The sequence below is a fragment of the Manacus candei genome, unplaced genomic scaffold (assembly GCF_025592945.1).
Source record: "Manacus candei isolate 608988 ecotype Guabito, Panama unplaced genomic scaffold, ASM2559294v1 h1tg000005l, whole genome shotgun sequence".
Lineage (NCBI taxonomy): Eukaryota > Metazoa > Chordata > Aves > Passeriformes > Pipridae > Manacus > Manacus candei.
Window position 1 is genome coordinate 2,402,589 of NW_026138053.1, and position 57,272 is coordinate 2,459,860.

General features: G+C 48.4%; 4 protein-coding genes across 7 annotated transcripts; 3 read left to right on the forward strand and 1 right to left on the reverse strand.

Moving 5' to 3' along the window:
* Nucleotides 1-20,109: 20,109 nt before the first annotated feature.
* Nucleotides 20,110-39,537, forward strand: RAD54L (RAD54 like). 2 transcript variants are annotated; one of them, XM_051795664.1, is made up of 18 exons: nucleotides 20,110-20,203; nucleotides 20,329-20,421; nucleotides 21,559-21,678; nucleotides 22,423-22,483; nucleotides 24,106-24,241; nucleotides 25,027-25,096; nucleotides 27,171-27,459; nucleotides 27,919-28,043; nucleotides 29,857-30,007; nucleotides 31,910-32,036; nucleotides 34,107-34,181; nucleotides 34,593-34,723; nucleotides 34,831-34,941; nucleotides 35,085-35,208; nucleotides 35,512-35,590; nucleotides 35,696-35,875; nucleotides 37,214-37,377; nucleotides 38,574-39,537. In XM_051795664.1, the coding sequence occupies exons 1-18, from the start codon at nucleotides 20,201-20,203 to the stop codon at nucleotides 38,773-38,775; spliced, it is 2,241 nt and encodes a 746-aa protein (XP_051651624.1). In that variant the 5' UTR covers nucleotides 20,110-20,200; the 3' UTR covers nucleotides 38,776-39,537. The 2 variants fall into 2 exon arrangements, with proteins under 2 accessions (XP_051651624.1, XP_051651633.1); XM_051795673.1 differs by lacking the exons at nucleotides 20,110-20,203; nucleotides 20,329-20,421; nucleotides 21,559-21,678; ... (1 more) ...; nucleotides 24,106-24,241; nucleotides 25,027-25,096 and adding an exon at nucleotides 26,611-26,668.
* Nucleotides 39,538-39,559: 22 nt separating this feature from the next.
* LRRC41 (leucine rich repeat containing 41) lies at nucleotides 39,560-47,929 on the reverse strand. Of its 3 annotated transcripts, none has more exons than XM_051795608.1 (10): nucleotides 47,803-47,929; nucleotides 47,637-47,723; nucleotides 47,072-47,142; nucleotides 45,178-46,306; nucleotides 44,514-44,759; nucleotides 43,470-43,634; nucleotides 43,147-43,245; nucleotides 42,555-42,677; nucleotides 41,601-41,676; nucleotides 39,560-40,412 (listed from the first exon to the last, which is right to left on the reverse strand). In XM_051795608.1, exons 1-10 carry the CDS (start codon nucleotides 47,927-47,929, stop codon nucleotides 40,178-40,180), a joined length of 2,358 nt encoding a protein of 785 aa, XP_051651568.1. In that variant the 3' UTR covers nucleotides 39,560-40,177. The 3 variants fall into 3 exon arrangements, 2 of the variants coding, with proteins under 2 accessions (XP_051651568.1, XP_051651574.1); XR_007905918.1 differs by having other exon boundaries at nucleotides 40,313-40,412; nucleotides 41,318-41,676; nucleotides 47,803-47,923; XM_051795614.1 differs by having other exon boundaries at nucleotides 47,215-47,892.
* Nucleotides 47,930-48,171: 242 nt separating this feature from the next.
* LOC127474858 (cytochrome b-c1 complex subunit 6, mitochondrial) lies at nucleotides 48,172-49,473 on the forward strand. Its single transcript, XM_051796174.1, has 4 exons — nucleotides 48,172-48,273; nucleotides 48,367-48,387; nucleotides 48,578-48,739; nucleotides 49,221-49,473. Exons 1-4 carry the CDS (start codon nucleotides 48,250-48,252, stop codon nucleotides 49,251-49,253), a joined length of 240 nt encoding a protein of 79 aa, XP_051652134.1. The 5' UTR covers nucleotides 48,172-48,249; the 3' UTR covers nucleotides 49,254-49,473.
* A 910-nt stretch (nucleotides 49,474-50,383) lies between these two features.
* On the forward strand, nucleotides 50,384-54,266 carry NSUN4 (NOP2/Sun RNA methyltransferase 4). Its single transcript, XM_051795913.1, has 6 exons — nucleotides 50,384-50,529; nucleotides 51,272-51,693; nucleotides 51,842-52,005; nucleotides 52,154-52,308; nucleotides 52,948-53,072; nucleotides 53,839-54,266. Exons 1-6 carry the CDS (start codon nucleotides 50,410-50,412, stop codon nucleotides 54,110-54,112), a joined length of 1,260 nt encoding a protein of 419 aa, XP_051651873.1. The 5' UTR covers nucleotides 50,384-50,409; the 3' UTR covers nucleotides 54,113-54,266.
* Nucleotides 54,267-57,272: the final 3,006 nt, after the last annotated feature.

Sequence of the window (57,272 nt, forward strand, 5' to 3'; positions counted from 1 at the left end):
ATTTTTGTTTCTGTCATTGTTTTGTTTTGATGTTTCAGAATAAATAGCCACCTTTATCAGGCTTTGGCAAACATTTGGCAGGGTGATCCACTTTTCCCACCTGCACATCGACCCTCATTGCAACAGCTCATAGAGTTAAGGAGAATGAGGATGTCACAGTATGATTCACCTACTCACTAGTAAACATTCATTATTGATAGGGAATTATTTCCTAGACTTAACCACAACTTTAACTGTATGCTGAATAAGCTGTCTTATTTGCCAGACAGCACAACCCAGGAAATTCCTACACATTCAAGTAGTAAATATTTAAATACTGGTTTCACCAGCCCCTGGGCCAAAAAGGGCTTGCTTGGTTTTTTTGTTAAAAGTTTTCCTTTCTTGAACACAGATGAACAGAGAAAAAAAGGAGAAAAGCCAACAATACTAAAGAGGTAGCTGCCCATAAATCCCAGGAGGATCCAGGCTTAGAAACCTTCTCTTATCACCAAACAGGAGGGATTCAGATGAGAAACACAGAAATTAGTGCTTAGAAGTTCTTATGTTTGAGCTTAGTGTCCATTCTCCAGAGATGCCCAGAGATGTTTGAGTTAGAAATAGGTCAAATTAAAATTAAAAGGTAAGAAGTTTCCTGGCCAATCCAAGATAAGTCGTATTTTCTCTCATACTATTTGTATATACAAAATGGTGGGAGACAAGCCTCAACAATCTTGAATAGCACAAAGAAATGGCAATTAGTAAGTATATCGTGCTCCTCCCACCAAAAAAAATAAGGGGTACCAGTGAGAGGATCAGAGGATTTGAAACAAGCAAGAAGCTATACCTTTCCCCGCATTGTGTTATTAAATGATGAATATTATTGCTCCAGGGAAAGTGTAATAGATCCAAAAGTAGCCTGAAAATTTCATGGGAGAAGCATCAGGGCCTGTTAATAGCTGTGTATCAACCTCCACTTCAGGAGTCCATCAGCCACAAATTGTTTGAAACAAGGAAGAAATTGCAAGGGAGACTCACTCCAGACAGTTTTTTTTATTTCAAAGAAACCCCTGCTAGAGTTCCCTATCAGTGCCAAACACAGGTGCAGGATGAGATGGACTTCTGGTAAATCCTTTTTGTTTTGTGCTCTTCACTGGCAATGCCTTAATTCCTACCCATGCCAGCTCTTCCTTCCACTAGTCTGGAATTTGTCACCAGCATGCGGCAGGTCCATTGCCAAGAAGAACACCAAACAGTCTCAGACCACCAGGCCCCCAGGATTCGGTTTTGAGTTAGAAACCACGAACACTGAGCTGAATTCTTCCTGGTGACTGAACCAGGTTTTGCCCAGAGCCTGCACTCAAACATTTTTCTGTCCCCACAAGACCGAGGAACTTGGATTTTCTTATTATTAGGGGACAAAGAAGTACCAGGCCACTTTATACATATACCCATGTACCACTGGGTCCTAAATGCCACCTTGGAACCAACCCTGGCTTAAGAACATTATCCAGCTCCCACTTGAAGGCACCCTGAGATACCAAGGCCGGTCTCCTTGAGTTTGCTCTTCCCCTTTATCTCCCCTCTGCTAAAGATACACTCCCTATGTCTTATTTGCGTTTGTCTGCCTTCATCTCTCAGCCATTGGCTCTTGTTCCGGCTTTCTCTGACAGATTAAAAAGCTCTTTAGAAACTGGTGTTTTCTTCTGCTGACGGCACTTATGCACTGTAATCAAATCACCTCTTGACCCCCTTTCTGATAAGCTAAATAGACTCTTTCAAGGTCTTGTTGAAATTTTTTCTGTTGCTCTCAGATTATTTGCAAGCTCTCTCCTGCAGCGCTCAGCCCGTACGCTGCACTCCCTGGGATGGGGAAAGGGCAAATGGTATTTTAAAGAAATGGGGAAAGTTGTGGCATAGCTGAGGCTTTGGCTTAGGGTCTGGCTTTGCTGCAAGGGCATCTACCTGTCCACAGCCTACCTGGTACCTGTGGTGTGCTCCCCTTTTATCTACCCGTGCCAAAACTCACCCTTCATGAAATCAATCATTCTTTGCCCTCCTATTTAGAGCACAACTGGTCTCAGCACACAGCCCTGATTCCCAGGAAGGAATCTTTCTCTTCAGGCAATGCACCTGGAGCACTTAACACCCACCAAAGAGAAGTGACCTGCTGAAGTGTCTCCCGTGGACTTGGGGCAGAGCTGTGCCCCAACACATCCGGTGCTTGCTGCTCTTCTCTTCGGCTGTCCCCTCCCAGAGCACATCTTCCTCCTCTCACCTCCTCCACCCTTCACTGCTTCACCCCCTTCATGGGCCTGCAGCCCTTCTTGGGACACAACATCCTCACCCTGCATATGTCCCCTGCAGAGGTGTCTCCCTCCCTCAGAGCCCTTCCTTTGCCGCAGGATGACCAAGCATCTTCTCTGCAGTGTTGTAAGAACTGCAGGATGTGGAAGATCCTCCTTGTCACAGCCAGATGTTGTCAGCCTTTAGTTTCCAGCTCCGTTTTTATTAAAGATCCTCCACTGCTCCCACAGCCTCTGTGTTTTTTTGTCGATGAAGCAAGGAGCCCCAGATTTGAAGCCCTTCCTGAGTGTGTCAGACTTGGAATGACTCCACCAGCTTCTCCCACCGCTCAGAGGCATTCAAAAGGTATTTAATTAAACCCACATCAGAGAGCTGTTAGCAAGTTTTCTCCAATTAGTAAGGTGGAGAGGACTACATGTCATGGGGGGAAATGAGCAGACATGAAATGGTTTCATCGCCTATGCCTTCCTCAGTGTCAGATTAATTGGCACTTTTCTTCCAATTTAAGGCAGAGCTCTGGGCACAGACAGGTCACAGCCTTGCAGTGCAATCCCATTCCATTTTCTAGTTTCCTCTCTCTCTCAATATGATTGAAAATTTCCTTAGACTCTTGAATCACACTGGGCTCTGTCTGCCGGAGAAAAAGAAGAAGGAAAATTAATGGCACTCAGATTGATCCTACATGTAGGGTTCTTTCAGGATCTCTGTTCTCCTCTTCCTTACCCGTCCTGTGTGTGTGTGTGCATTGTCTCTTTGTGTTGTTTTAACACATCCCTCAAAGAAACAACTGGTTGAAATCAACCTCAAATGGACTTGCAGCTGCCCAGGCCCTCTCTGTATGGAATAAGTTAAATTAGTCAGATGGTGATCCACTCTGACGGAGAATCTTCCTTCATGGATGTCACTTTGGGCTTGCAGGGATCAATCAGCTGCAAGGAGAGCTGCCTCTTCAAAAGCATTAACAGGACACTTGCCTAGCAGAGGTGCTCCCTCTGTGTCCCCCAAAGAGCTGCTGGCTCTCAGGATGTGCGTGTCATACTTACTTAAGTCCTTCTCATGCCCTGTCACAGCCTGGTGCTGTGTCCCAGTTGGGACTGGCATAACACTTCTGTCACTGGGGGAACTTCCTAATTGATACTGGTTGGTCACTTCTGCAAGGGTTGCAGCTGTGGCACCAGATGTGGGCTTTTTTCATGCCTGAACATCTCCAGGTAGTTAATGCCCCACTGACAATTCGCAATTCATGACATTGTATGACATGACATCACACTCCATGGCCTTGCATCCCACTTAGGATCCAGCTAGTGGTCCCAGTGCAGAGTGCCAGGATAACTGGTGGTCAGCACAAACTCAGAGCAAGATGTGGAACTTGAGGCTCGGGGGCTGGAGAGTACCATGTGCCAGGACTGGTTAAATAATCAAAGTGCTGCTCCTTGGGACACACAACACTGTGTCAGTGTGTGACATGTTGGCACAGCACTGCCAAAGCACGTGCTCCCTTTGGAAGGGGAGGGAACCAGACTCTCACTCCAGGGAATATAGAAACAAATTTAACAGCTCTATTCTTTGACTCCCAAACTCAAATCTAGGCTGTGTTTGCATCCTTGGAAATCCTTATAAGGGTGTCCTAAGGGTGTTGACAATCAGCTCCATTTTTCCTCCCACAGTCACAACTCCAGCAACACAACAAATTCTCTTCTATCAAATCAGGGTACCAGGTTTTGTTTATTATTTGGAAATTGCAAACCAGCCCTACCTCAACCTGTGAGCCCACGAGGGGGACATGCTGCTATGACAACAATGTGAGGCTGAATCATCCAGACAGACAAGACACATAATTGTGTGATCACCTGTTCCCGCTTGTTCAAAGGAAATTTTATTAGTGCTGCTGGAAGTACATTAGCGAACAAAGCATAAAGCATCCACACATCAGTCGGGGCTCAGCTAATCAGTGCAAGCACTGCCTGAGCCTGGTGCCTCACTGTTTGGCCACTCAGCATTTCACGTGCTGCAGAATAGGATTTACAGAAACTTGTGTCTACATGTGAAAGATGAGGAAAAAAAATCAGTTTCTGCTAATATGAAACATTTACGTCTTTTGAGAACACCGAGTTTTGACTGTAGGATATTTGTGGTCAGTGGAGGGACAGGCTGGATCTAAGATGATGGTTAGAGAGTGGACATGTCTGATGGAAAACATGACTTTTTAAAATGTTAACAAACCCCAAAACAACAATAATTAAAAATGTTATGTGGGAGAGGAGAGATGGTTTATTGTATTACAGACAAACAGGAATATGCAGGGTTGTGATTCACTCAGTCATACATGTAAATCTAAATGTGCTTATTCTGTGCAGGTCCATCAACCTGCATTCATTTCCAGCTGCTGAGAGTGCAGTTCCACTTGTTTCCTTGTTCCTCCTAACATGAGGGTGCCAAAATTACAACTCCAATCATAGGACTGCTTTGTATGTCCTCTTGTAGCCACATAACCCCTGGGCAGCACAAAAATGGCTTAATGGCAGTTCCAGAATATCCCTAAATGCAAGTGTCTGGCACCCTTTTTTATGTTCTGTCCTTTCCAAATCTGTTGGTAGTTTTGCTTCCTAAAGTCTTTCATACCTTAATCTTGTTCACCCAGAAGACTCCAGCAGGTATAAAGGGCTGCTCAAGTGGAAAAAAACCCATTGTATTTATTAATCACAGTCTTTTTGAAAAGGTGGTCAAAACATTCAAAAGGAATTTTTTTTTTCAGGCGTTTTGTCAAGATTTCAACACTCAGTGACAAAAAAAGCAATTTCAATAGGGTATTTACAGCATTTGAAGATTTTTTACCAGGAGCATCAATGGCATTTTTACATGACTTGGGGAATTTTCTGCCAGTGCTCCATTCTGATACTGCCCAAATAAATATCACTTGCGTTCCCCCAGAAGCTGACAGGTGGCATTGTTGGCAGCAGCAATAAGAGCTGAGATGTGGATATTTCCTCTGTAGATATTGCACATGCATGAGTGTCTCACTGAGAACATTTCCATCTGCTCCATGGTGAGCAGAAGATGCGGGTATTCCACAAGAGCCATGCTGAGACCACTCAATCAACCAATAATAAAACCAACCCTGGAGTAATCTGAAAACAAGAGACTCAGATGCATAGACATGAAACACTGCTGAACAAGCTTATGCTACAAACCAGTGCTATTCCCTTCAGTGACAGAGCACGTTTTGAAAAGCAGCATCTCTCCCCACTTTCCTCTGTATGTGGTACCAAGGTTTAGCCAGGTGCGAGGAGAGACTGTTTAAAAGTCAGCTCCAAAACACAGTGGGGAAGGAAAAAAATCCCGAGGGGGAGGATAGTGAAGCATGACAACAGATTTGCAGACAAAAGCAAGACTTCTGTGTTGAACAGACAGTGAAATGCATTGAAAAATGTCTGGAGGCCAACATCCAGAGGGTGGTGATCAGAAGCATGAGGTCTAGTTGGACCCCAGCAGGTAAGAGTGTACCCCAGGGGTCAATATTGGGCCCAATCTTGTTCAACATCTTTATTAATGACCTGGATGATGGGGCAAGAGTGTGCCCTCAGCAAGTTTGCTGATGATACAAACGTGGGAGGAGTGGCTATACACCAGAAGGTCATGCTGCCATCCAGAGGGACGTTGACGTGCTGGAGGAATGAGCTGACAGGAACTCTGTGATGTTCAGCAAGTGAAAAGCCCTGCACCTGAGGAATTACCCCAGGTACCACCACTGTGGTGACTGAGCACAGGAACAGGTTGACCCAAGAGGTTTCAGAGTCTCCACCTGTGGAGATATTCAAAAGCTGACTGGACATGGTCCTGGGCAGCCAGCCCTGCTTGAGCCACCCAGGCTAGATGACCTTCAGAGGTACCTGTCAGCCTCAAACACTCTATGATTCTGTGGAGGGTTTAAAAGGCAGGTTGAACAAATATATCTTCAGCCTCCTGTGAAGGCTCCTCCAGGATCCCCACCTGGATCCTGGCTGGGGCTGAGAGGACTGTCTTCACAGCAAGTTTACACCAGTGTCTCAGACTGCCACTGCACCAGATCTGGCAGCTGTGTTTGCTGAATGACACTGTGCTCGTGCTAAAAGATTTCTGCTTAAGTATGGGGGAAATCTTGATTGCTTTGTTAATATTTAAACTTCAAGCAATGTGGAAAAAAAAGAATACTGCACTCTTTCTGGTTTTTGGTTCCCTTTGCAACTCCATCTCCAGTCAGAAGATTGTAATCTTGCTGCACAGCAACAGAAGAGCAGGGGCACCTGTGGGCATGGCTGTCACTTCTTTGCATGTTCTTAATGCTACAGCTTCTAGTTAGAGAGACAAATTCTAAAGCAGGAATCTCAAAAAAGACATCAAAAAACAATCCTATGACCTTGAACTGCTTAGAAGTCTGGGGATGCCTTTTGATGGGGTCCTTTTGCCAAAGGTGAGGCAACCTTGTGCACTAGCCTTTAAACTCAATTTTCTTCCACAGCCTGGCAGATGGATTTCTTGATTTGGAAAGGGCTGACTGAGCTGTAGAGAAGGGATGTGCCTCAGATCTTTTCCTTGAACCCTTCCCCTGGTAAACAAAGTGCAGGCGATGGACACCATGTGAAGTGTGTGTGAGGGCTGTCATTCTGCTACATAATGTTATCAGTCATCTCCTCTCTCCATCAGCCTGACTTTGGAAAGATGGGATCCTTTCTACCTGTCGCAGTGAACAGAGCCAGGGGAACACACACACATGCAGCAGAGAACAGAAATAACATAACCTGGCAGAAAGCAGATACACTGTCACACCTCAAGGGGAAAACTGATACAGCCTCTTGCTTCTGTTTCAAAATCCATTTCAAGCTGGTTCCATGAAAGAAATGGTATAAAGGGCATTAGCTCTGGCAACAGATGCTGACATTCCTGGGATGATGGATGGGAGATGAGTACAATTACCTGGATGCCTAAAGCTGGTACACAGCCTTTTTAGGTGCAGCAGGCTCTGGCTGTCCTTCCCCATCAGCAGGATGATCAAAACAAACTCTGCAGAGCCTCTTATGGGGTTGGGCCTGCCTCTGCTCCAGCTCTCTTGGAGAACAGAACAAGGAGCAGCAGTGGCAGCTACTCAGAAAGGACCATCTGTAATGTTGTATCAAAGGTGATCTGTTGCACAGTGATGCAGGGGAACCTCTCATGCGTTGGCAGCACAGCACCACAGCTGCTCTCCTGCCTTCTGCTCCCCCTGTCCCCAGGCTGCTGGTGTGCTGTCCCATCCAGGGTCCTGTGGAGGGACACGGCTGGTAACATTCTCTGCAGCAGCAGCCTGAGCTCCCTAGACAAGAGCTGACACCCCCCAAATGCTGCACCCCGTGTCAGCCTCAACCTCAGTGTCAATAACATCAGCCACAAATGCCTCACTGGGTGAGCTGAGAAAAGGTCCTTGTCAGTAAAAACACAGGGCTGTGTTTACACTGTTGTGAGAAATGATGTCAAAGTTGTGCCCACATCAATCAAGCATTGAATCTGATTCCTTCTTCGTGATGTCCTGGACGTGTCCTGCTGCTCATCCCCAAGGCTTGATCACACCAGCACTCCCAAAGGGATTTCCAGCATAGGCAGTCTGTTGGGAGCAATCCCACTGTTCCCTATACCTGCCATCCCATCTCTCCCAGACTCACCATCCCCTTCCCTTCTGCACCTGATGAGAGAAGTAAAGCAGAAAACACAGGACCAATTCCTACACACACCCTCTTGCGCCCTCACCTTCTTTCCTTTGGAGGCTCATCTGGAGCTGGCATGGACAGTGGGACCATCGTGAGCTCGCAGGGAAAGAGATACTGAGATCAGGGCACCATCCACTCACCCACCCAGTGCTCAGTGAGCCACTCATGGGATCACAGAATGGTGACACCTGCTCAAGGGTCGTGTGATGTTCACACAGTTGGATGTGCAGCAGGGAGAACACGATAAAACAGCTGAAGCCCCTGGAATTCACTTCTGTGAAAGAAGGAGACATGCAGAGACACAGCAAGCAAGGGGTGATGGTTGCTTCATTCCTCCCTTATTGGAAAGGGCCTTCCACTGGCTTCTTCTCTCTGCTTTGTTTGGAGGTCAAATGCAATTGGCAATGCCAGAAGGTGGCGATTCAGAAGTTGACCCCAACTGCAGGGTGTGGCTTTTTCTCAGGCCAACAAAAGCTCAGAGATCTACAGCCAGTTTAGGAGAGATGGGGATGAAGGCACCTCATGTTATTTGGTGAAATTAATGAAGTCTAGTCGTTTTTTTTCCCCTTGAAAATTGAAATGCTTTGGGAAAACTGTATCCTCTGTCTCGTGGCTACAGGCAGCTCTCCTGAATAAGCTATTGTCAGGCCTCAGAGATGTGAGTCACAGCATCTTTAATCTCTGGGCGGGAGCGTTCTCCATGGCTTTCATGCTTTGGAATAAATCTTCAGAGATGTTCCCAAATTAAGCACGATTCCTTTCTAATCTCCTTGCACTTCTTCCTCCCCCCATTTTATCAGCCAGGCTCAAACACATTTCGCGTGGCCTACTTCGAAGCAAACTGATTAATGCGATCGCTTCAGGTTTTAGGAGGGATCAGTGCTTACAGCACGGGAAAGGGCTCCTACTGGCTCCTAGTTGCCAGCAGTCCCAGCTCCACAGCGGCTTGGGAGGCTTACAGCGGTCTGCCTGTGAGCAGAGCTGACAGCAGAGGGTGGCATCAGGGATCACACACTCACAGGGGCACCTCGCGAACTCCAGCAGGAGCCTGCTCAGTGTCCAGGCGATTCTCTGAGCTCTTGAGCATCAGAAGCAGCATCACACTCTATAACATGGCTGGTGCCTCCCGGGCTTGGGGGAGAAAGGGGGAGAAAGAGGGAGAAGATGCTGCTCTGCAGAAGGGACGTGCTGTGCTGCCCAGTGGCACCCCTTCCCTTCCTGCCCCTCGGCAGCAGCTGGGTGCCACAACCTCTGCCTGCTGCCTCAGCCAGAGGCAGCTGAGCAGGGGATCGCAGCTCGTGCTGCTCAGCTGGCACACATCTGGTGCAGAAGAGAGGGTTTGGATCTGCATCGCTGCCTTATGGGATTCAGGCCTGGCTGTGGGGTGTGAAAAGCCTGAGTCGGGAAGCAGTTGTCTGAATGTCACACTGCTGCGGGACAGGGATAGAGAGGGGTGGTTTGAAAGGGGTGGTGAAATGCTGCAGGAAAAACACTAGCTCTGGATCCATGTGTGTGCATTGATGTTGCCTGCAGAGAGAAAGATGCTCCTCGTGGCTTTTGCGAATCAATTTTGCCGATAAAAGATGCAATCTCTCACTGCCAACCTCGCCTGCAATTAAGCTCATGCAGGTCTTGTGTTGTCTGACAGAGGGGCTCCTCACGCGCCGTGTCCTTGGATAGCCCCTAAGAGCTACGTGGACAAAACCTGCACAATGATGAGCTGTGTTTTGCAGACAAGAACCTAGAGATGGAAGAGTTATGCAGAAGGAGATCTTCTGCATCTGCAGTTTTGAAGCAACAGGATCCTGAATCCAGGGCTACATTTGCCTGGGGCTGGGAGATTCAAAAGTGTAAGTGCCCTTTGATTTGTCACTTGGCCTCACAGGACTGGAGTGGGACAGGCTACGGTTTCTGAAGGTAAATGAAGTAATAACTAAAATGCTGAACTAAAAAGTCAGTGTATTTTGGATGTGTAACACCAAAACGGGACATTGCCTATGGAAAGGGGAAGCTCATAGAGCTCCACAGAGCTCATGGAACACAGTAAATGTTGATGGTGGAGGGGGTAGGAGAAGTAAAAATAAACAAAAAAAAGCTTTGACAGATGTGGGCCTCCTGAAGCTGCTTGTTTCCTGCCTCACCTGCAGAGTCTCTGCCTTCACCTCCTTGAACAAGGTGATGAGGAGCCCCAGAGCTCCTGCCTTTGCAGTCTGGTCCCTATGTCTACAGTCTTGTGGGTTTTTTTTCCTTGACTGACAAGAGTGGAGGACCCTCGTGCTTTAGTGAGTGTATAATGGCTGCCTTAATGTCATTTATTAAACCTTTGGAATAGCTGTGCTTTCTAATTACTTCTTCCGACCTGCCTGAAGAGCACCTTTTGCTTTCAGATTAACTTCTTGCTGTCTCTTTGAACTTGTGCCTCTGTACTCCAAGCACCCTGGGTTTTGTGAGATCAAGGTAGGATTGGTTAAAGTAAATGGGAAGTAGTGATCAAGGTGTTTTTTTTCCTTTCCTGCACACAGACGAGCCAGGTTTGCTGATGAGACTCTATGTGGCACAATCAGCTGCTTTAGAGTCCTTGTGCCTTCAAAAGAGACCCTCCAAGAAGAACAAGTTAGTAGGTTGCCTTTGAAGGGGAAAAGCCTTTTTCTTAATGTTCAGAGAGGCATCAGTAGTGTCCAGCATGAGCATCCATACACACTGCACATATATTCCGGGCATGGGCATGGGCCTCTTTGCTCTGGCAAGCAGGGAGATTTTGGGTTTATGTTATAAGTACTTCCTGTGTGAATGAGGTTTTGCAACTCAATGTGCAAGGGTTGATTTACTACAGACAGTCAAATGTTCTGGATAGAAATGGTAAAGTCCAGATCCAGACTGAAATTCTCCACTATATAGTGGGATGGTGGTTTGACTAAGTTTAAATCAGTAACAGTCCCATTGTTATTACCAAATACAGATTCAGCAGAGCTTCTAAAATGCTAATTCACTGTAGTTTTGCTGTGGCGTGGAGGAAAGCCCTAAGGTTTTCCTGAATACAGACAGGACTTTTAGGCATGAATGATAATCCAGAATTTGTGGCATCCTTATTGTCCAGAGCAATGGGGCAGGAGTTGTCCTTGGGCTTTGTGCAGCACTGAGCACACCAGGCAAGCTGACAAACCAGCATCCTTTCTTCTAAGGTTTGTATCCTGCCCATCTATTTCAGGCAGAGCATTAAGTTGGTTGTGGTCTCCCGAGTGACAATGGCTTTCTTATGGAAAACTAGAAATTAAGTCAGGAGGAAGGTCTAGGGGTCACCTCCACCCAAAGCATAAACCCAGCTGAAGGGTGTATTGCTTGCTCTTGAAAAGTGCAAAGGTAGAATGCCATTCCCTGTCCAGATAAGGTTTTCCTTAATTTCTAATCCATATCCTCTTGAGCTGCAACTGAAGCCTACCACTTCCTTTCCTACTTGCTGTCATCACAGAGAAGACTCCCTACTTCACAAGAACTTCTTGTAAATTTGCAGATTGTTTTTGTATTTGCCTTTTCTGAGACTAAAACAATCACAGCCTTTTCAATCTCATCCCGCCCTTCTTATTTTCAAGGGCTCTGATACTGCTGGTCATTCTTCTCACCTCCTGACGCACTGAGACCAGGTACCCAAAACCTGGCACGGTGTTCAGCTGTGTTGAGAGAAAGGATGCTGTGTTGCATCTTGTGGCTTATGCCTGATGAAACACTCCAGGATGCAGCAGAACTCTTTAACAGCTGCACATGTGGTGCTCCAGCATCTTAGGACTAAAGAAGCCCTGAGCATAACCCCCTTCCATGCTGGAAATCACCTCTGTATTGCTGCTTGCACAAAAGCATTGCTCAGGGGAAACTGCAAAACCCTGCTGTAAAGCAGGACAACTTGCCTGGGAGACAGATGGGCTGAACCAAGCACAGCCCGTTTCCTATGGAGTTATTCCTGGGGGCCGAGTTCTGGTTGGACTCCATGGTGTTCAGTAAATGAGATGTTCCATGCTCTGGAGTGGCTGTTGATGAGAGGCATTTTGCACTAGCAGAGTTTCTCTCTCCTCTCCTCAGCTGCCTGTTTTCTCCAGACCTGTCAGAACTGCATGTCTGTTCTCCCTGTGAAAAATTTGGCGCAAGCAGCCAAAGGATTTAAAAGTTATTAGGGGAAAAAAAAAGAAAAAGAGAGAGAGAACAGCAGCATAATTCTGCTTCCTTCAAAAATAAAGCTTAAAAAAGATGAAAGGTATTTGCCTTGACTCTCTAACTCAGCAGCCAGCTGGAGAGACTTTGGGAAAGCAATTCCAGGAGCCTGGAGCTCTTAGCGTCAATAAAACCTGCTGCTGGGACAGCCAACCCATTTCACTGCAATCCGCTTTCCTCCACTTCCTGGCAGTTTCAGGTTTTTTTATAGTGGCATTTTTTGGAGCTGAAAGTCCCTCAGTAGCTTGATCCACTTCCTGTGCAAGATAGCAAATGGCTGCTCATGAATGGCAAGCCAATTCCTTGCCTGGGTCCAGGTTGTGGCACTGAACTTCCTCCTTTTTGATTTATTGCTGCAGAGGCTCATAAACAGTCTCACACAGGTGGAGAAAACAAACAAGGGTGACAAACAAGGTACCACAAGCCCTGGAAGCTGTGATAGCCAGCTTGAAGGCTGTGGTGGGGCTCAGTGTCTACAGCATGGCTGGTTTGGATGAGGCTGGTTGGGAGAGCATCCAGACTTGAATACTCCCAGCCCTGCTGAAGGATGTGGACAGAGCCTGAAGGCTTCAAAAAGCTCTGGCTCACACATCTTTCTTTTTAAGGCTACTTCCCCTGTGACTATAGATGCCTCTGCGTATCCCAGCCCTCCTGGGATTTCTTCCATGACAATCCCAGGGCACTGAGGGACACTAGGATATCTTTTCATCAGGGCACTGAACTGGAAGGCTGAAAACTTGAATCAGTGTGACCATGATGAAAGTGCTGGAGTGTCCATCCTCGGTGACCTTCAAAGCTCAACCAGAAAAAGCCAAGAGCAAACTGATTCAATCTTTGAAGTTGGTCCTTGGAAGTTGGAACGGGTGATTGGACCAGAAACCTCCAGGGGCCCCTCCTCACCTAAATGAGTCTGTGATTGCAGGTGTGGTTTGGACTAGGACTCATCTGTCTGGTCCTCAGGTCTCCACCTCTGGAAGAAGGAAAAGTCACCTTCCTGATTCTGCATTATCCATCCAGCTGAAATCATAAAGCAGAAAGTCAAAAATAAAATACCCAATCCCTTTTTTCGAGGCTGGGAAGATTGTTGTGCTTGTCAGACATTTCATTTTTTATGACATTCTCACTGAATTTTTTTCCTGAAAATGTTATTGCTTTTTAGCTTGACTGAAAAGCCTGCTTTCAGAGAGGAGAAGTTCTCAATAGCCATCTTGATAACGCTTTCTGTTGTTGTCTTTTAGAAAAACCCAAACGATTAAAAGCACTCATTACAAATGCTGTAAGTCCCTCGCAGTCTGCCTGTTTTGAACTCAGCAAAAAGAAAACAACAGATAGTTCTTTATTTTTCACAAGATAGTTTTTCCCCTTTATTTTTTTTTTAAGTCTTTCCATTCAGGCTGTGAGCTTTTCAGGGCAAAAAATTGCCTCTTTAACAATGTCATTTTCCAGCTCCCACTTCACCAAGATTTTCAATTTGGATGGGAGCTCTAAGTCAGATAATCATTCAAGACCACAATGTCTCTTGTTCAAAGCAGTGCTGACCATTTGAGGTCACAACTCCAAACTAAGACTTTTATTAAAGCCCTAAGTTTGAAGGTGTCTTTTTTTTTTCCCCAGTAGCTGTGTTCACTGGTGCCCTGTTTGTTTTGCAAGCTAATATAAAAAAGTATTTTTTTTTTCAGGGAGATGCTGAAAATTCTTTGCTTTTCAGGAATTGCAACTATCAGAAATTATCTTAGTGCCTAAGAGATCTGTCATGTCTGCCCCTTCTCTTAACACTTACAAACATGTATCATGTTCATGAATTTAGATGGTCATTTAAAGGCAAATTGCTTGTCCTACTTTTTGCTTCTTATTGATTGTCATGTAATTAACTGATTCATTTTGTTAATATTATCCAGAGTGTCTGTAACCCACTTAATCAGCAGAGCCTGATCAGAAGACTTAGGTTTAATTAGACTGCTCTAATTGCCCCAATGAAATGATGTTTTCTCTGTCCTGAGCCATTACTTATAGAAGCCAGATTTTTTTTTATATATATTGAGATTTAATCAGGAGCAGAGAGAATAATATTTTGCCTCCTGCCAGAGGAAGGACTTCTCTAAGCAAAGACAAAGGGGTGAGGGAGAGCAGTCACACATGGTTAGAGGTAACACATCCCTTATTAGCTGAGCAATATCTGCCCACCCAGTGGGGCCAGGTGCATTTAAGGTTGTATGGTCCATGCTGTGAGTTCCCAGGCTGGTCCTACAGCTTGCTGGAGCCATACAGGGCAACTTGGTGCCATCGTGGGAAGGTCCTGGCCCAAACTGTTCTCCCAAGGGAGCCAGCACTTGGTGTCTGCAGGGCACAGGCAGCAGGGAGGGAAGTCAATACTCCTGCCCTGGAGAAAAACACTTTTGCAGGAAAGTCCTTCTTGGTCATTCAAGCTGATAAGCAAATATTTTTAAATGTGGTGGAGGGTGCTTGGTAGATTAACTGCTTAGAAAGTAAGTGGGGGGTGTGTGTATGTATTACATATTCATATATATTCATTCAGCTTTCACACCCAGGCTGACTATGGTGGGTGTTTCTGTAGATCATGAAAGTGATGTAATGGAGATAGCTCTTATGGGAAGATGGTTGCAATTCTGTTTATTTCAGTCCTGGTCCTGCAACTTGATTTGCATTAAAGGAGTATTTGTACCCACAGGCAGCACCACTGAATACAGCCCCGAAAGATCCTGGTGGTGGTGCTGGGTGAGTGGTGAGGACCCAGCTGGATCATGGTCCATAGGGCTGAGATCTGCCCTTGGATTTGTTCTGCAGCTCTCTGAGTGCTCTGTGTCTGAGCTTGGCAAGGAAAATTGCAACTGATTGTAAATGTCTTGCAAAAAATGGACCTTCAGCAGGGCTAAAATAATTTGCAAAATCAAGCTGAATTTGGGAAGGCATTTCAGCCTCCCTTCCTCGCCTTAAGAAATGAGGGAGTGTTTTTTTTAAGTGCCAGTATAGCTCGACTCTGACATTTCCTAAATCCAGGCTTTTTCATGTTTGCAGGTTGTGTTGTTGGCTTGCATGTGCTTATAAAGGTACACGAGATAAGACTGGCTAATTAGCTTATAAACAAAATAGAACATTTCGCTTTGCGTCAAATGAAATCTTTTGGGTTGCTGAGTCAGACTTATGCATGTTTAAAAACATTTTGGCAAAAAAATTAAATTAGATGCAAAGGTGGCGCAGGGGAAAATACCCTGTGGGGGGACAGCCTTCCTCTCGAATGAAGGGCTGGCTCCTGAAAGCAGTGAGCAGTCCCAAGGAGTGGGAAATGCCTGAAGCACTCAAGCTGCTTTTGCAGGTTTTTCTCACAATGGGGGGAAATTGCTTTGTAGGTGAGTGATGCTAAACTCAGGTTGGTGGGTGAGCCTCCATTTACAGGTGCTCTTCATTCAGCACCATGAGCCTGTGGAGGAATCAGCTGATTAATATAAAATTAGTGACAGAGACTGTGATTAGTGCTGGATGCAGCAACAACGTAGAAAGAGAAAGCCCAGGGCTTTGTCTCTGGAGGATGTTACTGCATTACCTGGAGGCCACCCCTCTTCTTGCATCCTCCTTCTGTCCCTTTGCCACAGGTCTCTTCTCCACCTCATGGCTTTCAGGCCATGGCCTGTGGCTCAGCACAGTGTGGAGGTCTCTGCCCTCGAGGGCAGCTTGATTTCCAGCACAGGGATGAGGAGGTATTTGGAGAGGGATGCACCAAACCCATGAGGAAGAGAGTGAGTGTGCAGCATTTCTGGGGCTCAGAGCTCACTGGAGCAGTGGCTGTGCAGATTTTTTCCCCTGTTTCTTCTACCTTTGCTACTTTAAGGAAATAGGATTTTGTGAGTCTTTTTTTTTTTTTTTTGTAAATAAACAAGATTAGCAAAGATTTATTTTTCTCTCTTCTAACAGTAATAAGGATTAGGTACCACTGGAGCCAAAGGGACAGCAGTCATAAAGGAATCAAAAGAAAACTGTGAAATGTGGTGTGTAATGCGTGGTGGCGGAGGGCTCCATGACCAACACGGGCAGGGGTTACCCGGCTGTGCCACTCTGCTGTGGGACACGAGAGCTGTTGTGCATGTCCAGGCGTGCTCACCTGGGGTTCAGGCTACAGGGGGCTCAAGGTGTGCCAGAGGGTCCTGCAGGGATGGCTGGGTGGGATGTGGGTCAGCCCCACAGCCCTTCGCCTCCGGGCACAGCTCTAAGTGCTCCAGCGCTGTGGCAGCTCAGCAGCCAGACGGCTGGGGGTGGGATGTGTCTCAGCCGCCTGACTCGCATCACTCTGGGCTCATGACTCAGTTTTCTTTTGGGTGATGATCATGCAAACATGCCAAAAGCAGCAGCAGCAGTGTTGAGATCCTTGCTGCTGAACTTCTGCCTCCTTCCAGCGTGCGGCCTGGCTGCGGGTGGAATGGCATCTGACCTCCAGAAAGGAAAAAGATTCTTCTCCCTGGAGTTAATATTTTTAAAGCACTTAATGTTTCCTCTCTCAGTAAGTGGCTTTGTTGGAAGGGCAGATGAGCTGTCTCTGGTGGTGATGAAACGGGATCACAACTCCAGCTGACAGTAACTTGTTATGATCATACTCAGTTTCCCTCTCGTGGTTTGCAAAGGAATTAACTGGAAGGATATTTAATTACTTTCTCAGCTGAATATGGTTAAACTACGCTGGTGCACCAGGATCTTCATCCTGCAGTCCTGGTCTCTTCAGAGCTTCACTCGAGAAGATGCAGGTGGCACTGCCAGAGTTTGTTAAAACTGTAGCTCTGCCCTTTTGATCATAATTACGGATGTTCACCTCCTCTTCTCACTGCATAATGGCTGAAGCTGTTAGACAAGGTCTGAGGTGTCCTTCCATTAGGAGATATTTTCTTGCATTATCTCTCCCTCATGCTGTTTTCTGCCTGCTGTGAAGGTCAGAAGTTCTCTTGCCTAGGACCTGTCCTTATTCCTGCCTGTGAAGAGCAGGGTAAGAGGCCTCAGTTCCTCCAACACGTTTCTTCAAAGTTTTCATGGGGAACTGGAGAGGGTCTCTGCTCCACAGAAAAGGAAGGAGCCTCAAAAAAAAAAAAAAGGAGGCAAGGAGGGTGTAAAAGAAGGGAGAACCCACAGCTCAGGGAGGTCAGTGAAGAGCTGCTGTGGTTCCACTGAGACACTGAGATGTGGTGGTGGTTGTCACCGAGGGAGTGCCATGAGCTCAGACCATGGTAGTGACTGGAAGACAGGCTCTGTTTGATAATTTTAAAATATTTTTTGACTGTTTTTATTCAGCTAATCCTATAGAGTCCCTGAGGAAGATGTTTTGCATCCTCCCCTCTCCTTCCTTGTATTGGAGGGACTCAATATCCTGCAGAGACAGCAAGGGAAATGAAAGGATTATTCCCCATAGTGATTATCCTGCGATCTCTCAGGGCTGTATAAATGGGAGCTGATTACAGTAGAAAAGGAGTAAATTGTGTAATTAGAGAGGGGGGAGAGGGAGGACTTAACCTCTGCCTGAAGGTGCTAGTTTGGAGAGAAGAGTGGAAAAGAGAACACTGAGTGGCGTCTGCTCTGGAACCCACAGCACTGTAAAGGGCTGACCTGGTCCCTGGCTGCTCCTGAAGCTTTGGGCAAGCCCTATGGTCTTCCCTTCAGGAAAAAGAAAAATGTATTTCTTTCTGCTCTAACTCTAAGCAAATTTCTTTGGGAAGAGAGGAGGTGTCTCTCATGCATGTCCACCCTGCCCCAGGCTTTTAGTGTGGTTGAGTCTTGAGCGGGCTGGCTGCACTCAGACATTGGCATCACCCCAAATTTCCCCTGGGACTTGAGAGGAAAAGCTGTGGCAGGACACAGTCCTCAGCAGTTCTGTGTTGGGTGTAAGATGACTAAGATCTTTCCTGCTGCTCTACGCAGAGCAGGAATTTTTCCTCCCCTTCCCCTCATTATTGACTCAGCCCGGCCTGGGCCAGAAAATGTGTCTGTTCCCATTGCAGGGAAAAAAAAGCACAGAGCAGAACTGCTCTCAAAGCCATGGTGAGGGAGGCTATTAATGTGAATATTATTCATGACAGGAAAAATAGCCAATTACCTTCCTATAGAACCACTCTCTGCCCAGTGAGCCAGTAATTGCAACATCTAACATTCATCATGGAGCTCTGAAAGCACTTGAGGAATAAAATGCTGGCAAATGGTTGGACTTGAAAAAGACAAGGGGGGAAAAAAAGTAAAGTTAAGGTACTAGATATTCAGGGGGTGTAAAAATGGCTGCAGGGGATCTATGCCCACTTACACCTCAAGTCCCACAAACACAAGGATTTGGCTTTGTCTTATATCCACCCTATTTTATGTTTTAAAGGTGTATAACTGTATTAATGTAGATGTTTAATAAACTGAATAGTAAAACAGGATGTAACTGAGGTGGGGATACTGCCAAAGGGGCTTTCTTGATGTTTAAGAAGGTCAGCTGTGCAACTGTGGGTGACCAAAGTAAGTTCTTGCACTTAATTTATTCCCCAGGTTTACCAGTGAAACAACCAATAAAGGGGAAATCCATCATTCCCTTTCTCCTTTGGAAAAAGGAAGGAAAAACAAAGTCCTTTCAAGAGCTGGAGGGCTTTGCATATGTTTGCTCTGCTGGACTGCACTGAAGGCTGCCTTTCACTCCCTGCCTTGTCCCCAGGTGCTCCACAGACAGTGCCTGGAGATCTGCCAGATTTCCCAGGATCTATTAACACTGTCAGCTGCTGAGGCCTCCAGCAATCCATAGGCTCCAGAGGATGTGCTCCAAGGCCTTTGAGCAGCACATCTTTGTATCACAAGGTGCGTGGGAATCTCATCTTGAGGATGCCTTCACTGTCTGACAACAGAAGGGTTAACTGCACGTGTCAGAGGACATGGCTTATTTCATGGAGTTGTTTTGGGTTTTCCCTGTGTAGCCAGAAGGGTAATTTAGCTGTGTGTCTTCGAAATGCTGTGGGTTTGCACCCTGTAAAATGTCTGTCCTTTAAATTGCTTGGTGAGCGCCAGTCCTCATTTATCATGTCAGCTGAGATCCACGGAACAGCAACAGCCTTGATCTTTCCTGAGGACTAGCCTGCCCTTCTCTTCGATGCAAAACAAATCTACGCTGAAATAGCTGCTGCTCTGAGCTTGCTTTTCACCCCGAGCTCCCACAAATACCCTTTAGAGTGTACCAAAGGGATTTTCTTTTCGTTCCATGAGCGCAGAAAACAGTGCTGGCCTGTCATCAGAGATTTTGCATCAGCCATAATGTCATAGACAATATATAATGTCAAACCTGTCAGAACAGGTAAGCTTGCAAAATAACCTACGATTGTGCCAAACTGAGATACAACTTGAAGGGATGGCACCTCCCTCTCCTCTTTCCTCAGTGCCAAGGGTCACCTGCCTGTTCCTGTCACAACACCCAGTGCTGTAATTCCTGCTGCCAGGAATCACTGCAGCCATGGGGGTCTCCTGGGGGTCTGCCTTCGGATCCAGTGTCCAGCTTGCTTCATTTTGCAGCCCAAGTCCGTCTTCACACCTTTGTGTGGAGATGGTGCTGAATTCCCTGACAGCACCTGAGCCACCATGCCTTCCTCCTTCCCCCTTTTCCTTTCCCCCCTTTTCCTTTCCCCCCTTTTCCTTTCCCCCCTTTTCCTTTCCCCCCTTTTCCTTTCCCCCCTTTTCCTTTCCCCCCTTTTCCTTTCCCCCCTTTTCCTTTCCCCCCTTTTCCTTTCCCCCCTTTTCCTTTCCTTTTCCCCTTCTCTTCCTTTCCCCTTTTCCTTTCCTTTCCCCCTTTTTCTTTCCCCCTTTCACTTTCCTTTCCCCCTTCCCCGTCTCCCTGCGCAGAGCGCCGAGCGGGTCGATGCGGATCGGCGCTCGCTTAGCCACGCCTGTTGCCGTGGGGCGGGGCCGGCCCGCCGCTTTTCCCGCCACCGGCGCGGCGCGCGCGGGCCGGGGCTGGGGCCGGGATCAGGATCCGTGAGGCGATGGTGGGTAAAAGGGGGGTGGTGGTGTATGTGTGTGTGTGGGGGGGGGGCACCGGGCCGGGGGGGCTGCGCCGGGGTCCCCCGGCCCTTCGCTCTGTGTGAACGTGTGTGTTGTGCCTCTGTCCCAGAGGAGGAGCCTGGCCCCCAGCCAGCTGGCCAAGAGGAAGGCGGGCGATGAAGAGGAGGAAGAGGAGGAGGAGGAGGACTGGCACCCCCCGGCGGTGAGCGAGGGGCCCCGGCGGGGTTTGGGGTGTGCAGGGGGTGTGTGTGTTTCCCCTGCCCCCGCAGCCGTGGGCAGGGGGATGCGGGGCGGCGGCGGCGCATCCAAGTCCCGCCCCGGTGCCGGATCCTCCTTCTGGGCATCAGCCCCCGCGTTTATGCTGTTTTCGCCACCTGCGCTAAAAGTTTGTGTCTGGGCATCAGCTCCCACGTTTGTGCTGTTTTCGCCACCTGCGCTAAAAGTTTGTGTCTGGGCGTGCGGCTGACGGAAGAGTTTCGGTGTGTACCGATGATGCTCGTGGTTATGGAAAAACTGGTCCCCGGGAGAGCTTCCCAATGCTTTGTGAAGGGGTGGGTGACTGGGTAACTGGGAATAGGTCAGTGTTTTTAGACAAAACGGAAGGTTACGTCTTTTGTAACAGGACACAGGAGCATCAGTTTCACCGATTATCTGTAAAACAAAGTTAAGACCTTGTTTAGCCATTCATAATGACACTAGTCCCAACGCTAATCCTAATTTACAATTATGTTCTATGTCAGACGGGTCAGAGAGTCTCACATAGTGTTTTCTGTGTCAAATCCATTTTTCTATGCCAGCAGGTGGTTGAAACCGTGCCTCAAGGTGAAGAGGCTGAAGAAGCTAACTTAACTGTGTTAAGTTCGGAAACAGATCAATGACTTGTTTATTTTCACGCCTTTCTAAGTGTTCGAAATGTAGGTTTCAGTGTGAGGCCTTTCACCTGCACAACAACAGGTGCCGTGGGAGCCTCTGGGGACGTGCATGTAGTTTGTTTTCTGCTACTGACTCTTCCTTTTCTTAATTCTGCTTTTTTGGGGGGGATGGGACAGGACTAATCTTAGTGTGGACAGGCCTGCCCTTTTACAGGGTAGCAGGTGGTTCTTGTTTTCTTAGCTAGGAGAATATTTTAAGCTTCAGGTAGGTTAAACTTTAGGGCACAGTGACCTTGGTGGTGCTGCTGGCTCCGTTATTTGGTGAGTGGTGGTTGTGCCTGCTCAGAGCTGCTCAGCTGCCTGGCTGGTGGTCTGTGTGGTTTGGTGCTCACTGAGTGTGACAGCGATGCATCTCTCTGGTCTCGCCAGACGCCCCTGAGTTGTTCTGTTGCGGTTCCGTTTTCCAGGCTCGGAAGAGGCAGAGGGCCGGCGGTGAGACGGAGAGCGGGGAATGTTACAGGTCGCCTTTCCGGAAACCCTTGGCTGCTCTGACCAACAGACCCCACTGCCTGGACAGTGCTCAGCATGTGAGTGGGTGTTGCTGCTGGCACACCATAGCATGTGTTCATCCATCGGGGAAGTCCAAGTGCTTCCGTGGCCCCATTTAATCGGAGGTATTATATGGAAGCCACACACACACAGAGTCTTTAGGAGAGGTCTTTTGCCAGCTCCAGCCATTTAATATTGAAGGAGGTGTGGTGGGGGAGCTTCCTGTAGTGGAAATCCTGAATGAGAGAGTTTTGTGGGGCCCAGCTGAAGGACAATGCCCAGGGACATGGGGCACTTTCCCCCCAGGTGGGTCAAGTGCTGGCTGCTTGCCTGGTTCTGTCCAAGCTTCCACTGCTGGAGACCGGATGCTGGACTGGCTGGGTGCTTGCTGATCCAGCATGGATGTTCCTGCAATGGTAACCCAGATCCTTTACAGGAAATGAGTTGCCTGACTGAATTACCAAGGCAGGGGGAAGCTATAGCTTTTAAAGAAATGAATAAAGCTGGTGGATTTAGGAAGATGGGAGTTCAATTTCATGCATTAGAAAACCCAAAGGAAAATCATTTTGAAAAGTGGAGTTGGTGGAGGGAATAGTGCTGATTTGTGACTTTCATCCTTTTGGATTTTCTTGAAAATAGTTGGAGTTGAAGCTTGAATAGATTAAATAGAGGAACTCTGAGCACTTGGCAAAATTGAGTTTTTGAAAAATGTCCTGGACTTGCCTTCTTGAGCAATCTCTGATTTCAGGCTTCTTAAATGTGTTTTCTTTCTGAATTCCTAGGAGGCTTTTATCCGCAGCATTTTGTCCAAACCCTTCAAAGTCCCCATTCCAAATTATAAAGGTAAGATGAGGAGGTTTAAGGATTGTCTGTGTTGGCTGACTCGGGTAAAACAGATGATGCTTAGGCCTGTCAAATACATCTGTGGGGATTATTATTATTTTTTGCACTGATGCATGTGTTCCAGAAATCCTGACTTAATTTTGAAAGAAAAATACTGGCATATTAGCAAAGTCTTCATATTTCTTACTAGTATTTAGTTTGGATAATCCTACATTTCAGAATTGGATTTTGTAGTCTTACTGCTATGCATTTGATGTAGTGCCAGGAGATTTTACACTGTATCACGAATACAAAAGCAAGATGAATTCCAAGCCACGAAGGTTTACTGTTTAAATAATGATACTAACAGACAGAAGGCTGAGGTGAAAGAGATCGTATGTGCCAGTTTTATTTCTGCTTGGCTTGGTGTGTTGAGCCTCAAGGTGATCTTCAAAACAAGATAGTTTTGAAGTTCAAAGCCTCAGCTGGTTTGAATCAGTGAAACACAAGATCTCAGAAACAAACGGGCCTGTTCGTGTCCCCTGTTTCCCCTTCACCCTCCAGCTGAAAAACTCGAATGCAGATCAACCAGTTTCACTCAAACTTTAGTTATAAAAATACGCCTGTAAGCAGACACTGAATATGGAATGACAAACCCCAGAAGAGTTTGGCAGAGTTAGCTTTGTGGAAAAGCGGATTTGTCAGGAGGCAGAAACAGAGCTATAACTGAGAGCTGCTTTCTCTGGCTGTTATCTTCCTCTCTTTCTTGGGAAGTGTGGCTGTTCAGCGTGCTCTTTTCTTGGTGTTTGTGTGTGTCTGTGTGTGCTGCTGCCTCGGTTTGTGATACACTCCTGTTTTGCAAGGAACCTTAGCAAGCAGTAGACAAACAGACCCTGATTGAATCTTTTCCAAGCAAAATCAATCCTGGGAGCACAGTTGCCCGAGTTTTGGTGGGAAAGGGGATTTCTTTTTGTTCTTATGCTCTTTTTGTGTTCGTCTCCGTTCCAAAACTGTGACATCAAAATACAGTACTAGGAAAAGGGACTCGAGCTTGTTTTCTGTTATTCAAAGAAATTGGTTGCAGGGTCAAACATCTCCTGTTGGTCATCAGAGAGAAAATAATATTAGAATATTATTCTACTCTAGCAAGTAAGTAGTGGCAGTATGTATGATGCCAGCTGTGATACTGTAGAACTTCATCACTGTTAAAGATCAATTCCTGACCTTGCATCAGAGATGCATCTCTGGCTAAGTCTGGGTTAGGTGATCCCAAAAGAGGATTTGATCCAGTATACACTGTATGTGGGAGTGTATTTATTGAGCTGCTGAGGTGCACATTCTGGAGCCCTACTTGGCTTTCAAAAAGCCAGAACAACCATCTTCGGGCAGCAGTGCCACTGCTCCATCTTTCCCTCTGTTCCTTCGTTCTGTTCTTCCCTGCCGCAGAGCTTCCCGCTGTGCGCCCGCAGAGCGCTGCCAAACAACGGCCCTGCTTAGTTTGCTGTCTGCACCAGCTGTGCGTGCACCTCCACTCCAGCACCCAATTAATTCACTGTTCCTAAACGTAATCCAACTCTCCTGCAAGGCTCAGCTCTCTTCCAGGAAGATGTTGTTCTCTGAGTTGTGCCTTTTTTCGCTTTCAGGGCCCCTGGGCTTGCGCGCGCTGGGGATCAGACGGGCGGGAGTGAGGAGTCCTCTCCATGACCCCTTTGAGGAAGGAGCTCTGGTTCTGTACGAGCCCCCGGTGCTGAGTGCCCACGACCAGCTGAAAATAGACAAGTGAGTCACCACCTGGCAGAAATGCTGCAGCTCTGACCTCCTCCTAGGTGTGGGTTTATTTGCTTTTCTCCCAAATGTGCTTGAGCTGGGGTCTGAACATCAAGGGAAGCTTGTTTCCAAGTGTTCTGCCTCTGAATTGGTTCAGGTATGGTAACAATCAAAGAAAGAATGTACCCATGCAGGATTGTTTGTGTTCTTCCATAGACCGTTTCATCTCCCACACATCAAAAATTTAAATCTGTTGCAGGGAATGAGCCTGCACGCATGGAGGAGCTGTTTAGAAAATCCTATGGCTTAGCTGTCAGTCAGAAAACATCAGCATCTAAGGGCAAGCAGAGGGAGATGACTGACAGTCAATGTTAGGCTGCCTAATGGTTTTAATTTTGAAGTAGTTTCTTTTAAGCTGCTGTTATAACTTAAAAGGGCTGTCAGCTAGATCTTCACGGGCAGAGGAGGGGGTTTCTCTCTCCAGGAATACAATTACAATATTGTTATCGAAACAGGAAAAACAATAATGACTTTTTAACTGTGTCTCTGAACAACATTCTGCCCTTGTTTTAACCACAGCCCACTTACATGGTTTCACTGATGGTTTAGACTGTGGATCAGGCCTCTGTGACTTCATTCTCAGAACTGAATTAATCCATTTTTCACTTTCTTGTTGGCGGTTACTTCCCCTGTACCAGAGGGAAGTCCTCAGGATAACAGTGAGATTTAACAAAACCTAAGCATATGCTGTGCTGGGTTCATTAATCACAGTCTTCTTCCTCGACTGCCTCCTGCAGGGACAAAGCACCTGTCCATGTTGTGGTGGATCCTGTCCTCAGCCGTGTTTTACGACCCCATCAGAGAGAAGTAAGTTTTCCATCAGGACCCGAGGGTGTGGTGGAAGGGCTTGGTGCATTTCAAAAAGCTGCAGTTCCTCTGCTGGAATTGTTACAGGTCTGCATAGACCTCACAGACTGACAGTCTGTGACAGTCTAAGGGACTCTGGTCTGTTGCAAATGTGAGGTGAACATTGGTTTTAACCATCCTCTTAGATGCCTGAATGCTGCCAATATTCTTTGTCCCTTTTTTAAGCAAAGAGTTGGGGCTGAAAGTCCTGCCTTTACTTACCTTGATGTCTGGAGATGGAGATCTGCTGACTGGATATAGTTGCAATAAACTCTGTTGCAACCCAGTCTTGAGTCAAGCAGGGCAGACTGTCCACTACTGTTTTACTGGTCAGCAGAATTGATTGGATCTGCACTTCCTGAGCCAGGAAACACTGAAGTTCCTCTTTCTGGTACCATGTTACCCGACAAAGTGTGGAGTAGGTTCCTACTTCAGTATGCTTTATTTGGAGGCTGCCCTTTACAGGTGTGAGCTGTCTCTGACCTACACATGACAGTGGACAGTGCCAAAAAATATGTTGTAAATATGTGCAACATCACAATATGGCAGCAGTGGGTACAAACCTCCAAATATCTAATGCAGGTATCTGGACAGTTAGAAGTTCATCCCAGATGCATTATATTAACATTTGAGCCTGGAGGCAGCACAGATGGAAGCTGTGATTGCTGATCTTGCAGGCTAAGCAGGTCAAGCTGGATTTGTCCCTGCCTGGCAGATCTTCACATGGCTCTGGGGGTGCTGTAGGCTGCTCATAGCTTGTACTTTTATCTCAGAGCTGGTCCTGAACCTGTGACCCGGTGTAGTGCTCGTCCCTGGCTACATGGCTGGAGGCACTCTGGTTTTGTGTGAGCTACTTCCTGCTGGTGCTTTTGTCAAGTACTCGAAGTTATGTTGGTGTCTCTGCTGGTTTTTGGCAGGTAGATATTTCTGATACAACACTTTCTGTTCTGGTCTGATGAGTAAGTCTCTTCCTGCTAAGATTCCCGTGCTGTTTTATGCAGGTGATTCTCCTAGAGAGTTGTACAGCTCTGCTCCAGCTTTGTTGTGACTTTTGCCCAGGTGCTGGATCCACAGCCAAATACAGGCTTGTAGATAGTAATATAGGTCATAATTGTTCAACTGGCTTAAATACATTCCATTAGCCTGTTGCTAAGGGCCTAAGAAAGAAAGAAAAGGACTTTAGAATGTAAGTGAAGGTGCTCCATCTTCCAGTCCTAAATAGTGGAGTACAGAGGGGTGAATCTGTGCAGGTGTGTTTAGGTTGTATTCCTTGCTCCCTGCTCTGTTGACACAATGCAGGGAGCTTGTACTTTCCCAGCACAATGCCCTGGTTTTCTCTGACTCTCTTATCATCACATGATAGAGGAACATTTTGCAGAATGTTTCTTTTTTTTTTCCCCCCTTTTATCTGTCTCAGTGATGTGTCAGAGCCTAATGCAGGGCTGAGCTCTTCTCCCACCATGTGACGTGGGTTATAACCTCAGCCCTGTGCCTTCTCTAAAGCTAAATCTGCTTTGGACCTTGAGCCCCCAGGTGAGTCATTGTGCTTCTAGGCAGAAGTGATGAAGGCTGCTAAGAGTATTCTGGGAATTAATCGGGCAGCAGAAACAGTTCTGCTCACTCTATAATTCTGTGCTTTTAAAATTACCTAATTGGGTGTCGTTAAGATGATTAACCTCTTTGAAGTGATCAATGCATGTTAATTTATGGCCTGGGCCCGCCTAATGCAGTCAAGGGTAGAAATTTCTGGGAATTCATGCCAGGAAACTGGTTATAACTGTACAATTAAAATGTAGTATGATGTCCTGCGTGTTATGAGGTACATGTTGGCACCAGCAATGTTGTTCCAAACCAGATGTGGCTGCATTTCAGTTGTGTCTCGGGTGATTTCCCTCTGTCTCATTAGAACACTGCATGTCCCCAGGGAGGTGTGTGTGCTGGTTGTTGCAGTATCACTCCTGTGCATTGTGGTAATGAAGTTGTCATTCTGCTGCTGGTGTCCCCATCCTGCTCTGAGAGAACAATTTTTTGGCAGGGAGTGAAATTCCTGTGGGACTGTGTGACGAGCCGGCGGATCCCCGGGAGCCATGGCTGTATCATGGCAGACGAAATGGGGCTGGGCAAAACTCTGCAGTGCATCACACTCATGTGGACGCTCCTCCGACAGAGCCCGGACTGCAAGCCTGAAATCGAGAAAGCCGTGGTGGTGTCTCCCTCCAGCCTGGTGAGAAACTGGTACAACGAGGTGGAGAAGTGGCTGGGAGGAAGGATCCAGCCACTGGCCATTGATGGAGGCTCCAAAGAAGAGATTGACCGTAAACTAGGTACAGAAATGTTTGCAAACTGTGCACTTGGCTGGTTTAGGTCAAAATCTTGCATTGCGAGAAGCCCACGGCAGCTGATGTGAACATCTCTGAGCTGTCACTAGAGCTCTGGAGATTGATTAAAGTCTTTCCACTAACATGTTTAGATCAGACCCTTGCACGTTTAGTAATGGTTGATCTTTTGGAATTATCCAGATCCAGATGTGTAAAGTTAGGGCAGTCCCAGTGCCTCTTACTTTGCTCCAGCCACAGGGCAGGAAAGGAGGTGGGAGGGTAATGGAAATGGGGACACTGTGGGGAAAGGAGCATGGATATACATGTGTGGAAGGGATGCTGCAGAGCAGTTGAAACAGGCAGGTTTTCCAAGATTTTTAAGGCAAAAGTTTTGGCTATTTGACTCATTTTCTATTGCTTTTCATCACCCTTCTTTTTTTTCCTTCCCCCCCTTTCCATCTGCAGTTGGCTTTATGAACCAGCGTGGCCTGCGAGTGCCTTCACCCATCCTGATCATCTCCTACGAAACCTTCCGGCTCCACGCCGAGGTGTTGCAGAAGGGCAGTGTTGGGCTGGTCATATGTGATGAGGTACTGGGGCATCTTTAAGGAGAATCCATTCCTAGCATTTTCTCAAGATCCGGGTGAAACCTGATCTGCTTTCTTAAAAGGGAAGTGTACAGTGGGAAGCAAGGCTTAGCTGTGGACAGCACCCATTCTGGTGTTTGAGAGGCTCTGAGTAACCAGATCAACCAGACTCTGTGAGCCTGAACAAGAGAGGGTGTCTTTGTGAGCCAAGATATGAGGAAAATCCAGTTGGTGGTAAATGTGGCTGCTTTGTAGTTCCCTGGCAGGGTGGGGGCACCTGCTAGGGCCCTCTCAGTGTGAAATGTATAGCAGAAAGGAGGTCCACTGCCTGCCTGACTGTGTTTGGATCATAGTCAGAGATCCTGGCCCTGGCTTATTGATCTGGCTTTCATTTGGTTTTGTCTGTACTCAAGTGAGAAATACTTTCTGTTTGGCCTGGCCTCATGTTCTGCCCAGTAATTTTTAACTTGGCTCTATTTGGAGCAAGGAGTTGGACTGGAGACCCCTAAGGTCTCTCCCAGCCTAAATAACTCTGGGATTTGTTTCTTGTGTGTAGTGTTGGCTGCTGTCAGCCATCTTATCTGGCCATCTTATTCTGTACCTGTGGGGGAAGTTTGAGGAGCACCCCCATGGCAGGACCCTCTTTCCCCTCTCTGTTGTCTCATGCTTGGGGCAGAGGTACGAGAGCTAGGTAAGGAGTCACTTCATGCTGCTTGTTCATGAGGAAACAGAGCTGGCATGACTCCCAGCTCACCAACTGCTGGATCAAGCTTTGCCAAGCCCGTGTTGTCAAGCTCTGCTTTCACTTGGCTGAAATCGAGTTGTTTTTTCGTTTATAGTTCCCTATTTATAGGTAGTGAGAGCCAGAGATGCTTTGAAGGACAAAATAAAAACAAATGTCCTCTACCTCCTTGAAATGATCCATCTGGGGCCTCGGTGGATGTTGAGGTGTCCACAACTGCCTCGTAGAGGGGATTTGTTAAATAGTGGTGCCACCCAGTGGTGTGGCTTTGTACTTGCTAGAACAGTGCTGAGAGGAGCTTATAAAGAACAAACGTCCTCATGAGTGTACTTCCCATACACCTTTTATCTACTCAGTCCGTGACTGCCTGTACTTCTCAGTGCCCCTGGGATGGGGCCAGCAGATAGGGAGGCTGGGAATGCATGTCCTTGGCCTTGTGTCTTCTGTGTGCTTTCCATAAATACTCATCTCTGATGTGGTTTGGCACTTGTAAAGAGCATCTTATCACTTGTGCTTTGTCCTACGTAGCACTCAGATGCTAATAAAGTTGCTTTTTATCAGGCATGAGAAATGGGGCCTGTGTTCAGATTACCCTGTGAGAGGTGCAGAACCTCTTTTTATTAGTGTGCAAAGGTCTGGCAATCCTGGACCTTTGCTTGTGGACTGAATTGCTTGTGATCTTGATTTTTGGGTGAAGCAGTTTTACTGGTCCAGAGTTCAGTGCCTTGTATAGGTAGCTGAAAACATCCCTGTCCTTGAACAGGAAACAGTCCTTATACCATGTGGTTCTTGTTCTTTTCATGGTAGGCCTTCTTGCCTGCATGTGACTCATATTCCTGGTCTGGGAAGCTTGTAATGTCATGTTTCCTCACATAATGGCTTCAGGTTTTCCACCAGATTCTTGCCTTTGAAAGAAGTCTGTTGCAACACTTACTCCACTACCGGGAATAGGAAAAATGATGAGATGCCTTGTGGGAGATACAGCATATCAGTGTTGACGAGGCTCTCCAAGCTGCTTCCCAACAGGGCCACTGGATTTATCGGCTTAATTCCTTTTTTTCTGTTTTTTTAAAGGGCCACAGACTGAAGAACTCTGAAAACCAAACTTACCAAGCTCTCAACAGCTTAAACACACCTCGACGAGTCCTTATCTCGGGCACCCCCATTCAGAACGACCTGCTCGAGTATTTCAGCCTGGTGCACTTCGTCAATTCGGGCATCCTTGGTAAGAGGTGAATGTGGGAGAGATGCGAGGGAGGGGGAGTTGCTGACCAGCAACAACTGAGACATTAGTGGGAGGAAAGACCATGGCAGAGGGCTTGGAAGTAGATGATCTCTAAGGTCCCTTCCAACCCAAACCATTCTGCGATTCAATGAGACTTATTCTCAGTTTGTATCCAGAAAGTCTAGGTCAAGGTCCTCTGTTCTAGAGGCTGTATATCATCAGAGCTCTGTTTCAAGAAGGTTGTAATTTAAAGTACACCAGTGTAACAGGTACTTTGGAAGGGAAATCAATTAAGGTGAAATGAATATATGAGTACTATGTGGCTGATCTTGAGTAGCTATAATGGTCAGCTAAAATGTCCATATAGGCCAGGAGTTTCTCTGACAGTAAGACCTTGGAGATACCACAGGAATTGCTGGGCAGGAAGGTCCAGCCCATAGTGGTACTTGCCACAACACTCCCAGGTTATAGCAAATTCAGAAACCCAAGTCAGGAGTGATGTCTTTGTAGGAGAGAGGCTCCACGGTGAGGAGGGTTTGATGTGACATTCTGTCTGCGTTGAGTATAGAGACAGCCTGGGAGACAGCTTTTCCCTGCTCTCATCCCCATCAGGGGGATGAAGTGATTGGTGCAAGGTGGAATAATGTATCTTGTGGAAGAGTTAGGCAACAAAGCCCAAATTTCTGGCAGTCTGCCATCCCATTTTCAGATACTCTCAGAGAAAGCTGAGGGTGATGTCTAGCAGTTGGAGTTAAGACTGCTCTTGTTTTTTAAGGCAAGGGAGGCCTATGAATATGGGGCTAACTTCATCTGAGATAGAAAAGAGTCTGGAGGAGAGATACTGATTAGTGTGAGTTTTCAGGGTCAAACACCTTCTACAACTGCTGGTAGCAGACTGAAACCTTCTGTCTCTGGCTTCTGTGCTCTGCTTATGTCTGCAAGCTCTTTGTTTCAAAAGCAAAGTAGTTTTTGCATCCTCTCCTGTATCACTGGGAGCAGGTCTACTCCTTTTCAGTGTGGAATAGCTCGTCTTTGTCAAGAGGTCACTTTCTTTCTGCCAAGGAATTAAAATAAACAAATGTGTAAATCATTTATTTGTTACTGTAACTCCTCACACATGATTGTCTCAGGTTGTTGAGCATCCAGTCCAAGAGGCTTCTCATTAATTCTAGTGCATGCACAACTTGGATTAAACACAGTTCATTGAATTATTAGCCTTACAAGCAATATTTGGGCTGTATCTTTTTCTGTTCAGCTGTTCTGTCCCCAGGAGTTCTCAAGGAAAGGATGGAATGGGGTGGTAGATGTTCTACACCTGCTTATTCCACGTGCTTCAATTTTGGGTAGTTATTACAGGGAGCTGATGTGATTTCACCCACCTCCCCCTTGACCTGTACTCTGGGCAAGATTAGTCTCCCTGTACTTCCAGTTCGTTCTTCCTGAGATGAGGTTCATAGTGGAACTACTGCAGCAAAGCTGCATGCATGCAGTAGTCATTTTTCCCACTTTCAGCCTGTGACCAGTAATAAGCAACTGATTACAGATAATTTTGGAGTAGGCACACATAATGCCTGTGCTGTTTGTTTGCAAGGACAAAATCTGGAAGTAAAAGTACAGCTGGAATGTGAACAAAAACAGTATGTGCCTGATGGTTTAAATGAAATTGTGTGACCTTTGGCTGTGCATTGTTGTTGGAGTACAAAATGATTTTCTGTTGTACTCATTTGCCTGCCTTGTTTGAATCTTTTTTCCTGGCTAGAGAAAAACCAAGTCATATGGATGGGATGAGGGTTTGTTTTATCTGCTGGACTCCGTGCTTGGGGTGTGATAACTGGTGCTGTGGGATACTGATCAGAAGTTATTTGGTAGTAGTTCTCACCTCCTCACTTCTGTTTTGTACAGGTACTGCACAGGAATTTAAAAGACATTTTGAAATGCCCATCTTGAAAGGCAGAGATGCGGATGCAAGTGAAGCTGAGAGACACAAGGGAGAAGAGAGGCTTAAAGAGCTGATCAGTATTGTGAACAGGTGAACTTCATCCCTCTTCTCTTTGCAGAGCTTTTGCATAAGCCCTTTGCATAAGCCCTGCTATCTTTCCAAATTACAGTTGTAGCTGCAATGAATTCTCTTGCCATTTACGTCTATTCAGCAAGTGATTGTGCAAGTATTTATTGCATAAGAGATTTATATAGCATGTAGCTTTAGTCTGGAAAACAGTACTGGCATGGTACAGTCAGCTGCAGTCACCCCCAAGCAGTACCCTCAGGTACTGAATCGTTATTTGACTCTTATGTTTCTGTTTTCTCCTGGGATATGAATAATAAGCCAGCATCCTTTTACTTGTGTTAAGATAACTGCAAGTGTAGGCTGGGTCAGACTTGAGATCCATCCAGCCCAGATATTGAGTAGCAGGTGGAGTATAAGGAATGTTACTCAGTTGTGCTGTTGATTGCCCAAGACCCAAAAGAGTCCAGCTCACTCTTTCATAGTTGTGTTGGCTCTCTTGGGCTAAGAGGACAGACTACTGTTGTTAGAGATGAGACTTCTGTTCCCCAAGAAGCACCTCTGTGATGTAAAATGCTGTCTTACTTACCTTTGGTTGATTTTTTCATATTTGTTTAAACCTATTTTCATGAATACAACCAGTTTATTCACATCTGCTGGCAGTTGCTTGGCTTTAAGAGCTTTTTATAGAAAAGGCTCTTGAATTCTCAGCATTGCTGGTTTCTTAATTTTTTTTAAATTTTTGTTTGTTTGTTTCTTTTGTTTTGTTTTTAAACCAATCCTTTGCAACCATCACAAATACAATAGTGCATAGTCATGATAAATTGAATTTCACACTAAGTGCAGTCTCTCTCTGTAGAGACAGTCCTGACCTTGACTCACATCAGCTGCAGAAGTGCAAGAAAAAGGAAACGTTGGGAGGAGAAGAGCTTTTATTCCTTAGGTGCATTAATTTCTCTTTATAGCTGATGGAAAAGGGGTGTAGAAGTGTGTTCAGGAATGCTTGTGGCTGGCTCTGTTGGGGTCTGTGTCCCTTCCTTTATTGTGCAACAGTCATAGTACACAAATAGGGAAGATGGAGCACACAAGGAGTAACAGATGAATCTGATAGGTTTGGTAGGAATTGCAAATGGGATGGTGATGCAAAGCCATGTGGAATCACAGGTGTAAGGCTGGAAGGGCCCCAGAGAAGGCATCTAATCCGTTTTGCTGTCCTAGGGTAGAAGATGTTAGGCCTAAACCATTTCTTAACCCCCACCCAGCACTGAAGACCTTGCAATTCCCTAGGACACCTTTTCCAGGGCATCACTGTCTTTGCAGTTGGAAAATGCTCTTAATGTGTAACATAAATCTCCCTTACTGCAGTTTAAGCCTATTATTTTTCATCCTACTGCTTATGGGTTTGGAGATCAGATTATTCCTTTATTTACCAGCCTTTGACAGATTTTGGGGCTGTCATACATCCCTGCTTTCTTCTGTAGGTTTTGTAACATATTTTTGATGTTTCCTGGCAGAACTGGGTTTCTGCACCTCTTATTCTAGTTGCTCAGTTCAGCACTTTTTCTAATTCATCCCATCTTTTCTTAAGTGTGGTAGAACTGCTCCATGGGGCATTTCCAGAGCCCCAAAGGATTTTGCCCTTTGCTGAAACCTTGGGCCATCTTGGCTGAGGATGGCTACTAAGTGGGGAGCTGCGTGCTTGTAATTTGGATTATGCCCACGGTGTGTGGTGGTTAATTCCTGTCCTCATTTGCTGTCCATCCTACTGGTCTTTGTAGCTCAAACTGTGAGTGCTGTTGGTATTTTGAGGAAGAACAGAGTTTCTCTTGTAAGTGACTGAGCTCTGTTAGGTGGAATCAAGCCTGAGCCCTCCAAATTCCATGAACCAGGTTTGGAAGTCTGTCAAAGACAGTGGGTTATCCTGAGCTCTGTAACGTGGCTTCGTGTGGATGGTGTCTGGCCTTTGCCATGTGTTAGACTGTCACAGGCTTTTGGAGATAAGATGTCAAAGGGACTGACCACATGAGGAAAACTAGTGATAAAACAGGGGTTTGATGTCATCCAAGCATCTGATCTTAATTTCTCTCCCTGCAGATGTTTAATTCGAAGAACTTCAGACATCCTGTCCAAATACCTGCCAGTGAAGATTGAGCAGGTGGTCTGCTGCAGGTACCAAAAAAGCATGTACTGTGCCTGGGAAATGGGATGAGCAACAGGAAGGACTAAAATGTTGCAAAGACCCCTTCAGTTCTTGTGGCTGCTTCCCTCTAGGAATGAAGTCGTAGCCATTGGCAATATGTTGCTTTTCCTCCTGAAGCCAGGATGGGCAACCCACAACTGGTGGTTCTGGTGTTCTGGTGGTGTGCAGCAGAGCCCTGGGCCGTGCAGAGCGTCTGTAGGCTTGTCTTCCAGCTCTGGGCTGGGATAGCAATGCTCTACCAGCAGCTTTGGGGGTTGTTCTAGTCTGTCCATACTGTAGCTAAAAAAAATTAAGCTGAAAGGAACACAATGTGCAGGTGGAGCAGGATGGGCTTTGGTTTGGGTGCAAGCTGAGACTGCAGAGCTCTTGTTCTGTTTCAGACTGACACCTCTGCAGGCTGAGCTGTACAAGAACTTCCTGAAGCAAGCCAAGCCAGTGGAGGAGCTGAAGGAGGGCAAAATCAGTGTGTCATCTCTCTCTTCCATCACTTCCTTGAAGAAGCTCTGTAATCGTGAGTTTTTCCAGTCATGTAGTGGCTTTGGGCTTTGCACTGTTGGTGGGGTTTTTTTGAGTCTCCCTTGTGCACTCCACAGTTTCTGAGCTCTGTTTATTCTGCAGACCCTGCTCTTATCCATGATAAATGTGTGGAAGAGGAAGAAGGATTTATGGGAGCCCTGGACTTGTTCCCTGCTGGCTACAGCACCAAATCTGTGGAGCCCCAGCTTTCAGGTACTGTGGAACTCAACAGTAGAGATGTGCTGACTAGCACAGGCAGCCATGAGACTGTATTTAGCATCTTATCAAATGCCCTTCCAAGGTCTGGAATTTGGGAGCTTCTACTCTAGCTTTTTCTTTCTTTCATTTTTATCCAGGAAAGATGCTGGTTCTGGATTACATCCTTGCTGTCACCAAAAGCACCAGTAGTGACAAGGTGGTTTTAGTGTCTAACTACACTCAGACACTGGATCTATTTGAAAAGCTCTGCAGGAGCAGAAGGTTTGTCTTTGGGCTTTGCTTCTTTAATCCTGTGAGACTGTACTTGCAGCCTACACTGTAAAAGAACTGTCTATTTCTACACTTTCTATCAGCAGGAACTCATGATCTCTTTTACCTCAAGTGTTCCTGAATTGGAACTACTGTGGCTGGAGCTTTGTCTGCTGGGGTCACTCAGCAGAAAATCTCTGGCCCTCTGCAAAAGTTCCTAAAGCCCATTATGAGGCTGGTTTTGACAGATTTTTCTCTTATAAGTAGGATGCTCTAAAGATGGCAGCAGTCTGATTGTAGTAAATGCTGTTCTAGGTATTTATACGTCCGGCTGGACGGCACCATGTCCATTAAAAAGAGAGCAAAGATTGTGGAGCGATTCAACAGCCCCTCGGTGAGTGGAACCTGCCAGATGCGAGCAGGTCTCCTGCCAGTTCTGAGGGCTGCGAGTAAAAGTGTGGCTGCCTCTGTGGTCTAATCCAAGCCTGCCTTTTTCCAGAGCCCCGAGTTCATCTTCATGTTAAGCAGCAAAGCAGGTGGCTGTGGTTTGAACCTGATTGGGGCCAACAGGCTGGTGATGTTCGACCCCGACTGGAATCCGGCCAACGATGAGCAGGCCATGGCTCGCGTGTGGCGGGACGGCCAGAAGAAGATGTGCTACATCTACCGACTGCTTTCGGTGGGTCAGACTCCTCTCACCTCCCCAGTGTGGAGCTCTGGGTGCCAGCCCAGACTGGGTGCCAGCCCAGACTGCAGCTGCTGTGATCTGGGCCAGGAGGGAAAGAACTCTTTTTGTGTTGGTGACCAGAATTGATTGGAACTTAATTGCTTCCTACCCTTAGATGTGTTGCCATGGAAAACCATGAAGGCTCTAGCTTGGAGGGTCATTACTGCAGTCCCTGGTTTCTAACAGTGTCTGGCTTCTGAGAAATAGAAACAACTGTGGCTTTGCAGATAAGAGATGCTCCTTTGAAGTCGTTTAGGCATCTGATTTCTTTAATTTCGTGGGATGTCTGATGCCAAAGTTGCTGTTTTTCAGGCTGCTGCCTGTTTTAGTTGGGTGTACGTGTGCTTAAGAAACAGCAGGTACATTCCTGGAATTACGGCAGCATTTGGGATGGGGCTACCAGTTAGCAGGTGGGATAGCTGCTCTGTAATGAAAAACCATGAAGGAGACTAGCATTTTCAGGCTACTGTAACACTTTTCAGATTGGGGTTTATTCTTTTTTATTTTTTTTTAAATGTGTATTTTGAGGTTGTTTTGGGGTTTTTCTTGAGTGTAAGCTTGGGTTCCTTGACCAATTATTATTTTTACTTTAACAAAACAAACATTCTTTGCCCATCTCTTCCTAATGGAGCTACGCTGCTTCTCTGGCCTGGCTGCACTTGGAAGCACTGCTTTTAGAATTAGGAAACCAGTCTGCAAATCATGACTAATCACCCCCCTCCTTGGTATTATGTTTGTTTGCAAGACAGACATTTTGCTCTTAGATTTTTGCCTTCAGAATGTAGCACACTGGGCTTTCTGCACATCTGTTTTACAAGCAGTCATCTCCCTCCAGACAGGGTGTGATTGATCTGTGTGTGGGTGAGCCAGCAAATATTTCTGATGCTTGTGTCACCCAGGGCTAGCCCTTGTTGCTGTGTTTTGGCAAGGTTGTGCTTGGGATTTTTTGTCAGGGAGCAGCTGTAGCTGCTCAGCTCTTTCCCCTTCTTTCCTGTCAGCACAACCTGGCGCAGTGTCTGAGCTTTAGCTACAAGTGGCAGCTCCACCTCTTCCTCATCCATATGTCCACTGGATCCACTCCTGTAGCCACAGTGAAAGACAAGCAGAGTGGGGTTGGATCAGGAACCAAATAGACATGGTTGGAGTGCAGCACAGTAAAACTTGCCTGTCATCTGTACTGGCTTGGCAAGGCCCTGAGGGTTCCTGACAGCTTAGTGCTGTTTGATCTGTGACACTTCCTATAACACTGGTGTCCCAATTGTGCTTCATCTCTGACTCTCTCCCGTGTAGACAGGGACCATAGAGGAGAAGATATTCCAACGCCAGACCCACAAGAAGGCCCTCAGCAGCTGTGTGGTGGATGAAGAGCAGGATGTAGAAAGGCACTTCTCCCTTGGGGAGCTGAAGGAGCTCTTCACACTGAATGAGACCACTACCAGTGACACCCATGACAAGTGAGTAGTCTGAATGATGAGTGGCTGAGATAGCAAAAGAACCACTCCACAGTTTGGTCTTGTGATTCAGGGATTCCTCAGGCATTCCTCAGGCTGCAGGAGGAAACTCAGAGGGGGGGGCCCAAGTGTCTCTGCTTCTGAAGCTGTTAACTATCTGGGGATGAGCACTTCCTTGCTGTCCTCCCTTTTTGTTGTCTTAGAAAAGCTATGCTGGCTGGACAAGTGAGCAAACTATCTTGTTGCTGCCTGTGGTTGGAAACTGTAAAATACTGCAGTTAGTGAAAAGAGAGAAATGGATCAGAGCTGCTCAGATTTGTGGAGCCCAACCTGGTCCTTCCTTGTCGCTCTCTTCCTGTTGGTCTGTGATTTCCGAATGCTGAACTGCTTCTCACTGCTAGGGCTTCTCTATCTGCTAAGAATTCATGAAGCCAACCCAAGTGCTCTTCCAGGGACTAAAACAATCCTCCATTGTCTGCCCTTCTCCCCCACTCCTGAGACCTGTGATATTGTAGCCACCAGAAAGAGAACAGGGAGTGCAGGAAAAATGCTTCACTGTGAAGGTTAAGATTCTTAGTTCAGCCAAGAGATGAAGAGGATTAGTTTTAAGGTGACTCAAAGCTTAGCTCAGTGTAGGTATCCAGTCTGCATGGCAACAGCCCTTGCTGGCAGGGCTGCTGATGCTCTTTGTCTCCTTATGTGACAGCTCAGTAGGGCATCTCCAAAACAGCCCAAGCACAACCGGGTGGCTGTAGTGGGAGCCAGGATGGAGCATTTTGGAGTATAGGGTGCTCTTTTGAATTCAGGAATCCTGATGCAATACTAAGAAGGAGTTAGCAGCAGTCACTCCAGAGCTGCTCTAAGCAATGTCCCACACCTTTCAGGGGAAACTCCACCTCAGCTTCCTTTGGGTCCTGCTGGACTATTCCCACGTGGTTAAATGTGGAGAGGGAGTGCCCTTAGAAACAAAACCTCTGGGTTTCCAGAATGTGTGAGTCACTCTGTATTTGTCAAGTTCACCAGAAGGTAATTGTGTGTTTAAATGAAACACGGTAGTAATTCAGAAACTGGAAATCCAGTTGTTGGTGTTACAGGTGGAGGGGAGTTAATCCAAATGTTCCAGGGCTGCATTTTTAAACAACCCATACACTGAAGCAGCAGAGGAGCCTTGCACTGATCTTGCACCGACTGTGTTCCAGGATCAAGTGCCGTCGCTGTGTGAACGGGCACCAGGTACGGCCCCCTCCCGAAGGCTCCGACTGCACCTCGGACCTGTCCCAGTGGCACCACTGTGCGGATAAGCGGGGGCTGCAGGACTCCGTGCTGAAGGCTGCCTGGGACGCTGCCGTCACCTTCACTTTCCATCATCACTCCCATGAGGAGCAGCGAGGGATTCCCTAACAGGTTACTGTCCCCTGTGGGGGCAAGTTTAATCCCTTTCAAGGAAAGGGGCAGTGGGGAGCTGTGCCTGCTGGACTGTTGTGTGGCTGTGGAATAGCAGAACAGCGTGGCTTCTGAGCGGCTGGAAGGGCCCTTGGCAGTGTTCAGTCTACTGCAACAGCAAGGAGTCCGTGGCTTTTTCTCTGCTGTTGTATTGTGTGCCTGAAAAACATTCCCTTGGGAACTGGGAATAACAGGACCTTGCATGCTTGATCTGACTTAGCACTGGTTCTCCTGCTGTTGGTGTCTGTGCCTTCGACTCAGCCAGGTTTAAGTTAGGCCTGGAGTTTTAGAGTGCTTGATGTGCAGTCATGTGTTTGGGTTTTTTTTTCCTTGACAGCTATGGCTTACAGCTGCTGATCAAAACTTGCAGGATCCATTTCTGCTGTGAAATGTGAACCTGGCTTATTACTTGGGAACAACAGGATTTGTACAAGGGAAAAAAATTTTAGCTTTTCTGTTGAACATCTGACTGGAAGGATCATGCAGGCGGTAGAAAATCAGGCTCTATTATGGTAACTAATTTCTAAAACCACTTGCTTTGTTATGGGCAGGATCCCCTGATCTAGCAGAGTGTTTTAATTGAGATCACCTTACCAGCCAGAAATAAAATTCACACTTTAGCACATTATGGGTCTTAAATATATTTTTATTGTAAAAATGTTACAAAAGACCAAACTATTTAAAACCTCTGTAAAATGACTGCAGACATTGGAAAGGGGCAACAGGATTGCAAATAAACAGCAAGCTACTTGGTACATAAAGCATCTTTTTTGGTATAAAGTAAAATTTTCCAAATGGAAAGGCCTGGGGGCTTTGTTTAAGATTATTTTCTACTCCCTTTAAGTGGAGGAAGGAGTTCTTATTCCACAGAATGGCTGAAGTTGGAAGGGACCTCAGGTGATACTGTGCAATAGCCCTTCTCAAAAGCAGGGTCTCCTAGAGCTGGTTGCCAAGGACCACAACCAGATGGCTTTTGAGTCTCTCCCACAATGGAGGTGGTTATGGATGAGGCATTGGCTGAAACAACATGAAATTTGTCACAACATCCAGTGAAATAAATAACTGCTTGTTCAGAAATCTGGAGGAAGTCACAGAAGCCCCTTTGATATATGTCCCACTTAAAGTACTCAAAGGAAGATGGTAGAGTTTAGATCACCTGGAAATATAGCTGTTGACCCACATGGTCTCATGTGTCACTTCACTGTCATAACCCTTCAAATGAATAGAAAAGTGACAAGAACAACTCTGTACTGCTTGAAGCAGGGGAAGAAACCCCCACCTGTGCTGTGAAATCAGTCGTCCTGGCCTGGGACCAAACTGCTTAGTTCAAGCTGATGGGTTTTCTCTGCTCCTGTGTCCATCACATGACACTAATGTAGTCAGCAAAGGCCTGGGAGGAGTCCCACGAGTCGTTGACCACACTGCACACAGCTTTGAGACGCCGAAGCGCTTCTTGAGCTGTTTCTGCGTCCTGGTCCAGCCAGTTTTGGAAGAGGCGGAGGTGTGTGAACTGAATCTGTCCCCCTCTCTGCTGGATGTGGCCTTCCAGCTTCTTTGTGAACTCCAGGAGCCCATCAGGTTTGATGCAATTTGAGCTTTCCAGGGAAAGAAAGATAAAAAATGTCATTAAGAGTCTAGGCTATAATTTGAGCAGTTTAAATTACTGTTCCCTCTAGTAACTGCCAGTGCAGGTACAGTGGGGATGTTTCAAGGCTAAGTGCACCTTCAGCAGTACAAAGTGTGAAAAACAAAACTGAAGCACAGTAATATGAAGGGCTGGAAACATTTTAAAACTAAGGTGGTAACCGCTGACAAGTTAAACTCATTATCCTCCTTACCACTGACTTAAGTAGATCTAGATGTGGCCTTAAAATGTTGCTGGACCCAAGCTGCTGGGTAAGCAGTGCCAGGAGCACTTCAGTCTCACAGCAGCTGTCAACTGCCTGGACCAAGGGGCTTACCCCAACCTACAAGTCCCAGCACCAGCCTCAGCAGTAAGTGATCATTTATGTCTTCCTTCTGAGAAAATCTGTCAGGTCCTGGTGTTTCTAGGAGATTCAAAGGTCACTTCCCTTGCACAGCTGTGTAAATAAATATCAAGTTGCATGCTGGACCTGAATCTTGTCAGAGGTACAGTAACAATGAGGATTCAAGGCTGCTGAAGGAGTAGCCATGGTTAAATAAATTGTCAAGCCTGTGTGTCTGCAACCTGAGCCATTAGGATGTAAGGAAAGGGTGGGGGCAGAATCATGCAATGCAGTTGTTAATATTGCAGAAATGCCACCCCCCACATACTTCATGAAGGTTACTGCCTATCCTTATGGCCACTCAGGCTCAAGAAGAGAGCAGCACTTCAGATGAAAGACCAAAGATGAGGAAAGGAATGTAGAGGCCTCCACAGGATCTGACAGGCAATGACAACATTCCCTCCACAGGGGCAGTGGAAACAGAGCTGTTCATACTGATGGCTAAGAATAAACATAGAGATGTTACTTCTTACCTACAGCTTGGGGAGGGCCTGCAGCAGCCTCCCAAGGGAGCAGCAAACCAAAGCCGCTTTTAAGATGGAGCTTGACTCATTTATAAAGGGAACAGTGAGATGCCTCAGAGATGCTGGAGGTTCCTGAGGCTGTATGTGCCCATTGCAGTACTCTCAGCTTTTCCTGGGCACACATCCCCTCAAGGAAGGAACAAAACCATGCTCAGGTTCTCATGATGCCAGAGCCCAGTTCAGCTCTGTCCCTCCCCAGACAAGAAATTCAGTGTTTAGTGCAGCAGAATACCTGACATCCAGCTGGCAAAGAGAAGAAGAGGAATCTTCAGAGAAAATGTCTGCAAGGGCAACCAGCCTGTGATTCCCTAAAAGGGGAGAAATGTCACTTAGATGCAAACTGGGAACTGCTTTGAAATTTTAAATGGCCACAGGGCTGGGATAACAGTGCAGAAAGGAGGCTGTAATGATGTGAACACAGCACAAAGGGCCCATCTCTGCACCCTCAGTTTGTCCCCCTAAGTGGCCTAAAGTGAATTCATCCCCCTGAGTACAGTGTTCAAGGCAATGAAGACATCTGCTCATAGGGCAGTTGTTTCACTAGAAAAATTCTGGTTTTGTTTGAGAAGTCCATATGCAGCTTTGTTTTAGAAATTAAGTGTATTCAGGTTATGCCAAGCTTTTCTGTTTTATTTCATTAAAAGAACAGAAAAGAATATTCTGGATTCACCTGAAATTAATTTCTCAAACATTTCTACTTGGCTTCTGATCCAAAAAGCCTATCATTTCTCAAAATTCAGTTCCACTTAGTCACAAACCTTACTTGTTCCCATCCCTCCAGTGGCTGCCAACAGCTGTTAAGACACAAAATGCCCAAACTTGGGCAAAATCTGCGCCTTTGAATGAGAGGCAGAACATCTGCTGCTGGATCTGTTCCTGTTCAAGAGCCTGAGGAAGATCAGTGTTCAGTCAAATCTAGAGACCTGCTGATACTTGCTTTTGCTGCAGAGAAAAGCAGCTGTAATGCCCGCACGGCACTTGGGCCCTTGGTACGTTGCTGATCACAACTGAAATTCTGCCTTTAAAAAATGAACCCAGTGCTCCTTACTTTGTGAGCTACATGGATTCTGTTCATGGATGTGATAATTTCAGCACTGCAGTGTCCCCAGCTGTCAGTGACTCCAGCCCTGAAGTTACCTCCAAGAGAGTTGGTCTAAGGCCCCACAGCAGTGTTCACAGTACGCACCGAGGCGATTCCCGGGCAGTTTGAGGCTCTTCAGGGATGAATTTCTTTTCACTGTATTGATTATTTCTGACAGAAACTCAGCAGTAGAGCTTTCAAACAGCCGGCAGAAGGAAAACGTGATTTCTGTGGAAGAAATGGATTGACAGTACATGTGAGTACTCCCTGCGCCTCATTATTCCATGGTTACATTCTGCAGACAGCTCCAGTCCCTAATCCATATGGAATAACAAAGCTACTCCAGCCGTGGATTGCATGTAACAGCACTTCTGCTCTGTCAGGAAGACAGCTGAGATCACACCCAGGGAAGTGGCTTTGCCAGCTGACCCAGTTAAAGAAAAAATCTTTGTTTTATAGCTGAGACTACAGACTCTTCTCTGCACCATACATCAGCCTTGCAGCTGCTCTTCTCTGCCCTGCTGGCACAAAGAACCAGGCACGTTCCCACTCTGCCAGCAGCTACAGATCTGCTCCAGGGACTGCTGACATTTGGCTAAACCTTACACGTCCACAGATCACCTCTTAAATGTCAGCCAGCTGAAAGAAGCCACCGGCACCATCTTTCCAAGCAACAGCACCCAGGAGTTTGCTGTACCTTGCAGGATGGGATCCTGAAGCAAAAGCAGAACTTCTTTCTGGTGCTCAGCCAGGTTCACATCATGAAAACTCAGTTTCTTCAAATTTGGAGTACACTCTAAAAGCAAAACAAATTCTCAGGTAAAGCACTGTACACCCTTGACCCAGCTACCAGCTAACACCCAGAAACTGAGCTGGACTGTAGGTAATTTGTGCTGGATTGTGAGTAATTAAAAAGGAACCATGGCTGACACCCATCTCCTTTTCTCAGGAGACTTCAAGGACGTCCACACTGAAGAAAGCTACACTGTGTGTGCCCCAGTGATGCTGCCCAAGGGGTACCTTTGAGCGCCTCCAGAAGGAGCCCGAGCTCCTGAGAGCAGGGCAGCGTGGCACTGTCAAGGGACAGCTGCTGGAGGGACTTCGATGCCTTGAGCACTGGCAGCAGGAACGTGGTGTGCAGAGGTTCCCTGGGGAATCGGATCTCCAGCTGCTCCAGGCAGCTTTCTAAGGGAAGAAAAACAAGCAACAATGAGTGAGTTTGGCCTGGAGCTCCCATCTTCAATGTAGCTGGTCCCACAACAGGCAGGAAGCCTGTATGCCTGACACCACTATCATTTAGGTTGGCAGAAATTGCTTATGAAACGTGCCCTGCCCCACAGAGCTCTGTGGCAACTCAGACCTGTGGTGATGTCAGTCACAGCTCATTCCAGGACTCCTGCCAGACCAAAGGGCTGCTAATTTCTACAGGGCTCTGGCAGTGAAATAAAGCTTGAGAAAAGGTCACTCTTTATGCACAAACCAGTCAGTGTCTCTCCAGAGCACCAGCTCTTTGCTGAGCCCCCTGCAGACTCGCTCACACTTTGCTCACTGCTTTTCTGGCCATTCAAGGGCTAATAAGGGTGATGGGGACCTGTGAGCTGAGCACATGCTGCTGCAGCTCCCAGGCTGTAACCCAAAGGCTTGGCCACTGCTTTGCTATCATCTGTGGTACTGAGATGATCAAGGGATGCCTTCCCTCTGCTTAAGGATCTGTCTGAGGGTTAGAACCTCATAGTCAATGGCACAGACAAAAGGGAAGCTCCCAATCAATTTACAGATCTGGTGGGATACGCTCCCCATGGGCAGTCACAGCCAGCAGGTCATGACTGGCCCTGTACGAAGCTGATGTTGCAGCAGGCTGGCATACAGCTTTCTCCAAGACTCAGGCTCCACAGAGCACCTCACAGGCCAGAAGTGACAAACTGCAACATCTAAATCAGAAAGGCTGTAATTGCCTAATAACACACCACCATAATAGTGTGGAGTGTGTGAAGCACGTGCCAAGCTTTTACAGCCGGATCTGCTTGCCAAGTCCTGGTCATCACTCAGGAGGATGATTCCTACCTGGGATTTCTACCTCACTGCAACTTGGATTTCCCTCTGGCCTGTTCCCCTCCGGCTGGTTTTTGAGGTCGAAGCTGACCGAGAGCGTGTGGAGCTGTGGGAAGGCGCTCAGGATGCAGCGAACGAGCTCCATGCAAGGCATGTGGGAGAAGACGTCGCTCACGCGCAGCACACGGAGGCGGCAGCCTGGGTGGCGGGAGAGGGCCCGGAGCCCAGAGAGGATGCAGCAGATGTTGGCATCCAGGCCTGGAACAGCATTGGCACAGAGAGGTGTTAGCTGTGTCTGTACAGACACTGATGCACACGCAGCTGGAGCTGCACCAACAGCCACGCAACCCGAGTCAAAGCCTAAACTCACTGACTGCTGCATCCGTGTGTTCTAAAGCTACACTGTGCACGTGGGAGATGGAGATCCAGCTCTTCCCTTCGCCCTCTCGGAAGGGTGTTTAAGCACAAAGCTGGGGGTGTTCTGGAGCAGAAGGGCCCCATCCTCTCCCTCAAACAAGTCCTCACACTGATTAAACATCTCTCCTGACACCTAAGATGAGGCACCAATACTCTTACAATGCCCCTCCCAGTAAAAACAAAACCAGGGTAACACCTGAGCAGTAAGTTCAGACCATTAGAGCAGGGCTGGAAGGAACACCCTGTTCACAGCACTGACCATTGTAAGACAGAACCAAGTTTTCTAAAGACACCCAGGAACTCAGCAGGTTACTCAGAGTCCGACATGTCTCCCCAGTCAAAGGAATGGAGAACAATTCCAGAGTGGACACACTTCGGAAGCGCTGAGCAGCTTTCAGAGAAAAGATCCCAGCAGGTCCTCCTCTTTTCTTACAGCCAGCACGGCCAGTGCATGAAGATCCAGGGGAGGAACTAGTCCAGTTCTCTGTGTTTTTGTCCTCCGTGCTGCTGGTTTTGTCAAGTAGCCCTGAATTACCCTCTCTAGCAACAGTAAAAACAAAATCATACAGGTCTTCTGGGTCAGCATAGGGTCCCCTGCTCCGTCTGAGGCAGCGACGTTTCCTCCCCACTGCGGGTTTCAGCCGTCTGCGTGTCTTTCGAAGAACAGGGTGACAGGACAGCTGCCCTGAGCCACAGCGAGGGGAAGATCCCCCCTGAATGCTGGTGTGGTCACAGGGCCTCTCGCTGCTGGCCTCCTCACACGGTTGGTTTTGCAGGGGAGAGCTTCTTGGGACAGAGAGGACAGAGTTCAGGTGAGCATCAGCCTCCACTGAGGCCTCAGGGAATCCCTTCTGGTTCTCACCACTGCTCCCCTCCCTCTCAGCGTCACGGCCACTCTCTGCTCGCTCCTGCACCAACTCCTGGCTTGGGGCTCTGTCCTCTCTGCAAAGGCCACACTGATAAGCGAGGGCATTTCCTGAGCGCCAAAACCCAGCGCTCATGCTCAAAATGAGAACGAGAAGAACCGTGTCGGGAACAGGCCAGGAATACATGGACACCTGGCTGACAGAGCCGTGGTGAATCAGCCGGTGGAGGAGCAAAACCAGCGAACGCCTGATGGACTGGTCGGAGGAGAGGAGGTGCTGGAACTTCAGGATGTGCAGGGAGCCAGCCAGGTTTTCCAGCACTTTGTGGTTGTGCTCAGCAGCGAGCTCCACGGCGCCCTGCAGCATGTTGCAGAGGGTGAGCTGGGACACGTGCGGGGAGCTGTGGAGCAGCGGTGAAAAGTGATGGTCGTTGAGGCGCCAGTCGGAGGAAACATCCAAGACACCGTGGAGAACATTGGAGAAGAACGTTTCAAGGAACTTCTTCCTCCAACAGGTTATATTCTGCAATTGAACAGGGCATAGGAACAAAAAGTTCAGCGTTTTTCTCGTTCTTTTTAAGCTAAATTTTTGCTGTCTGCTAACCTGGTAAATGCGGTGTCCAAAAACCCCTCCTGCTACCTCCACTGAGACCACCTTTCTACTTCTCAACATCCTTCCTCAGTGTATTCCTTGAAAACCTGAGTTTACTCCCATGGCTCTCTCCATTCTGCTGCTGGCCCAGTTTAAACATATTCAGTGGTTTGAAGCTGAGCCATGTTTTTGCCTATTGAAAACCACGTCATCGGCAATTATCTTCCTGAGCATCTATTTACAGGCTGTCATTAAGTTGCCTGCTAATGATTCTTTTATGATGACTCAATGAAGCTGCTTCAGTTTTCCTACATAAAACCATTCTGCAAACTCACTGTCTTCTCTAAGTATTTTTCTCATGCTTTCTAAGACATCAGCAGAGTTTTTACCAGCATAGGTGTAAGCATGACATAAGATACTGTTTTTATCCTTTTTTTCCCTGAGAATCTCTGAAGACAGATTTTATTCTTTTGGCAAACTTGCTGTTGGGAGATGAAGGGTGTGGCTGCACACTTCCGTTCCTTTTATGAACCCTGCTTCCCAAAATGTTTGTGCTACCAGGGTCATGCTTTGGTCTGGAGCTCTATGAATGCTTATAAACAAGTCCCAGCAATCGCTTAGAAGTGGCCAGAAACAAAACTTCATGGAAAACGGCACCTGTGTCGTGCCCCTTCTCCCACCTTAGTGTTTCCTCACCTCTGAGTTGGGCGGCCTGGTTTTCATCACGTCATCCCACAGCTGGCGCCAGATGGGCTGTGTCGAGAGGCCTGGGGGGGAAAAACCATCAACGGGGTGCTTTCACCCCTCTCCCCATCCCAGTGCTCTGCCCTGGGGCTCACTGGGGTGCTGGGAGCACAGACCCAGACCCTGCGGCACAAGGCAGGGGGAAAACCGCCGCCTTTGACGGGGCACGAGTTAAAAATGTCAGGTTTTGTTGGTCCTCAAAAGGAGCGAAGTTACAGCAGGGCCCGCAGCGGTGTGGGAACCCTGCCGGGGTGTGGGACAGAGCACGAGGGTTTGGATGCAGGGCAGTGTCCCAGCCCCGGTGGCAGGGACGGTGCTCTGGGGGTATCCCTCCTGCACAGAGGGTTCACCCCCCTGGGTCGGCGCTCCCCTCTCCAGCGGAGGGTCCCTCTAGTGTGGGAGTCGTCCCTCCAGGTTTGGGGGCATCCCCGCAGCCTCCCACCCCATCACTTTGGGGGCCCCATCCCTCCCGCCCGGAGGTGCCCCCCGCGGTCGCCGCCGTCCCCAGCGGTGTCACCTGCTCTCCGCGCGGCGCCCTCGGCCCGCTCGAGGCGGAAGATGGTGAGGAGCGGCAGGAGCCCCCGCAGGAGGTGCCCGGGCAGCGCTGCGGAGAGGGAGAGGGCGGCAGGGTGCGGGCAGGCCCGGGCCCCGCGCCCCGCCGCCCCGCGCCGCCCGCGCCTTACCCCAGACGTCCCGCTCCAGGGCGCCCATGCTGCGGCTCACGGCGGCCGCGCTCAGCGCGAACAGGCTGCGCGGCCCCTCCGCCGCCATCGCCGCCTCGGGCACCGCCCGCCCACCCCGCGCCGCCATCTTGGGAGGCGGCGGCAGCGGGCGGCCATGTTGGGGAGGTCGCGTCGGGCGGCGGGGCCGGGCGAGCAGGCGGCGACCGAGCCGAGCCGAGCCGGCTCCAAGGCAGCGGGCCCCGGGAAGAAAGGATAAAGCGGACAGGGACTGCAGCAATGGCCGTGCTGGCTCTGTCAGGGGCGCGGCAGCCGGCGGCGGCCATGCTGGGAAGGGCGGCGCCGCGGGGGGAAGTCTCGGCCTGGCGAGGCGGCGCTTCCGCTGCCGGCGCGGGCAGGGGCAGTTCCGGCGGGTGACCCTGCGGAGTCCTTCTGTGCGGCGGGAGCGCGATGGGACGCGGCGGGGAGCCCGAGGTGAGCGGGGGATCCTCCTCCCATCCGCCCGGGGCACGGCGCACACGGGGCGTTTGGGCGGCCGTAACGCTGTGCTCTCTTTTCTTTCCCCAGGAGGAAGAGGAGGAGTTGGTGGTAAGACGGGGAGCCGCGCCGGCGACTGCCAGGCTCGGGGGCCTCAGGCCGGGCTGTGCTGGCGGCCAAGGACCCGGTGGGGAGGGGGTTGAGCCCGGGCCGCGACGTGGCTCCCTCCTGAAGCCGTGGGGCTCGCGGGGAAGCGGCGTGTGGGGGTGTGCGGGTGCTCAGCGCGGCCCCGTGTCCGCAGGATCCCTTAACCACGGTGCGGGAGCACTGCGAGCAGACGGAGAAATGCGTGAAGGCGCGGGAGCGGCTGGAGCTGTGTGACGCGAGGGTGTCCTCCCGGTCCGAGACGGAGGAGCAGTGCACGGAGGAGCTCTTCGACTTCCTGCACGCCAGGGACCACTGTGTGAGTGCGGCGTCCCTGCTGGGGCTGGGGGCAGAGCTGCCTTCATCCACGCTGCTGGCAGTGCTGGCAGGTCGAGTGTGACATGTGGTAGCTGTTCAGTCAGAGGGAGCTCTGAAAAAGTGTGTTTTCTTATTAAATGCTTGGTTCCTTCCTTTTACATCAGATCTAGCTGGGATTCAGTAGCTTATTAAACAGTTAAATAAGTCACACCCATGGTTTGTGGCCTGCAGATGGCACTTGGCTATTTCAGTCTTGTATTTGGCATTTTAAAGTTTAGCCTTTTTAACCTGAGCTGAAGCTTTGTAAGACGTCTCGTTAGTTTTCTTGAGTGACTTGTTGCAGAACCACGAGAGGAACTGGGGGGAAGCTGCAGGGCCATGTGCATTGGTGGTCCAGAAAACCAAGAGGCAGGTGGTAACACTCTGCTGGTTTCCATCCCTGAACCACGAATTACTGAGGTCTCTCTCTCTCTCTTTTCCAGGTTGCTCACAAACTTTTCAGTAAACTGAAGTGAAGGTGGGCGTGAACGTCCACCTGCTTCCACAGCCGGTGTCAGCAGCTCCTGGATCACAGTTCTGCTTCCTGCTGTCCATCCTCCATGCTGAGCATCAACAAAACGGCTTCCTGGCAGCGTGTCACTGCCTCTGTGCTCCTGGAAGATGTGAAGTTGTGCAAAAAAAACGTGTTGATGTTCTGTAATTTTCCATATTAAAATGTTCAGAGTTCCCGTGGAAGTGCTTTCTGTTTATTTCCAGGTTCTTGTGCTTCTGATTTGCACTGGGTTAAGGTGAAATCAGTGGGTGTCAGAGCCCAATTTAGCAGAAAGAGTCATTCTCACTTGTGGGAGTATCCTTTTTTTTCAGCCATGATATGCAGCAGCTGCAGCCCAGTCCCACGGGGAAGAATTTATCTGTTGGAGCCACAAAGATTATTTTCAAGACCCTTTTCTAGGAAAGAAAACTTCCTTCCCCACCCTTGGGGGAAAGCTGTCACTTGTCCCTCACTGTCTCCTGTTGCTGCCAGTGGCTGGAAGAGCCTCCTGGCTGCAGCCAGCTTTACTTCCTTGCCCAGGAAACCAACAACGTGGCTGAGGAGGTGTATGGTGTTGGTTCACCTCAAACCCTGACCAGGTCACCATAAAGCCTTTCTCTGTGAGTCACCAGCCCCTACTGGTCACCTGAGACTGTCCTGTCTGTGCTCTTCCTTTTGTGAGCAGGATGTTCAGTAGCAGGAAAACTAGGACATGTCACAGGGCAAAAAAATTCTCAGCTGTTCTTCCAAGAGGAATTAAGCCTGCCACCTTTTTAACTTGGCTGTTCTCTACCCATGTAGTGGTCCATAGTCTTTTTGCTGGTGGATTTCAATCTTAATCCCTAGAGGACTGAAACAGATTTTTATTAGGGTCAGGGTAACGTTACTTTCAGGAGTTTTTGTCGTGCGAGGTCCAGCTGCGCGCGCGTTTCTCCTGCCGCAAAGCCCCTTTGTTGCTGGATCCTTCCCAGCCCCAACCCAGCCGAGTAATCACAGAACCACAGAACGGTCGGGTTGGAAGGCACTCCAAAGGTCATTTAGGTACAGCCCGCTGCCACCAGACCCGGATTCCCAGAGCCCCATCCCTCCTGGCCGGGAGCACTTCCCGGTCCCGCCCCGGAAGGCGCTGTCGGGGAGCGATGGCGGCGCTGCTCGGGGGGGCGGCGGCCGCGCTGCTGCGGCGGGGACCGGGACCGGGACCGGGAGCGGGAGCGGTGCTGGGAGCGGGGCAGCGCCGGCACCGGCACAAGGAGAAGTGGGTGAGCGGGGCCGGGGGGGTCCCTTCCCGACGGGGCTGCCGGCGCACCCGCACCCGCACCCGCACCGCGCTGCTTCGCACCCGCGTCTCTCCCCGCTCACCCTTCTGCACCCCATTCCCCCCTCTGACCTCCCCACTTCCCCCCTCTCGCTGCACCCTCGTCCCACTGCTCAGTGCGCGGCCGTTCTCTCCCCGCGGGCCCACCCCGTGCGCCCAGCCCCTTTCGGCCATCCATGGAATCGTGGAATCGTTCGGCCATTCATGCAATCATGGAATATGCCGAGTTGGAAGGGACCCATCAGAATCGTCCAGTCCAACTCCCGGCCCGGCGCAGGACTCCCCAAGAATCACACCATGTTCCTGAGCACATTGTCCAAACGCTTCTTGAACTCAGACAGCCTTGGCCACTTCCCTGGGGAGCCTGTGCCAGTGCTCAGTCGCCCTCTGGGTGAAAAACCTTCTCCTGATATCTAACCTAAACCTCTCCCGAATCAGCTTCATGCTTTTTCCTCGAGTCCTGTCACATTCGTGCTCCTGAACCCTCTCCAGGGCACCACCAGCCTGTGGATGTAGGGGTTCACCTGTCCCTGCCACTTTCAGGGGCAGTGGAAAGGCCCCGTGGACTTCTGGCAGCACAGAATCCAGTACTGGATTCTCCTGGAGAAACGTGTAGGCTGAGTGAAGGTACTGGGATGCCGAGCTGTTTTGTCTTTTAATCTCTCTGGTATTTTTTCCCCCCCAAGGCTACCACGGCCCCCCGCATCCCATCCACACGGCTGGCCCTGCACCACTTCGACACGAGCTACAGCCTGCACCTGGGGGAGCTGTGGCCCTCTGTGCGTGCTGGCCTGCTCTGTGAGCAGAAGTACGGCGCCCTCCTCAACAACTTCTCTGCTGTCGACCACGTCACCCAAGAGCTGGAGCTGCTGAATGCCACCGATTTCGTTTCCGAAGCCCTCCAAAAGGCACAGCAATCACAGCGGGGTGCGGCTGCGAGGGAAGCAGTGAGAGGCTCCCAGGAGGGCTGTGTTCAGGGCAGGGCTGTGATACAGGCAGAGACAATAACACAGGCAGAGTCATCTCCACCGTTTCGTGCCTCCATCATCCCCAAAATCAAGTGTTACACCTTCCCCAGGGGTGACATCACACGCTTTTGCCCTGCACGGTGAGACATCCCTGGACAGACCACCCACTCTCGTTGCCAGCCTTGAAGGCTGCTGCTTCCCTACATCCCAGTCCTCACTTCCAACTGCTCTTTTCTTTTCTTTTCCCCTTGCACATTTGCTTGTGTTATACAAACTGGTGCTTTCCAGGCCAGACGTTTTGGGGCTCCTTGGTTATTATCTCATGGATGCAGCATCTCTCCTGCCCGTCCTTGCACTCGATGTGCAGCAGGATGACCTTGTCCTTGACCTTTGTGCAGCTCCTGGTGGCAAGACTCTGGCTCTGCTGCAGACTGGGCTTTGTGTAAGTGGAGGTGGGTGTTCCCTTGTTCCCTGTCCTTAAACAGGGCTGGAAGAGCGTGCTGTGCTCATTAATGTCTGACTGTTAATCATTTCTGAGTATAAGAGTTGGAAATCAGGTGTGTTTTTGCAATTTCCAGTGTTCCTGTTGTGTCCCTGCAGGGCATCTGGCAGCCAACGATGTCTCCATTTCCCGGACAAAGAGGCTGCACCAGATCCTCCATAAGTATGTTCCCAGAGAAATCAGGGAAACTGTGAGTGTCACATCCTACGACGGAAGGGACTGGCAGGATGTGGACGGTGGCACTTTCCATAAGGTAGGTTATTGGGAACCGGTGAAGATAAACCCTCTTTTTGAGGAAGGCAGCAGCTTATCCTACAGTATAACTGTGTAGTTTTCCACAATCTTAAATGCAGAGAAAGAGAGAGGACTAAGACACATAGGGAGAAATATTTCCTCCTGCTATCCCTTCCTTCAGGATCCCGTGCGTATGTGCATCCAGAGTTACCCCTTTATTTTCCTGTGTAATACCATGTAGAAGTCCTATTCTTGTCCATCACCTGGAAGGGGTTAAGTGTGAAGATTAGATAATTCTGTTTTCTCAGCCATGTCCAGCCTCAGGGGCTGGGTTTGATGCTCTGGGAGGCATCGCTGTAGGAGCACTGGCTGTGTGTGCTTCTGTGACATCTTCCAGGCAGACACCTAGAGGAGGAATATTAAACAAGGACATGTGCGAGTGTGGGATGTTTTCCACCATCTCTGGGTCTGTTTGCACGTTCCCAAAACGCCAGAGCAGGCAGATGATTACAGTTCAGTGTGGTGCACACCCGTGCTCAGCCACTGGGAGCTGCTTGTGCATGGTGAGGGTGGAGGAGGTGGGCACGGGGAAGCTGCACAAGGGGACTCACTGAGCTCGACCTGGGCATGGGACTGACAGGGACCTCTGCTGCTGCAGGTGCTGGTGGATGTGCCCTGCACGACAGACAGGCACTCTGCCATGGAAGAGGAGAACAACATCTTCCACAAGAGGCGAACCAAGGAGCGTCAGATGCTGCCCATGCTGCAGCTGCAGCTGCTGATGTGAGTGAGCTTGATGCTGTGTCCTCGTGCTGTTTGTGTTACAGTAATAGCTCTCTGTGGCCAGCACTGAAACCTCTTTTTACTTTGTCTGTCCCCAACTGGGAAATGCGGAAACCACGTGTAGTTTACTGGAAGAGCAATAGTTGGAAAGCATCAAAGTGTAAGAAGGTGCAAATATTCTTGGTCAGATCACAGGTCCTGCCTGTCCCCAGCAGTAGCTGTAGGAGCTAGGGAGAAGGGTCTAAGGAACAGGATAGGTATTGTGTTGTCCTTTTGGGTGATGGTCTCCCAGATCCCACTGATCAGCCCTGGAGGATCCCTGAGTGCCCACATCTCCCAGCACATAGGCTGCTTCATCACCCCATTTTGCAGGGAAGGCTGGATGGACTCACCGTGCTGTGACAATAAGGAAACAGATTAGAGAGTCCCATGGCAGTGCTTGAACTGCAAGAGTCTCTTCCCCTCTACATGCTCTTATCCCATTCCCTTGGACATGACTGCAGGGTTATACCTTCCAGCTGCTCTCCAGTAGCATCTCTCCCATGTTAAATTCATTGTCAGTCTAAGCATCCATTTGACTCATTGCCCTGGCCTAAAACAGTCCTCACGTTGCAGTGACACAAACTGCTGAGTCTGTGGAGTTCAAGATTTGTCTGTCACTTCCTATGAGTCACCTGTTGGCTCCCCAGTTTTGGTGGGTGGTAATGCCTGTGCCCCACGCTCCTCTTCGTCCTGTGACAATCCTGTGTGTTCATCTTGCCTGCAGGGCTGGGATCCTCGCTGCCAAGCCAGGAGGAGAGGTGGTGTACTCCACGTGCTCCCTCTCCCCGCTGCAGAACGAGTGTGTGGTCGAGAGAGCAGTAGAAATTGCAGAAACCCAGTTTAACATCAGTGTCCACGTTGAGGACTTGAGCCACTTTCGGACGCTCTTCCAGGACACGTTTTCCTTCTTCTCAGGCTGCCGGCTGGGGGAGCTTGTTCTGCCTCACCTCACAGCCAACTTTGGACCTATGTATTTCTGCAAATTACGTCGGATGTAGAAGGGGCAACAGACTATGTCTGTTTGCTGTCAGGGAAATACCCCAAATTTCCAGGGAAACTACAACTGCTTTATATTTATTTTTCTTTTTAAAGTGTCCCAAAGGAAGTCCGCTTTTTTACTGCAGATATAGAAAATAAATGAGAAAGACCTGCTGTGAAGTCTCCTGAATGTTTTATCTGTTTGAGACTGAGGTGTTTAATCTAGGAAAGAAAGGTCTTATCAGAGGGAGCGATTTATCCATCTGTGTGGGGCAGGATAAATGGCCCTGTGTGGGTGCTGCTTTCTCCCTCCTGTCTGACTGCTTTGATCCTACATGAGCAGGTTTGGGTTAACAAACACCATCTGGGGATCTCAGTCTTTGTCCCAGATCTCACCATCTGCATAAATGGGTTGCATCTGTCTCTGCTTATCTCCTGCCTTCAGAAAGAGCAGCCTGAGGTCCTGAAATCAGAGGTTCCTAAGAATGCCCCTCCTGTGAGGCTGAAAATATGTTTGTGATGCTGGAGATTTGGTGCTGTGGAAAGGCCAGTGACTGCTGCTATCCCTCACAGACAGGAAGGCTGTGGGAAAGTGTGAATGCTCCTATGCAAAATGCCATTTAATGTTTGGGGGGCAGGTGTTTGTATGATTCCAAATAGTAATTAGTTATAGAACCATAGCCATCAGTGAATGATTACTGGAGTTTATGATAAGAGTTGCTTAATAGCTACATTTTTACTTCTGTGAGGAAAATACAGTGCTGGACAGGGTGGACATGGCTGTATCCCTCACAGGGCAGCCCATATGAAGTTACTCCAGTGCCAACAAGAAAGTATTATTGAGATTTTGTAACCCTTTTCTCTCAGCACCACCCTGCTTCTGCAAGGGGCAGCATCGATGGAAATGGGGGTGAAGGGTGAAAACTCACCCATGTCCATCCTTGCAGGAAGGTGCAGTGCACAGATTTATCATCATCTGAACCCAGCTTAAGCCAGTCCTGCTCTCTGCATGGCATCCTGGTTCCTTACAGGATCTGTGCTTATTGGCAAGGAGAGAGGTCAGGAAATGGTGTTTCCTTCCTCCTTCCCTCCTCTTTGTAGTCTCTGCACTGCCAATGGCAGTCGTGCAGTGCTGTCCCTTTGGCCCTGAGGGGACCATGGGGGCTATGCCCCTCTCTTCTCATGGCTGAGGGTCTCCACCTCCTTCATGAACCGCAGGCAAAGCTCCTCCTGCCACGGCAAAGCCACACACTGCACTGCCACGGGCATCCCCACAGCTCCTGACACAGCCTGCAGTGGGCACACAAGCAGTGAGGGGTTACCCCGGGGGCTCAGACTTCCAGCAACTTCTGGAAACCTGGTGTAGGCACGTGGCTCATCCCAGAGAGTGGGGAGGTTGTGGTTTGAGCCCTGCTCTTCGAGTGAAACTGTTACTTGAATGTCAGTCATCAGTGTGCTCCACCACTTTCCGTACCTGTTTCAGCTTCCTGTCCTAGGGGTCATCACAGCATCCTTGGTAAAGCTCCAGCTCTTCCTCACCCACTTCTGTCACTGTGCTGACGGGTACAACCCCAGCAGGGAAGTTCAAGATGTTGTACAGCATCGTGGAGGAGATGGCAGCTGAGAGCAGCAGAAGAGAGAATCCAGCCAGTCACAGCCTCCTGTCTTGTTTCAAACTTACACATTCCATGTTCACTGAGGCCCCTGAGAACTGTGTGTCTGTCTCCACCTTCTCAGATAGCTTTATGGTCATTACTTTTCCTTCCTAATTCCCATAAAATGCTTAGGTAGGTGGTGAAGCTCCCTGGTACCAGTTGTTTCTCTCCAGTCTCAACCACTGTGGTCCCTCCCGGGAAGGTCCCAGACTCACTCACTGAGGAGTTTCCCGGGGTATCCCGTGGTGAAGGCAGGCCCCAGGACAGGGCACAGCACAACGTCCAGATGGAGTTCCTTCCACTGGGTGATGAACTCTGAGCAGTACACCTTGGGGAGGAGAAGGGAGATGACATGAAGCCCATGCCCATGCCTGGGGCATCTCAGCTTTTCCAGGGTGTGCACCAGGCTCTGGCACAACTGAGGAGGCAGCAGCAGTCAGCAGTGCTCGAGGGAAGAGGCAGAGGAATGCATGTTTGCCTCTACAGCATGTGGCCAGGAATTGGAAAGGTCCCTCTTTAGCCATTCCCTCTCCCAGGACAGCCTTTGTTGTGCTGGGACTGTTGAACATGGATGTTTGTGCGTGAGCTGTGTGGGCAACCGATTAAGTCCTGTCTGGGCTGACCCAAAAGCCCATCTACCCATTCCTGTCTCTCTTTTGTGCCTTTCCCTCTGTCCTGTCTCCTCCCCAGCACCTCCTCTCCTGCACAACCCCATTCCAAACTGATGACTTTCCAACCTGGCACTTGCCATAAAGCCTCAACTTGTAGCAAGATGCCAGAGAGGAAAGTCTTCAAAACATATCTGAATTTGATGGTTATGATTCCACATCCCCTTCACTGACCTGCAAGTGGAAATCATAGCAACATCTTTAAGCTTTAAGAGGAGGAGGAATTGCTTAAATAGGCCTCTGGGTTGATAAGCCCTGGTGATTTTAGCAGTTACTTAAAACAATACAGCTTTCACAATCTAAAGTTTCCTTTGGCATCTGGCCAAGCAATTAGCAGCAAATGTCTGGAAGTGCTGGAGAGAAGGTTTCTTTGATGAGTACTCTGGATTTAGTACTCGTTCTCTTCCACAGGCTTCCTGTATGACCTTATCTATCCAAATCCCTCAGTCCTGCCAGGATATCACTAAGGGCACTGCAGCACTAGGGAACTGTGTGCCTAAAGGCTGAAGCCATGTCCAGGATAGAAGGACAACCCCTGCAGAGAGCAGGTCAGAGCCTGTTGTAAATCCAGTCCACCCCAAATATGGACACTTAGAGGAGAAGGTATTGCCCCCTTTTCCAATGCCTTTGACAGTAATTCTTTAAGTGACCTAAACCACTCACTTGTGACACCCACCCAGCTGGGGGTAGATCTGCCCCCATGCTGACACCCACTACAGAAGGGGGCAAAAGCTCCAGGTGTTAGGGAGTAACTAATTTTCTGGTTTGCTGCTTACAGTTTCCATACATTCCCCTTCCCAAATGTCTACCCTTGCCTTTCTCTCCAGCCTTCTTCATCTTGCCCTTCAGAGAGAGCA

Coding starts and splice junctions, on each gene's coding strand:
- LRRC41 (XM_051795608.1), bottom strand. CDS start 47,929: ATGGCGGCGCGGGGTGGGCGGGCGGTGCCCGAGGCGGCGATGGCGGCG. Junction 43,635..44,513: donor CAGTGAGGTAGAAATCCCAG/GTAGGAATCATC, acceptor TTCTTCCCTTAG/AAAGCTGCCTGGAGCAGCTG. Junction 42,678..43,146: donor TCAGGATCCCATCCTGCAAG/GTACAGCAAACT, acceptor TTTCTTCCACAG/AAATCACGTTTTCCTTCTGC.
- NSUN4 (XM_051795913.1), top strand. CDS start 50,410: ATGGCGGCGCTGCTCGGGGGGGCGGCGGCCGCGCTGCTGCGGCGGGGA. Junction 51,694..51,841: donor ACACGCTTTTGCCCTGCACG/GTGAGACATCCC, acceptor GGTGCTTTCCAG/GCCAGACGTTTTGGGGCTCC. Junction 53,073..53,838: donor CTGCAGCTGCAGCTGCTGAT/GTGAGTGAGCTT, acceptor TCTTGCCTGCAG/GGCTGGGATCCTCGCTGCCA.
- LOC127474858 (XM_051796174.1), top strand. CDS start 48,250: ATGGGACGCGGCGGGGAGCCCGAG. Junction 48,388..48,577: donor AGGAAGAGGAGGAGTTGGTG/GTAAGACGGGGA, acceptor CCGTGTCCGCAG/GATCCCTTAACCACGGTGCG. Junction 48,740..49,220: donor TGCACGCCAGGGACCACTGT/GTGAGTGCGGCG, acceptor TCTCTTTTCCAG/GTTGCTCACAAACTTTTCAG.
- RAD54L (XM_051795664.1), top strand. Junction 20,422..21,558: donor AGGACTGGCACCCCCCGGCG/GTGAGCGAGGGG, acceptor TCCGTTTTCCAG/GCTCGGAAGAGGCAGAGGGC. Junction 35,876..37,213: donor ACATCTACCGACTGCTTTCG/GTGGGTCAGACT, acceptor TCTCCCGTGTAG/ACAGGGACCATAGAGGAGAA.